Here is a 65,374-nt window from a genome sequence, read left to right as displayed (position 1 = left end):
GGGATGGAGGTCCAGTGGGGGTTGCTACGTGGAAATGGGCTTATCGGCTTGTCCCTTCCTCTCCTCTTCTTCTTTTCTTTAGGAAAAAAAAATATAACAATATCTTATTAGAATATTCTATTTTGGTGGTCGGAAGGATACCATCATAATTTATTAGCAATTTAATGAGACCAACTGCACCGGTGGCAGCATCAGACGGAGAAATTTTTGGCGCTTGCGTGAAGGATTTGAAACGAAGATTTTACTGCAAGTAAAGTTAACCTCGTCAACACGTCGTGATGGGTACAGGACAAAGGTGAAAACGACTCTTGGCCATGTGATTCTCTGATGTGGGTGGCGTTGAACTTTTTGGGTCACTCATTTACCCCAAGAAAGCTAAGTATGCTTATGTTGCACTTTCCCTTCATCTGTGAGATGCCTTGGTAGTTGGGTATATTCCAAAAGCAGCATTCTCGTGTCAAATCCGAGTAGCCTGCGATGCAGGTAACGGACCCAATATATTTTCAGAAATAAACAATGGAAATAATTTAATAAGTTATTAGATGGTCTCTCTCGATAAGCCCATGGTAAAAGGCTACGTTTGGCATGCCACCCTGCAGGGAGAAAAATCCTTCTGGGGAATGACTCGACGACGGTTATTGGATGGATCTTGCAGATTTCCAGCAAAGAGGTCGGTGATTATCATCCACTGTTAAGAGATATCCGGAGCGTGGTAGTGAAATGGTGCTCCAGACAAAGTACGTATTTAGAGAGGCCAATGGAGCCGCAGATTGGATGGCCTCTTTTGTTGCCAACTATTCGGAGATCTTTTTTGGATAGAAGAGGCGGAGTTATCTAGTGCACTCCGTGATGTACTATTTTTTGACTTTTTTTATTGTATCCGTACATGTTATATATGATATTCACGTTGTTAGCCACACAAAAAAGGGTTGATTTCTAGATTTCAAAAAATAATTCCTTATAAATTTCATTTTTAACTTTCAGACTGAAAACTCCATTTAATTTTTAATAAATACCTGCCAATGCTTAATCATCCGAGTTTTTCATATTTAGTTACAGAAATTTTAATAAAATATTTTTTTTTATATAATAGTAACTTACACTACAAACACATGAGTACAACCATAAAAGTCAAAAAGAAGAAATCGACAACTCTCACACACATCTTAGTCAGCAACTATCAGTATTTTTTTTGCCAACAGAATTACTTTTATTAGTAAAATGTATATTTTTTAAAATATTCTTTTATTATCTCTTTTAAGAAAAATGATATAGCTGCCACCATGAGAGTGTGAGCTTGGGCCTTCTTGGATATAGAAAGGAATGCCAACCAGGAGAGATCTTTGCCTTAATTTAATCTTCAAGCTAATCTTCAAAATCCACAAGGCAGTTTTAGAGACGGGCAATGCAGCAGGAGGTGGTTCATGTTTTCAGAATTTTAGAGAAGGGTTATTTTCTGATGTTATTAGAGGATTGCACCAAAGATCATTCGAAATTTTGGGAACTAAACTGAATCACTCCATACAGTTAATTTCTGAGATGGTCAAAAGTGAACAAGAAAAAAAGAGAGAGAGAATTATTTACTGATGAAAATGTAATAGGGACAAATAGTGAACAAAACAACAAATATTGTATCTAACAACATCACGGGTAACAAAATTGAAAAAATAAGCAACAATTTTTCATCATAGCAGTTCACACCAACAAGAAAACCTAACAATCTATTCGACAAAACAAATTTTAACATAATGATGCAAGAGCATGGCGCATGGATTCAAGGAGGCCTTGCGCCATAAGGAGTCCTTATGTAGGTATGAGTCCTTGTGTGACTATGAGTCTAGTTAATTTGGGTCTTAAATTGAGTTGTAATTTTGTTGATTTGAATCTCCTATTGAGTCCATGTAATGGCTGCCAGGTGGCACCTAATTGAGTCCTTATATTGGAATGCCTAGTGGCATCATTCTAGGGTCCACGCCATAGGTTGAATGGGTCAAAGCCAAGTAGATTTCCACACGCCATGAGAAAGCAATCCTTAACTTGGTCAAAGGTTACCCAAGTGCCAAGTGTCTCCATGTATCGAAGGATTAGAATTGAGGATTTATTTTGATTTGGTCAAATCCTACTTTAGTTAAGAGTTTAGTCATCAGAGTTAATATGAGTTTTGTTATAAGATTAATTTTCTATTTTGTTCCAATGCCCCATTTATTTAAAAGATGGATATTGAAGAATAAAGGCAGAATCTTTTGGCTTGCAATTGCTTGAGTTTGAAGAAGCGAGAGGCTTCTATTCTTCCCCGTTGGTGAGATGCCAAGGGACCCTACTTCTTCCTAGGTGAGATGCCAGGAATCCTCTTGAGTTTTGAATGTAAGTGAGACTCTTATATTCAGCCCATAGTTACCTTAGCTCCTAGTTATTTCTATTGCCATTGTTACTTGTCATTGTTACCATATTCCCATCGTTGCATTCATCCATCTCCATCAGAAAATTCCATAAGTTTTAGATCACAAATATATGCCATAGACCCTTCATAACACGTCCTTATAGTACATAACCAAGTCATTTCATTAAAAAATTTCATTGGAAGAATTCTGCTGCAAGTTTTAGGCCGCACCACAGCTTTTCCCCTACGCCGTCACATAAGCTATGAATTGAGAATGTAATCAACCATGAAGTGATATATTATGTTAAATTTAGATTATATAATTTGATGATTTAGTTTGAGTTGGATTGGATTATGCAACCTCTTAACCCAAAACCAATTTAATCCAATTGGATTTTTCAAAACAAGGATCGGAGATGAACCTGTTCATGCTAAAATCGGAACCAAACCAACCGGGTGACTCTGAGACGGTTTAAGTTCTTGGGCTAATCCAAACCCATGTGCAGCACCTATTGGCTACCTGAACCCATAAACTACCTCAGAAAATGAGAAGAAGAGGCGCAGCTGGTTCAAGTGGAAATTGCTTAATAAGGTTAGTTAGATTTATAGCCAGCTTAATTCACTAGAACCATGGGGAATTAGGTTAAAATTATGGCCTCTTGCTTAACTATAGCAAGAAGCCATGTACAAACTAGAAAGCTAAGCACTTATGTTTGGTTTTATTAAAATAGCACTACTAACCAAGCCATCATGGTTTTGAAATAAAATTGCAACAACCCCTATTCTTTGGGTCTTTCCTCTTTTTTTTTCTCGGTGACTTGAAAAACATGAAAAGTGGAACGCCATGCGAAACGTAGATACACATTAACGAATTTTGCATGCACACGAACTCCAAAGTTCGTGTCATATGTTAAAATAATTTTTTGTTTATGTTTTTCTGTTGATAATCCAGTGCCTAATATGTTCATCATAACCATAGCATCCCCTGCCTAACATGTCCAACAGCCGTTTTTTTTTTTTTTTTGGCACTATAAGAATGATCCCTTTTTCCTTCATTCCACTACGTTTTTAACAAAAGAAAAAATACTTATGCATTTTGAAATAAAAATGTACTAAAGGAATCCTTGTACCTAGGTGGCACAAGTGATTGGTGCTTTTAATCCATGCGCCCATCTCGAATCACATTGGCCCTGCAAGAGAGGGATTGTATTCTGTTATATTTTTTTGCATTGAAGAAGGATTCATCTTCTTTTGCATGAATCTATCGTTGGATTATCTACCGCACAGCCTAAAGTTATCTGATCCTGCTATCCCATATTTTTCTGTCAAAGGATTCTTGTCTTTGATTCGCTTGAGCTTTTTTCATGGCTTTGGAGTGCTCATAAAGGCATAACGCAAGGTACTCTTTTACCACGAAATCTTCTTGGTTGGATTGGACTTCAGAGCCGAGACACGGTGGAGGGAGGGTGACAACCCCAAATGACTAATCTAGCTATATGCGAGTATAGGCATATATTTAGTTTCATATTAATTATTTACTGATTTTTTTTGAATATTTATATAAACTAAAGAAAAAGAAACAACAATTTTTCACTAATATTTTTGGATGAGATCCTAAATTGTTATACACTTATACTATTATTTAAGCAAATTGAATACGTGGTCCGCATTAACCACTTGCTATATTTACGTGATGGAAAAGGCTATTATATAGCTTCTAGTTTGATTTTCGATTTTGAAATGTGCTATCTTTTTCTCATCATTTTCTTACAGAGCCTGGTGGAGGCGAGATAATGAAGATGGATCGTTGGAAAGGAAAGTATCTCTTGCTCTGTAGCTAATTCATCGAGCTCTGCTTGCCATCAATCTTTTCTTTTGGATCGTTGTTGTGGTGGTTGTGGGTTGATTTGAAGATTAACTATTGTGTGTGGGCATTTTTAAGAAAGAGTTGGTGGGGTAGATTGCAATTTTAGGATTTGCAATGTCTTGTCTCTTAACAAGGAAAACTGGGCTAACTATTAGCTTTCAATTGCCCCTTAGCCGTTTCTACGTCGCAAATTCTACTTTGACCCTTCTCAGTTTGCATTGCTAGCCATCTTCGAAAATACCTTTTGTGACTAAATATTTAGTTGTTGAGCTAGTAGATGCATAATCGCAGAGGCTCCATTTTAGTGGACAATGAGTTAATATTTGATTTGTAAAGTTCTGGTTCATGTGGACCTAAACCTTCAACAAGCGGATAAGTTGGAAAGTTTCTAAACCTTCTCAATTTATAAAATTACTTTTTTCAAAGAGCATCTTAATATACAAGGCTTCTGCCACTTCAAAATCTGGAGGATCAAAATCATCAAATATATGTAGTCTTCCACATTCAGAGAGATAGTTTTCATATTTCAATCACATAAGACTCAGATCACCAAGGAGCGCGCCCCATAAAATTAATTTCTATATATATATATATATTGCATGTACATCCTTCTATTTAAAATTATAAGTATAGAAATAAATATTTCTATCTATCTTTCTGGCCAATTATACTAACAAAAAGTCTTGTAATAGTCATCTAAATATAAAACTTTGAATTTCAAATTCCTCTTTGTACAAACCAAATGTCATATTTTTTTGTCTTATTAAAATATCCATCAAAAGTGATTATAAAAATAAATATTAGAGTTCCCAAAGACTAAGGGAATACGAGAAAAACAAAAATGAATGGAGGGAATTAGACAGTACAAACATCGAGTTCACAACTTTAATTTTAATTAAATTATTTATTTTTTTTTTGAAAAATATGTTTCCTTCCTTTATTTGGCCTCAAAGATAAAAAAGAGCACACAGATCATTTTGGACGGAGATAAGAAAATTACAGGATTGTTACGTCTACAAAGTGTACTTTTAGAGACTAATATATAACTTCTTGGAAAATTACAAATCGAGAATTAGCACACGGTTAGGAGAAACTGAGGGACTAATATGCAAAGTCCCACATATTTATGAATCACACTGTTCCCAAACAAATCCCTCCGTTCTTCCCCTCCGGGCCCTCCCGTCCCCTCCCCATCTCCATCACCACGTCCCCTCCCCTCCACCGTCTCTCTCTGGCGTTCTTTTCCCGCTGCACAGGAGGATGGACGCGTGAGACTCGAGTCTGCCGACGAACTCGACACCATTCGCGGGTATGGCTAGGGCTTTAAATCCATCTCTATTATAGTCATTTTCCCCCTTTTTTCTTTTTTCTTTTTCCAGAATGCTGGCCTTTTGGTATTTAGGCCCAGACTGAAAATTTTGAAGGTTCTGGATCATATGTGAGGCTCGATCACATTGAATCACATGCTTTAGGAGCCGCTCGGGGTTATTTTTTTTTTAAATATATTTTTTATTTTGAAAGAATTAACACAGTCGAATAAAGATATGAAGATCTTTCGTTCGATTTTTTAGGCTAAGATTGGTTTTACCAAAGATAAGGCTCCAAGAACATGGTTTTCATTGAAAGCGTTATGATATATCATTAGGGGAAGGCATCTTATATTGTTTGTCAACACTGGTGTGAATTGGAAATCTTATGATGAGATGACCTGGTGTGGCACATTGTTCTTGTTCAACAATTCTCTACTAGCTTATATAAAGTTGCTCTTCAGCTTTGTATGTCAACAAATTATGATGGCATGCAAATGTTTTCAAAGGGTTTGCAATGTGATGACCTGGTGTGGCACATTGTTCGTGTTCAACAATGTTCTACTAGCTTATACAAAGTTGCTCTCCAATTTTGTATGTCAACAAATAACTATAGCATTAAAAGTTTCCCAAAGTTTTGGAATGAATTCTCCTTGATTGTCCTTAGATCAATCCGGCAACAAAGTTATGTGTTTTGCCACCTTTGTTCTGTATTAGTGGCTCTTCTTATATAAATGTAATGAAATAGTCAAAGAGATGAGTTCTTTGGTGGATAAGCTTGGATAAGTTGATCTTTAGGGTGAGCTTTATGTAGTTGAGATATGGAGCAAAAGTAAACTTCTAACATGCTCATTTTCCAGATAAGTTTACCAAAATGACATTGAAGCGTTTGAGAAGTGTAAATTTGTTTTTTCCCTGTTTTGCGATGTAGAAGGCATTGCAAACTAGATAAAGATATTTGAAGCTACGTAGAGCTCAAGGACAATGCACCGATCCATGTTAGAGTCGCCCGGCTAAGCTGAAGAAGTTGAAGCAAATTCTGTGTCTAAGATGTTGCCGTCACTCAAAGGCAGGTTATTATGGATGAGAAAGGGAGCTACATTGAAAAGTTGTTTGCGGTACAAGTGTCATTGATGTACAATATTTTAGTCGCATGATAAAGACCTTTTGACTCCAAACCTGTTATAAACTCAAGTGTTCCAAGAAGTTTCTTATCCTTTGACCCAAGAATCTTATGATCCATTTTCACACAGAGTAAAACCTTTGTTGTGTTGAACTTTTTTTGTCACAAAGTCTAAAAAGATCGACAGCAAGTAGAAAGCAAAGGATGAAGAAGGCAGGGGAGCTAATGCAGACACTGGCATTACCAAAGGCCCCAATTCCAGATGAGCATCTTTGCAAATGAAGCAAATTATGTTGAGAATCTATAATAGTCTTTTGATGATTACACTTCCATTTCTATGCATACCAATATGAGTAGCTATGCTAATGTTCTCTTTTTCTTGATTTTATTCTAAATATAATTTCTTAGGCTCGTGGTTAGTTATCTTTGGAACTTATGGTAAATTTTGAGTCTACATTGGAAAAAGCATTTTATAAGATCAGTTGATTTCTCGGCTTTACAGGGTATAATAAATGATCTATAAGTATTTCCACAATGAGAGTGTTTAGAAAGCGTTGGATATATGCTGAAATAGTCTGCTTCAGTCGATTTGGTGGCACTGATTAGTTGTACATGACTTACAGGATATGAGGGTCGTTTAATTGATTTATTTAGTTTTATTTTTTTTAGCTGATCAGGATTAACTTAAGGGTCATTTTTGTTTATTGCATTTATAGTGAGTCACTATGGACCCGAGAAAAAGTATAAGCATTTTAGTGAAGTACCATCAATTATTAAGTGATGGTCTTCATCTTTTCAAGAAATATGGTTGGTGCAGCTAAAAAATGGTGCTTGTCAAAGTGCTGAGACAATTTCTATTTGCTTCTCCTGCATCAGGAGATAAGGGGCATTTCACAATTGAATGACATTTCAGATCATGCAGGCCGAGCAGCAAGAACTGGTTAGAAGTCATATGCATGGTATATAAGAGGAATAGGTAAAATATGATACATCAAGCCTGGCTAAATCAAAAATAATTAATTGGATGTAACTCATGATTATTAAAGCAATGTAGAACAATATTGCTGCTTCCATCTATTCAGGGACAGAAGGAATAATCAACAATTCAAGTATTCAACATACTAAATATTCACCTGAATCCATACATAACACTCCAGTTTGCAGCAATAGTATGCAAAAGGGATGGATCAAATTGCCAACCCTCATAAATGAAACAAGATTCAAGCACTTCTAGGTTATTGAAGTAGCGGTTTACAATCAAACAATAGAAGATAATGCAAGTGTAGATAGAATTTGTATGGCTATGTTTAGAGGGAAAATTTTTTTTTCCTGTATTCTGTTCGATCTTAAGGTTATATGAAGTATGAGTTGTGACATTTATAGATGTCTGATCAGTTATTTATGGCAAGAATAAGACATTAGGTAAACATTATATGCAAGATTTGCCAAACTGGTACTGAAACCCATACCGGTCGGCGGGCGGGTCGGTACGGCATCAGTTCGGTACTGTACCGACACACGACATGCTTAAGCTTGCCGGTTCAGAACTGGTACACCCATTTTTTTTGAGTTTTTCAAATTTAATTAATTGGTAACCAATATTTTTCAGCTTTTTCAATGATTTTAAGTCTAATTTGATATTTTTTTGATGTTACTATGATTTTGGTTTAACCTAAATCATACATCTTGTTGTTTTAAAGTAATACAAAATATAAAATAATTAGTGAGATGTTGCATGCTATAAGAAGCAACATGAAATATTCTAAAATCAAATTATCTAGCTCCTCATTATTGTCAAGAAGCTCATCGCAGATGATCTTCGTTTTTAGAGGATCTACACCAGGACCTACAGCCTGTATGGAGGAAATAACAGACCTATAGTACATATTGTCTGCCACATTCGTTTGAATGTGGCTAAAGTAGAACCATGATCTAATAGCTTGTCACATATCTTTCTTATCCTTCTTCAGCATTGTATCAATCCTATGATGCTTTGAATCTTTGCTAGGAAAGGCATGTGAATCTAAATTATGGATGATGGCTTCTGGTGAAATTTTCTTGGAGGACTTCTTTTTGCTACCAAAAGCTTCCAATATAGATATAATACGGCCACTGCCTCTACTGACGGCCTTTCTGACTGAAGAGATCTTTCTGAACTCTGGATCTGCCCTGTTGCTTGTAGAACCAAAGTCTGACTCGTATGAGCCCAAATCGAGCCCTATGTCTGGTCACCTATTCTGCTGCCACTGATCATCTAGGCTCGTCTGAATGGCATTATGGATCTGTGCCTCCTCGTCATTTGGAGTGGATAGGAGGAACTCTGTCATTCGGCGGTCTACTTTTACTTTCTTTTAGAAAATTCTATCCTTCGCTGCTTTGAAATCAGCAAAGTGCTTCTTCATCAGTTGCCGAACTTTTTATGGGCATTTTTGGTACATAGATATGTCGAGGTAACCATTAGCTAAGTGTTGCTTCAACCTAGTTACCCTTCTCCCTTCAACTTTGTGTTGCACCAGTTGTATTTTCAATGGCGTCGATCCGAAAGCATTTATTCATGATCCCAACCAATATCACGCTCTAGCTCTTTTTTCTTTGATGGTTCAATTCTTGCAGATTTATTAAGTATGTTAGTTTCTCAATGATTTAAAAATAAAAAAGTTTATTACGATGAAGATAATATTTTTTTATTTTAGAAAATATATTTGATTTATCTAATACATAATACTAATTTTTCATATTTTTTATTTATATATTTTTAATAATTTTTAAATTAAAAATATGTTTAAATACTATAAATTTAGAAAATATATTTTTAATTCAGAAAATACTTCTGAAATATGTATTACGTATTACCAATTTTTCATATTTTTTGGTATTAATTATATATTTTTAATCATTTTATAAATTAAAAATAATTTTTAAACATAAATATTTTAAAAATAATTTTTAAACATAAATATTTTAAAAAATTAATTTTAGCTCAGATCCATGTAGAATCTAATAATGAATGCTACATAGGGGTGGCAAAATATGACCCGACCCGACCCGCCAACCCGACCCGTGTTCGACCCGCCATAAACAGGTTTGGGTTTGGCCTAAACAGGTTCGGGTCGTAAACAGGTTGACCCGTTTAACCTGTTTAGTAATTGGGTCGGATACGGGTTTTAGATGTCTGACCCGTTTAACCCGTATAACCTGTTTAATTTTTGGGCTAATAGATAAGGAAATAAGGACCACAGGCCCACAACCCACAAGGCCTACAGGCTACCGCTCGGCCCAACTCACCGCTCGGCCCAGCTCCCCGCGTCGACCCAGCTCCCCGCGTCGGCCCAGCTTCCCGCGAGCCGTGAGGTTCACGAATCGATTCACGACTCCATCAATCCACCCGTCCACCCTCATGTTCTCCATTCTCCTGTTCTCCATTCCCTTTAGGGTTAGGGTTAGCTCTAGCGCCGCCGCCGCCCGAGTTCTTTGCATGTCCCTCTTCCCCTCTTCTCCGGACCTCCGCCCTCTCCTCCCCCGTGCCGGCTACTTCCACCTCTCCGTGCGGCGCAGCAACTCAAGGATTTCGACGGCTCGGACCCGAGCAGCGGGCGGCGACGAAGGAGCCACGACGGAGGAGAAATCTCACAGCCGCCATGGAGCTGAGGAGCAAGACGAAAGAAAAGGAGCAGGGAAATTAGAAAGAAGGGAAGAGAAACGGTGAGTCAGACTCGTATCTCTCTCAATCTCTTCATTTCAAACTAGCAGTCACCTTCTCTCTCTTGCCAAAGCCCAACCCCCCACCTCTGTCTCTCTCCGTCTAACCCTCCCACAGTCCCACCTCTCTCTCTCTCTCCGTCGAAGCCTCCCAACCGCTCCACATCTCTCTGTTGCCGAACGGAACCCAAGGTCCCCAATCCCCCACCTCTCTCTCTCCCCGTCGAACCTCCCAAGTCCCATCTCTCTCTCTCTCTCTTGCCGGTGGATGACGACGATAGCGGGTCGACTGCCGAGGAGCGCCGATAAGCTCCCCGGTGGGGAGGGCAAGGGAAGCAGGGAAGCACCGATGACCGAGCACGGGTAATTTCTAATCTCTCTCCTTTTTTTTGAGTATTTTATTTCTAATTATTTATAATAATAGTTAGTTAAACGGGTAAGCATAAACGAACCCGACCCGTTTAATTGACCCGTTTATTAAACAGGTCGGGTCGGGTTATCTGTTTATTAAACAGGTCGGGTTCAGATTGTAATTTCTGACCTGTTTAATAAACAGGTCAGGTTCAGGTTTATACTTTTCTGACCCGTTTAACATCTGACCCGACCCGTTTATGTCTGACCCGACCCGATTGCCACCCCTAATGCTACATATATTTTTCTAGGCCCATGAGCATATATCAAAGGCTACTTATTTCTCAATTTTTTCAAATTTAGGTTTAGCCCACTGTGCGCATGATCGCATCGAAACTTAAATAAATGGACACCAAATTTTGCTGGAGAGTAGCTTACATGCCTCTAAATACGCTTCTGATTTGACAGTTTTTTTTAATTTTATATTTTATATTTTTTAATTTCAAAAAAATAAAAGAAATTAAAAATTATATATAATTCAAAAATTAAAAATTTTTGCCATCGTGTAGGTCATCCATAGATCTACAACATATCATAAAATCAAGCTAACATAAAATTTTTTGGAATGATCTTTTCTTATTTTGTAAATTTTGAGCTCTTTTTTAGAGCCCCCCCTCAAAAAAATAGATGGAATAAGATAGAGGAGAGAAAGTACACCTTATTTAGGCTTGGATCGTTTTTCAGTTGTGCTGAATTGGTGTGATTTTTGCCGTGGGGTAGAGGGCGGAGGAGTTTAGAATAGAATAAACGTTGGGAAGGCCTGAGAAACTTCTCGAGCCTTCCCAACATCTTCTTATAACAGAAGAATGAAAGGGAGAGGGGCCCGGTTTGGAACCAGCCCGAGTCGGTGCGAATCGTCTGGAATCGGCCCAACTTTGGTTCGCACCGATTTTGAATGGAGTCAGCCGGTTCCGAACAGTTGTGGCTGGTTCGCAACCAGTTTCGGCCGGTTTGGCCGACCTTGATTTTATGTTTATGATTTATTTAGGGTCTCATAGTCTTACTTGTACATGCATTTATCTATTGTACTAACTAGCATTATTTAGGGTCTCTTATTCACTTGGTATCTAAATGATGAGGTTATCATGCTAAGGAGCATAATAACATTTGATATTGATGTTTCAACATTCTTCCCATGTGGCATGGACCAGTCAAGTATCATAAACTGAATAGATAAAAAAGCTTATAGAGTCCCTGTTGCAACAAAATATCATTATTTTTTACCCATAATACCAACCTGTACCAGTCATCAGCTGGTATGGTGCATATCGTGGAACAGTGTATATCGAGTCAGAACCGGCCAATACGAGGCTGGTTCAAATGAGAGAAATAAAAGGGTCTACCAAGTGTGTGGGGTGATAAAGGATTGGTATGAGGTTGATACGGGTCTCTTTGGGACTGTAAAGGGAGAGTTCACCTGTGGAACTATCATCAGGGGGCTACGGGTGGTATGGTATGTACCTAGTGGTGTGGGGCTGGTATGGGTGTTGAGTTGGTCGTTGATTTGTTTGAGATTGCATATTACAAATCTTGTAAGATTACTAGTGATTATGAATGCCCAACATTTGAAAGTGCCAAAACAACTTAAACCTATTTGAAATACCCCAGTCTGTTACAACAGTCATTCAAAGGCTCTTTTTTTGGCAAAGACCATTGTCATTTAAGAAATTATTATTTGCCTTCTTATGTATGTGATAGGCATATGGTCATCTTATTCACACAGCACATTATCTTTAAAGATTTACTTGCAATCAATTGTTTGCCCAGTTCTGCCTGCAAGTAGTGGTGACAAAATGTTTCAAGCTATTGATATATTAAGAACGTTGATGAGAAATTGACTTCATGTTTGATTTTTAAATAATAAGATTCATAATAATGCTGACCCATTGAAATTTTTAGAACCAGAACCAGAACCAGAACCAGCATTCTAACTTCTATGGATTTATCCTTCCATCTTCACTGCCAATTTTTGTTATTCTGAGGAGAAGCCTGCCATGCAGCAACCTGAGGAGCAGCCTTACTTTACTATTGGCTTTGTAAAAATATTCCGTCATCATTATCATCATTATTTTGGAGAAGGACTCAAACTCTACTTGCATGCTGCATTGTGCTATGCAGCAACCTGAGGAGAAGTCTTACTTTATTATTCACTTTGTAAAAATATATGGTCATCATCATTATTATTATGCTGAGGAGAAGCTTGCCATGCAGCAACTTGAGAAGCCTTAACTTTGTTATTGGCTTTGTAAATTATTCCATCTTCATCTTCATTGTCATTATTTTGGAGGACTTCCCCACTGCTTTTATGCGTCATCCTGCCATGCAGCAACCTGAGGAGAAGCCTTACTTTATTATTGGCTTTGTAAGAATATTCCAGATGAGCTAAATATGCTTTAAAATTTAAAATGATAGAGCTTGAGATAAGTAAATTAGAGGAAGCTTAGTAGTCCAACCAATCATAGCAGAGACTGAACTGAGTGGTAATGATCAATCAAGATGGGAAAGTTCTATGTTGTCCAACTATAAGGCTCTTTATCTTCTATTATGTTTTTTATTTTTTAAGGAATATGATTTAAATATCCAAACTGGTATCTGGCAAGAAAAAATTAGTAAGCATCAGAATGCTTTAATGACAATTTAAATTTAGTTCATGCGATCACTCTGTAATTTTTAATAATTATGTTTTATTTTAGCACTGATTTTTTGCATGTCTTCTGTATCTCTTTGATTTTCATGTTCTAAGGTAGACCATTAGTTTTCAGTTGCAAATATATGTCTTATAACCTTGTCTGATATCTTTAATCAGGTTGTCCATTTCCTTTTCATTATGGTTGTGAGCTTGGTTGATTAATGGCATCATCTGTAAATATAAAACCTGGCATACCAGTTGTTCTGCAGGAGCTAGAGCCCTCTTCACCACTGTTTAAGCAAGGTGCATCTCTTCGAGTTACGGGAAAGTAAGTAGTTATAACCTTTTTGATTAGGCATGCACCTTGTGTCCACCCAGTCACTATTTTTACTGTATTTCTGTAGCTCTTTGGAATTTCCTTAGTAAAGAGAAAAAAATCTAGTTAGTCCGGAGGATATCAATCAGGACAATCTGAATCCTCTCCGTAAGCTTTTATATTCAGTTCTTATTTAGTGACTTATAAGTTCAGGAGCTTTCATTATTTTAATGAATCTTTGACGGTGCCCCCTTCCTTTTAAATAAAAAAAAAGAGGAAAAGAAAAGGAAAGAAGGCAGTGGGATTCTGGGGCTTATGTTGGTTGACAAGGATCTATGCAAAATCTAGGCTTTGAAATTGGACCCATTTTCCTCAACAAATTTAGCTTACGATCAAATGTATCTTTTCTAATCTATAACCCAGACTTTTTGTTTATCATAACAGAAAATTGTGATGTTCTGCAATGTTATTCATGTATAGTTCATGTTATTTTTAGAAGAATTATGAACGTACTGATGCATTATCTGTTATATAATTTATCCAGTGTCTAAAATTCAAATCTATTTTGTTTCTCTATAAGATGATATCTGGTGTGATCTTGAGCATAAGTGCACATGCTAAATGATTCATAGATGTACACTAGGCCCTTCATTGATCTTTTTTTTACGTCATTATGCTCCTCCCAACATATAAATATGCTCTATCAAACTTTATGACCTGTTTGGCTGTTTCACTTATTTGTTGCACTCTCAGAATAAAATGACAATTTTTAATATCTATCAGATGAGATATTCCCCTGATTTTGTTTCTCAGAGCAGTCCCTAGATTTTGTCTTGTAATCTGGTCACTGTGATTGAGCCTAAAGTATTCAGAATCATTAAAGCAATTTTCAGTCACATATTTGTTCTCTTTTTACGCAAAACCATATCTGCATATTGACCAACTGGCAGTAGCTTCAAAATAGGCTTTCTTACTAACTTTACCAGCTGAATGCTTTACTTCTTTTCAACCCTGCAGGTTAATTCCTAGTTTCTTTTATATACCTAGAAATGAAATTCTTGAATTGTGGTACATTAAAAACCTAATCATTTTAGCTGATCCTTAGGCTACAAGCGTACAGTGTGGAAACGGCTATTGCAGTTGTTACTGATGGGGGTGTCAGCCTCAAGATTGATACCCAGCACTTGAGAGACACCAGTTTCCGCATTGGCTCCATCTACCAGTTCATTGGTGAACTCCTTATTCAGCCAGATAATGATGTATGTGAACAAATTTCCATTTACTTTACCATGCAACCTAGATATTTCTCGATGCTTTCTGTAAACTTTTACCCCTTGGAAACTTGATTGTCAGACTGTCCATTCATTTTTCGTTCCCAGGCAATCCTGCAAGCACGTGTTGGCAGGAATGTGGATGGTATTGACCTCAACCTATACCACCAATCTCTGCAGCTCCGTAGGCAATTTGAAAATTGAACTAGTCAATTCAAGGGCAAATTAACTCGAGAACTTTCAATGTATGGGAAGCAATCAAGGTTTGGTCAATGAGGACGGCTCATGGTATGATGTTGAAATTGGAAATTAGTTACTTATGGAATAAGCTACATGTTAGGCTATGTTTGTTGAACAGCTACTATGGATATGGATTTTTTCTTGCTGTTTTCACTGTTTTATGACTTATCAATGCTGCCTCTGAGACAGGTTTCTTCTCATCCAGTTGATGCAATGAATTTTATTTGGCCTGCATGTTTCTCTTTCGCAGTTAATGACTAACAACTCATGACCGCAGCACATAGGCTTGCAAACTGACCAACCATCGAGTAACAACCATATTAATCATGGTTCTTTGTGAGGCATGGCAATTGTGATTCTTCCTCAACCATTATTACATCGTGCCTTGCCGACAAAAACTCTGAACTGCTTCTCCAAGCATCTCTAGGATGCACGGTCACATCCCCTCCCTTTCTCTTTGCCAGAATCAGTCAGGTGAATCTTTCTCCTTCCAACATTTAAATCCCTTTCTCTTCTCCTTCCATCGCCTATGGTTGGCTTTTTGTCTTTTAGAATCTGATAAGCATTTTGTTCCCCTCATCCAGCTTTAATCCATATATCTGACTCCACAGAGCACTGTTGGAATAATGTATGGTTGTAGATGGATGTGGTGGGATCTGGTCTCGTACAATTACACTTGGTTAATTTTTGTCATGGCCAATTCATGATGTGAGGTTCTTATAGGCCACCAATTCAAGTTATAGGCAGCTTTTGATGATGGGTCTTAAAAGACTCTGGACTCTCTGAGTTTTTTGTCTTCCGCGAGCTGTCGTCTACCTTGGAATAATTCCAATGTGCGTCCAAACGGTGGGGTTGGAAACCGGCCTTTCTTTTGTACCCACGTTGGGATTTTGGCACGAGAGGTGCATGCAATTCTGTATTTCTGTTCGATGGGACGTCTCTTTCAAAGTACTTGCGTGAGTACTTTTTTCACATATTTATGAAATAAGACTTACGTCGAAATAGTTCGTACAGATAAGAAAAATAAATAATGAACTGATTATGGAATTAATATGTGATCAAGTTGGTGTGCAAAATGCTGCTTGGATGGTAGCATCTCTTGCCACCTAGATAAGGAGATAGATATTTAATTCCTACTAGTATTGGATCTTGTTTCAATCTTTTATTATCAGGTTCTAGTTTGGCGAGCTTTGATTTGATGCGAGCGTCTCCCCTTTGACAAATAAATTGTCATATACAAATTTAATAAGTGAATAAGATGGTTTGATGCATATGATAAGAGGGAATCTCATAAAACTCAATCATGCATCGGGCGCTCTTAGAAATAATATAATTTTCATTAGTACACATAAATGATAGATATAATGATTTAGCTTTTATTTTTTGGTAGGGCATGAAACTTCCGGCGCTGCTTGGGATGTAAGTATACAATGATGTTGTACTAGTTTTTTTGTCTGCCATATAATTTTTAAAAGAATTATATTTTGCATTGATCATTCTTCGTTTTCTAATTTTTTTTTTTTTTTACTTTTGTAGTTCATGTTCGCTTTTTCTCTCGAAGTGATTTGTTTCGTGGCAACATAATTTTGTCCAGCTGGTTGGCACTTTGTTCTCTAGGATAAAAATCGGTTAGGCTCAAGTCTCAGTCGCCACTAGGCGCAAATCCTCACTAAATTTTACGGAAAAAAAAGTTAGAAAAAAATTACCTTGGTATTTTTTTAATTATAAGCCAAAAAACATCATTGCAATGGAAAGGTGCCATATCAAATTTGATAAAAACCTCCCTCTTTATGAATTTATGAATTTTACACTTTTTTTCACTTTTGTGCTTAACAATGTAATGTTTGCAAATAACATACACCATGATATATATATAATATAATTGTAACTACTATATCTATACTATAAGGAAACTGACTTGGACTGTAGAACTATCAAACTTTCCTATCATTGTATATATTAGTAACTTTATTCTAGTAACATATTATTGAAAATACTAGAAAAATTATATCCACTTAATTATCTATCACTTCCATGCTAATCTTTTATCGATATTACCTATTTCCCAATTCCAACTCGAGTTAGGTCCGAGCATGACTGATCTCTCATCTAAGAACTCATGAGTGTTTTTTTTTCCTAACTATATCTTTTTATATATTTCTGTTATTTTACTTAGTATGCACATAATAGGATATCTTAGCCACCTGCATGATCCGAAACAGGATTAAAAAGTAACAAACCCTCGTTCAACAAAGTAGAGTAGGCTAAAAAGGTTGGAATAAAATCACCATCAAAAGCCAGCACCAAAAGTGAGTGTATACTTTAGGGGAGTTTGGTGGGAAACTGAGCCTATAAGCAATGGCTCATAATGTGGACATTATCAATCAACTCAAACACCTCTCAAACAACAAAAAGGATATTGAGAAAACGAGTGGTTTGAATGGCAGAGCACATTAGGAATTCTGAATGGGATTCAACAGCAGAACAAAATGAGCACAACTTCTCTCAATTTTGCCCCAAAAAAAATACCCGGAATTTATTGGGCCGACCCTTGCGACCAGAGAGCTTATTACCCGGTACCCGCACGCCAACTCGCCAAGTTCCTCTTAGATGGGTCCCACTTAAATCCAATGGGGCAATTCTGACCGCACGATTGCCTCGATACTTTCTTGATACGACAATAGATCACCGCACGAAAGTCAATGCAACCGTATCACCCGTATCCATCGCATGATCACCACGTGGGAAGCTATTTCTTTCCCAAAATGCCCTCTCTTCTTCCCGCCTCTTTCATCCCGCTAGTTTCGCCAACGTGGGTGACCCGCACCGCCGGTAGAATAAGAATGTGAAGGATATAAGAGTTTATAGTAATAAGAGCATGAATATGGAGTGGAAGCAATTCGGGACTGCTCTCTAGAGAACGAGAGAGCTCTCTGGAGTTTGCCATGTTCCCGGCGTTGGATTTGGGCCAACAATTACCAAATTTCTACGAAATCTAGCCTTTCTTCAGCCTCTTGATCGCAACTACTTCAATCCCAAGATTCAAACAGATTCTCCTTTTACCTTCCAAAACTCATATACGAGGAGGGAGATGCGGTCGAGGTTGTGAAGTTTGTTAGCTTGGCAATTGGGTTGTGGTTGATTCTGGATTGGGACTAATGCGGGCACTGTTGTCGTTGTTCAATGGATTGGCAAAAGTCTCTGTATTCAGGAAGGGGGAAGTTTCTCAGTGGATCGACTGTGGAGGGAGGCGGCGGATGAGCTCGCGAGGGAGGCGAAGAAGAATGAACATGATTCTCAAGTCGTCGGGCACGGTAGGGGGCGAGGGGTCGAACAGCTTTCGTGTCGGTGTTTCTCGGCGAGAGGGGAGAAGGAAGTGATCAGGATTGTTCTATTGTGTGGGAGGTATCTTTGTTTTTTTTCTCTTTCTCTCCCTTATATGTAGGAATAGGCGAAGTCCTAAAAATCGAGTTCACTGTGTTATTGTTCTTTTTTGTGTCTTAACATCTGTTATCATTTATCTGGGTTTTTCCCTTGATTTAGTTATCTTAATTCTTCAACGTAACTTCCACATTTGGTTGTTGATCTTCTATAGGAATCTAGACTTGTAGTAAAAATTAGGATAAGGATTTTTTTCCCTTCTGGGGAGAAGGATGGAGGATTAAAAATTAAACCAAACTTTCAATGAACATCCTATTTCTTTTTTTTCTTTCTTTTTGAAAACATAAATTTTTATTGAATGTCTTTCAGATAATAATAGGATTCTGATGGAACTTGAGTTGATTCTTGTGATTGGAATATCTAGACGTAACAGATTTGGTAAACCAATGTGTTTCAGATTTGAAAAAAGAGACATTACTGATGAGTTTTGCATTTGGTCTACTTCAATTTCGTGCGCAGTTTTTGATTTTTTGTGAAAGTAATAGTGCATTCTTTGCTTATAAATTTCCGCTTGCCATCTTGTTCTTTTTACTGATTCTATATTTGTTTGAGTTCCCTAGTTGGACATGGTTTAATCTTGTTCGTAGGAATTCGGATGCCAAGAAGACATGATCTTTTGCGGCATATTTGATGGCCATGGTCCTTGGGGCATTATGTGTCAAAAGCGGTTCGAAAATCCCTTCCTCCATCTCTACTTTGTAACTGGCAGGAGGCTCTTGCTCTGGCTGCTCTGGTAGCTGATAAAAACCTTTGTCAGTTTGACATTTGGAAACAATCCTATCTTAGCACTTGCGCTACCGTAGACAAGGAGCTTGAGAAGCATCGCAGGCTGGATTCCTTCCATAGTGGAACCACTGCATTGACGATCGTCAAACAGGTAATTACCAATTTAACTTATAAGCCTGTTACTTAGGTGATTCTCACAGTGAAGCAGAACGTTATCTTATTACTCTAATTTTTTCGTATACTATATGAAAGAACTGGATTTCTTTGGGTACACAATATGTCACTGAGTAGAAAAAGTTGCATTGCTGAGTTACTTTTGGTATTAGTATTTTCTCAACAACTCTATACAGTCAGTGTTGTATAGCTTCAAGTGCGAATTTCTGGTATTTATGAGATTTGTTTTAGGAATAAGTTTCAGATTAGTAGACATTATAATTTGAATGTATGGCAAGGATTATGGAGTATCTGACCTTGTCTGAAATTTCTAGATAGAAAAAACCATACGAAGAACTAATAGGAACAGAAATACAAACTTTTTTCATCCATGATAGATGATATTGAACTGCAGGATGAAGATATATACTTACCCAGCACTTGCATGCAAACTCAAAAATTTATGAGAAGAATTGTGTTGACCAGTCTTTTATAGTTATAAAACTGCAAGTCTTGCAAAGCACCAAATATGACCAACCAAGTTGATGGCACAAACTCCTCTAAGATTTTTCTAGTTATCTTGTGCAATTTGTTTTTTTTTTTTTTTTTTTTTTTGTGTGTACTGTAGTCCAGATTGCAGCAGGATCTGACTGAGGCCCTTATTTTGTTAGCCATTGTTATAGATGAAGTAACTAGAATTAAGGTTTTCTCCACAGAAGGAGATCAGTTAACCTTGAAGAGCATACGAGAAGGAGATTTTGAGTAGTGCACATAGTAAAGTATTCACCACTAACCTATGCATTCCAACTGACATATTGAAGCCACTTGTAAAACAAACTGATAGTGTGTAATTGCTGCCACATACCCCTTTCAAGGTCAAGAACCTTCCACCTAGGAGAAGGCTATCATAACTCACCCAACTATTGATAATTAGGAGACCTCCAGTCGACAATATTTGCAAATGATAGATTTATACTTATCAAGACAATAATGAGCTTGAATGCTATGTGGCATTTTGTTTTCTTGATACGGGTCTAAATTTGGTAGAACTAGAAATAGGATATTTGGAATGTAAATTTTATTGGGAATAGAGATCTAAATGAAGTCCGGTCAAACTTGATGCCAATGCATCCTCATGGATAATTTTCCCCCTCTTGGATAAATTATATAACAGAATAAAGGGAAGATTGGAAATCTAAAAATAGATAGGATGAATTGGAGAAGTACCTTTAATGTGTTGTCTCAAAATCTTGTCTTCGGGAATGAAGAAAAAATTGTAAAAGACAGCAATAAATATATCACAGGTCAAAATAATGGAGGTTCGAAGATGAGAGTTGCAAAGCTAAGAGTGCTGAGTTGTCAAAAGATATCAGGAGGTATAACAGGTTCATGATCAAACAACAGCAGGAAGACTGCAGCTTTTTGAAATGGTAGAAACTGAACACTTTGATGAAATGAAGATTCTTTCCCTTTTGGTGCCTATCTTGCAGCTCATCTGTCATTTCTTTCTTTCTTCTTCCTCTTCTTCTTCTTTGAGAGAGAAGGGGAGGCCACATCAATTCATTAGATTGCTCATCTGTCATGCTACTTTTTAGGAACTGACCATTTTCCCTATTCTTTCCATCCTATCTTACCAATGTTTCTTATTTATTTGTTCTCAATGATGCTTGTGAATAACCACACTTATGGATTGTTTGGTTGTCTATGAGGTTTCTAAAACAGATAATTGCGAAACATGATTTATTTAAAGTGCTTTCTGAAAAATAGAGGGGGCGGCTGTTTTTCATAAAACTCATTTTCTAGGATTTGTGACTTACCAGCTCTGGCAAAACAGATTTCATGGAGAACAACCAAATGACTATCTTTGTAAAATTCATTTTAGTAAAACTTGTCAATCAACAGCCTCCTAATGTCAATCAGCAGCATCTACTTGCGCAAATATCTGAGCTTCTTCCAAGTTAATTAGTTTCTTGTTCAATCAGTATTTGCCCTATTCTTTTTTCTTCTTCTTGAGTAGAAAATGCAAATAATCGGATGGTTTCTTATTTCTTGACTAGAAGTGAAATAATTAAATATAAATGAACTCATGAGGTTGTCCATATACTATTCTATTGGCTATATGTTCCAGGCAAACTGAGTTATTAACTTCATGTAATAAAGATAGTTACCATATCTACTTAAGCATATATATTGAACTTATTCAAGTTCTATCAGCACTGGCTTGAAGCTTCTACCTGATGATTCCTTGTTAGGGTGAACTCATGGTAATTGCGAATGTTGGTGATTCTCGTGCTGTGTTGGCAACAACTGCAGAAGATGGCAGCTTGGTTCCTGTACAACTTACCATTGATTTTAAACCAATTTGCCTCGTAAGTTTCTGTTTTTTATACATTTACAATAAAAAGTTTGGGCTCCACCTGATTTTCAAAATCTTAACAAGATATACAATTCACTCAAAACTGATCATGAACTTTAAAACTATTACATTTAATTTCATTCCATGGTTAATATATCTATTCTTGCTGATCTCAGAGGAGGCTGAGCGCATAACTCGTTGCAAGGGCTGTGTATTTTGTTTGCATGATGAGCCAGGCGTACACAGGGTATGGCTACCAAATGGAGAAACACCAGGGTTGGCAATGTCAAGAGCATTTGGAGACTACTGTGTTAAAGATTATGGGCTGATTTCTGTGCCTGAAGTCACTCAAAGGAGAATAACCAATAGAGATCAGTTCATCGTGCTTGCAACAGATGGGGTATGTGCAGTCAGCATGATAATTTCATTTGATGAAATTCTGCTGTTCCTTTATCTAAGCATCTGTTACAGAGGTTGAAATAATATTTTCTTCTTGGTATACCTTACAATGACTGATTAATCAATAAAACTCAATGTACAGGACTATGCATATCTAGAAGAATTATTGGTAAATTTGTTAACTGAGAAAGACATGTATTAAACATCAGTACTGGTCTTTGTTTGTTTCTATTGCTTTGCTTGCTATCTTTGAATAACTTTGTCTTTAGGTTATATAGGCTAGAGATTTGGATGCTTTAGTTTACTCTGCAAAGTGAAGCAATGAAACTGCCATGTTTCGATTTTTTTCTAAAAAAAATAAGGGGAGAAAAAAACATCCCTCTAGTAAAATGCATGAAATTATCTCTAACAAGCCTTCTTTTCAGTACACAATTTTTCAGATTGCAGCACATATTGGTATTAGATATTGTAATTCAAATACACACACACACACACACACATATACATGTACACATATATACACACACATATACATGTATATATACATGTATATATATATATATATAGATAGATAGATAGATAGATAGATACATCTATACATGTATACATGTATATATACATCTATACATGTATACATGTATATATACATACATACATACATGTATACATGTACATACATGTATATATCTATATAGATCTATATATATATGTACATACATGTATATATGCACATACATCTGTACATATATATATATATATATTCTTCTAATAGGTCAGAGTTCATCTTGCAATAACTTGTACAAAATCTCTAATATCAATATGATTTGCCTATGTGCTTTGCATCCATAATATGATCATTTTGGTTGGGTTTATGACAAAGTTTTTCCTATCCAAATTCCTCTCACATGCCAGTCCTATAATGTTTCAGGTTTGGGATGTTATTTCCAACCAAGAAGCTGTGCAGATGGTGTCCTCGAGCAGGGAAAGAGGAAAATCGGCAAAATGGCTTGTGGAGCATGCTGTTCGAGCATGGAAGCGCAAGAGGAGAGGAATAGCAGTGGATGACTGTTCAGCCATATGTCTCTTCTTTGATTCTTCACCACCCTCAGTATGTTGATGCTCTGTTAGCATCTTATGCAGAGCATTAAGGGTCAAGCTGTTAGCAAACATCATTTTAAATAGTTAGATATATTAATGATAGTATGGTCAGTAGGATCAGGTGGAATAACAAATGGTGCTGAAGGATTGAGCAGGTATTTCAAATGGTTGTAATGATTAGCATCTCCCAGCTTCATAGGTGGCTATCATGATCGAGCAGCTATTTCAAATGGTGCTAAAGGATGATTTTGGCCAAAAGGGATGACTTTGGAAGTAAAACATGGTGGAATAACAAAAAAACTTGGTCGAATCAAACACCTAATAAACTACAGATCACCAATGATGGTGTGGCCAGGCTAGCTGGAGATCGTGATGCAAGAATTGTCTGAGCTTTATGGATTTACAATTTGCTCACTTCGAAGAACATGGTTTAAAGTTCCTACACTCAGGCCGTCGCCCTTTCATCCATTATTCCGTCCCTTTCTCCTTGTTCTTCGCTTGTATTCCTAGTTTTGGAACCGCCGATCTCCAAAGAATCGCAGGCGCGGACGGGCCTCAGGCCAAGTATGTATTCAGAGAAGCTCATGGGGCGCTGATTAGATGGCTGCCTACGTGGCCTACTATTGAGGGTACACCCTTTGGTCCAAGGAGGAGAAGTTGCCACTGATATTCTGCGAGCTGTTGTATTTTGATTTTATTGGATATATCCGTACACGTACTGTATGAAGCATCCGTTTGAGCAAAAATAAAATAATAATAATAATAATAATAAATAAAAATAAAAAGAGGAGGGATGGGGGAGGGGCATCCTCCTTCTCATAAGCTTTGCTTTCCTAGCTATACCCCCATCTTCATGTGGCCTCTTGGGCCATCAACAACAAAATCCAAAACCCCAATACTCATCTCCTCTAGCCCAGTCTTTCGTCACCACCCTCCACGCCTCCTCACCTCGCCCATCAACCTCTACCTCACATGGTATGGATCCTTCTCCCCCAACCATAAGGCCGCCATCTCCAACTTCTTTGCCGCCTTCAAAACCACAACTCTCCATGGTAGGCTACCATCCAGCAATACGAAGACTCGACCGGAAAGCCGGCCTCGGTCACCGTCAACCTCGCAGGCCACACCTTCGATGCTTCATACTCCCTTGGAAAATCTCTCAACCGGGTCAATTCAGCCAACTTGGTGAAAACTTCCATGGCCAAACACATCTTCCCCTTCACCCCAGCGGCATCTACTTAGTCCTCACAGCCTCCGACTCACTGTCGAACGGTTATGCCATCATGGCCATAAATAATAACATGCTAAAATTTAGATTCGCAATAATACCATATTCAAGTTTGAGAAATATACATGCGGAAGACATATTGAATACGTTCTTCAATTATCTAGAATAATAGCGGTCAGATCTTTCCCTTCCTTGCTCCTCACAAAAATAGCCGTCAATTGGGCAAGCTATCAACCATATGGAGAGGAGAAGGGGACCTAGCCTTTATATAGAAAATATAAGAGAGCCTTACCATCAAAGGCTCCAAAACCCTAATTAGGTTGCCTGGCCTACATACCAAAATTACCACATTAAATAGGACTCAATCCTATACATAAAAGGTGCACCAAAGCCTATAAAACAAAATGATCACACATCATATTGGGTTTAACCATAGTACCATTCTGAGCTATACGTCTAATCCGTTTATAAAACAAAAATACGCCATCAGTATAAACCCATATTTTAAAATTATTCTAATAGGCCCACGTCGGCGACACCGGCGTTCAGTGCCCAGGCTATGCGTAAGGCCCGTTCGCCCGGCCGGCCTAGGGGGCCACCGAGGCCGCCACTGGTGGCTCCGAACAGAGTTGGCGTGGATGGGATGGTCATGAACGTGGCGGCAGTCGTTGCAGGGGCCTCACAAACCCGTTCCGCGATGGGTCTACCAGTCTACCAAGGGGATCAGCGTGCACCATTGGAGGCTTCAACGGCATTCGCCGGGATCTTCGGCGCCGGAGCCTACCCAGAATACCCGGGCAAGTTGATGATTGATACACGGAGCGGCGCAAGTTTTAATGTTTATGGTGCCGGTGGCCGGAAGTTTCTCCTTCCGGCTATCTTGGATGCAGTCAGTGGAAGTAGCAAGGTTTAGAGAAACCACAGTATTTAAGTTGGTGCCGGTCGATGGAAGATAAAACAGAGGAGCATTTTAAAAGTGGGTGGGTGCTTTGGTTTTATTATGGTTTGTACCAAGTCGGATGATGACTTGGATATTGTTCGGTAAAAGTAGTATGTGAGTAAAAAATATTGTATATAAATCTGAAGCGGTAAATGTTGATTAAAGGTCTATAATCATTAAGTGTGCCGCCTAAAACCCTATTTCCACTAGCAGAATGCAAAGGTGCATGGAAAAGATATTGAAGTCATTAATTATTGAACCATCACAAGTCTTTTCCACGTGCCTTTTCATGAGGTGTATGTCACCTTTTGATTCACCTAAGGGGGAAAAAAAAAAGGGAACTAATTACCCTTCAAGTCATGGCGGTATTGTTTATGCCATAACAAAGGTGCATCTCCATTCAACCATCAAAAAAAAGAGAAAAAGGTACATCTTCATTCTAGATGTCTTGCTTTAAACATGAAAAAAATAAAATAGCACTTCTTTCAACCATCTCTGCGGTAGGTTTTTTTTATTGAACCTCTTGCTCAGGTAGCATGAGGAACAATGAAGGCTTTGACAAATCATCACATTAGATCAATGAATTGATTGGTGGTCTTAACCTTCTTAGCAAAAAATTCAAGAAATGTAGCACTCATAACAACTTTCACTTTATCCTGCTTTAAGCATGCAAAAGCATAAAATAATTTAATGAAATGCATGTTTTCATTCATCGCCTGTTGGGGGGAATAAGATTTTTCCCCCAAGTGACACGAATGCCCCCAAGAAGCCGCACAATCGCCGACCCTGAACAGCCAAAGTCGACGTCCGGCCTCGGAACGTCCGACCGAACGCCCGACCTCAAGACATCCGACCTCGAGACCTCCGACCTAGAAAAATCCTGATGCTCAAGGTCTACCCTTGTCAGCCACCTACTACGACCGTACTCCTCCGAGGTCCAACTGAGGACCATATCCTGCCGCTGCTTCAGCATTTATTGCGCATGGTCACTCACAATCAATGCGGGTCTCCGGCTTACTCCACAATTAATGCGGATCTCCGGCCTACTCTGCAATTAATGCGGATCTCCGGCTTACTCCACATTTAATGCGTATGGCTCCTGTCATCTACGGACTCTCAGCTCTCCACGGCAAGTTAGCCCAGCAGAGTCTGGTCAACCATGATAAGTCTCTGATCTTGGCCATACCTCCGACACCAATGCAATGATTCGCCTGGTAGCGTACTGGTTCGGGTCGTACGACGCCCTCACCGCCGACATCAGCACAATGATTCGCCTGACCGTGCGCCGACCTGAGCCACATGCCGAGCCGTACTATGGCCTCGCCCTGTTACATCACAGGTAAACCGACCCCCACCTATAAAAGGGAGCCTTGGCTTCTCAGGAGGGGGTTGGGAAATTCCGTGCCCTACAAACACTGTTTATCTCCTCTCTACACACTTTGCCCCCTCCCTGACTTGAGCGTCGGAGGGCCGGCGCCGGAAAACCCGGCCACCGGCTTGCCTGCAGGCACCCCAGACGGTGGACGCCGCCCGCTGACGGATCGCCGCCCCGCCGTGAGGACCCCCTGCTCCCTCTCTCCGGCCACCCCAAACGGAGGACGCCGCCCGCCGACTGGTCGCCGCCCCGCCGTGGTGACCCGCAGCTCCCTCTCCCTCGACCGAAGATTGCCCCCGGGTCCAATTTCCAGCAACAGTTGGCGCTAGAGGAAGGGCCCGAGTAGCAGTCATGAAGTTGAGAAGTAAGGGAGCCTCCAACGTCTCCCGGCGTCCCCCGCAAAGTCCTGGACGCTCCGTCCAGAATTCTCCAACTCCGGCTGACCCAGTTCCTCAGGTCCAGCCGGAACAGTTCAATGCCTTGGTACAGCAAGTCCAGGCCCTGGCCGCCGCCGTTCAGGGCCTACGACGCGAGGAAGCTTTACCAACGCTCCCCCGCGGACTCAGGTCCCGCCGGAGTGTCCCCCAACGGCCCGGTCTTCTCAAGCCAAAATCTGCGTGGCTCCTCCAGAGCCAACAACGAAGAACGGACTTCTCCCCGGAGGGAGCCCTGGGGGAAGATTTCGACAGGAGACCCAACTTTCTGAGGCTGAGTCAGCCCCAGACCACCGCGAACCGGCGCGATCACGGCAACAATCCGCGGGCGGGGGAGCTCGACCGAAAAGTGGAGCATCTAGCGCCAGATTGCGGCGCTCCACAGCAAGAAGGCGAGGCAAGAGGGAGACTTTGAGTTCACTACCAAGTCCCCCTTCTCCTGCAGATCGAGGACGAGCCGGTTCCCGCGAGGTTCAAAATGCCTCAGGTGGAGCCCTACAGCGGAATCACCGACCCTCTCGACCACTTGGAGAGCTATCGGGCCCTCATGGCCCTACAAGGGTCCTCGGAGGCCGTACTTTGCAAGGCCTTCCCAGCAACCCTCCGAGGGACCGCTCGGCTTTGGTTCTCTGGACTGAAGCCGAACACGGTATCCTCTTTTGAGCAACTCGGCAGGCAGTTCGCCACTAATTTTGCTGCCAGCCGACGCCAACGACGGACGTCAGATTCCCTCTTGGACATCAAACAGAAGGAGGGGGAATCCCTTAAGGAGTACCTGGACCGCTTTACCGCCGCCACCTGGGAAGTTCGCGAGCTAGACCAGTCATAGCCATGTCGGCTTTGAAGACTGGGGTTCGCTCCTACCGATTCCTCTTCTCCATCGAGAAGAGCTTCCCGGCCGACTTCACCGAGATGTTGGCCCGAGCCCGGAAGTACGCCAAGGCCGAGGAGGCGGTCGCCTCCAGGCGGGGAGCAATTGAGCCCGCCTCAAAGAAGCAGAAGAAACCGCGAGGAACGAGGCCGACAAGGAGTCGATCTCCCCGTCGAGAGAAGAATCTCCCCCGGCTGAGGAGCCCGCCCCGGCAGCAGGGACGACCTCAGCAGAGGACCCCTCCTCGACCGAGGTCTCCACCACGGCCTCGGACGTACACGGGGAGGTACGAGAACTACACGCCTGTCAATGCTCCCCGGGCCGAGATCCTGATGGAAATCGAGGGTCGGGACTTCTTCCGACCCCCGCCTCCTATGCGAGACACGGGAGTTCCCCGTAATCCCAGGAAGTACTGTCGCTTCCATCGGGACCGTGGGCACGACACGGAGGACTGCTTCCAGCTCCGGGATGAGATAGAAGCACTCATCCGTCGGGGAGTACTCAACCGGTTCGTGAGGAACCGACATGAGGAAAGGAGGCCGGCGGAGAATACCATACCGTCCGAGAATCCGGACGACAACAGGCCCATTGCCGGCACCATCAACATGATTGGGAGGGCCTCGGCAGGAACGGCCGCCCAGAGAGCACCCCCGAAGCGCCCACGCACTGATGAAGTCATCTCGTTCTCGGACGAGGACTTAGAAGGGGTCGAGACCCCTCATGATGACGCTGTGGTCATCTCTATGATTGTAAATAGGTTTGATGTAAAGCGTGTCCTAGTTGACAATGGAAGTTCAGCCAACGTTTTGTATTATCATGCCTACCAAAAAATGGGGTTGCCAGAAGGACATCTCCGGAGAATTAATGCCCCTGGTGGTGGGTTCACTGGGATTCAGTCCCAGTTGAAGGAGGCCGCTTCCTTGTCACAGTTGGCCTCGCTCCCCGGGAGAGCACGGAGGACGGACTTCCTGTGGTCCGTCTGCCCTCGTCTACAACGCCATCCTTGGACGGCCAGGGCTAAACGCCCTTCGAGCCGTGGTTTCAACCCGCCATCTGCTCATGCGGTTCCCCACCGGCCAAGGAGTAGGCGAGGCCGCGGAGACCAGCTGGTCGCCAAGCAATGCTACATGGCGGCCCACGGAGTAAAGCAACCAACCGGGGCACGATTCGCCAACGGGCCCCTCATTACCCATAGAAACCCTCGATGCGAGGGACACCCCTTGGAAGAAGCAAGTAGAGCCCGGTGAGCTTCTTGTTCAAGTTCCACTACGAGAAAATTTTCCTGAGCTAACTGTGCAGGTCGGCTCCGGCCTTGGCGCCTGCGAGAGGGACCACCTCGTCAGCTTCCTGCGGGACAACTGACGTCTTCGCCTGGTCGCCCGCGGACGTGCCAGGAATTGACCCTGAGGTCATGGTCCATCGGCTCCAGGTGAAGCCAACTAGCAGACCTGTGAAGCAGAAGAAAAGGGGCTCCGCCCCGGAACGGCAACGAGCTGCGCCGAGGAGGTGGACAAACTCCTCGGAGCCGGCTTCATCCGGGAGGTCTCCTACCCGGACTGGCTCGCCAACGTAGTCCTCGTAAAGAAGGCCAATGGGAAATGGCGTATGTGCGTGGACTACACCGACCTGAACAAGGCCTGCCCGAAAGACAGCTTCCCCTCCCAAGCATCGACCAGCTCGTCGACTCCACTTCAGGACACCAACTGCTAACTTTTATGGACGCCTTTTCAGGGTACAATCAAATCCGAATGGCGCCGGAAGACGAGGAAAAGACGGCCTTCATCACCGACAAGGGCACCTACTGCTACAAGGTGATGCCCTTCGGCCTGAAGAATGCTGGAGCCACCTATCAGAGGCTGGTCAGCCAAATTTTCAAAGATCAGATCGGCCGAAATATGGAAGTCTACGTGGACGACATGCTGGTAAAAAGCCGAGCGGCGGAACACCACATAGCCGATCTCAACGAGACATTCAAAGCTCAGGAGATACCAAATGAAGCTCAACCCGGCGAAGTGTGCGTTCGGGGTCACCTCGGGCAAGTTCCTGGGTTTCATAGTGACCCAGCGCGGAATTGAAGCCAACCCGGAGAAAATCCGGGCACTGCAAGAGATGTCGCCTCCGAAGACAGTTAAGGAGGTGCAGCGGCTCGCAGGGCGAGTTGCCGCCTTGGGAAGGTTCGTCTCTCGGTCAGCCGAGCGCTGCCTCCCTTTCTTCAAAAGCCTCAAACGGCCGAAAGACTTCCGGTGGTCAGAAGAATGCCAGCGAGCCTTTGAAGAGCTCCGGAGCCTTCTGGCCTCTCCCCCGCTGCTCACCAAGCCCCAGAAGGGCGAGGTTCTTTATCTATACCTGGCCGTCTCCCCGGCCGCAGTGAGCTCAGTCCTCGTCCGGGAAGAGGACAAGCTCCAAAAGCCGGTCTATTACACCAGCCGGGTTCTCAGGGATGCTGAGACCCGATATTCTAAACTTGAGAAGACCATCTTCGCTCTCATCATCTCGGCTCGGAGACTCAGGCCTTACTTCCAAGCCCACACAATAGCTATATTGACCGACCAGCCTATGAAGCAAATATTGCAAAGGTCGGATCGTGCGGGGAGGATCGCCAAATGGGCGGTCGAGCTCGGGAATTCGACCTCGAATATCGGCCCAGGCCGGCTATCAAGGCCCAAATACTCGCCGACTTCATCGTGGAATGTACCCTGCCGGACGACCCCGAGTTGCCACCCGTATCCGCGGAGGAAGCCCCGAGGCAGCCATGGGTCCTGCACTCGGACGGGTCTTCAACCTCGGGGGGTAGCGGAGCCGGACTCATCCTCACCAGTCCAGACGGAGGGTGGCCGAGCAAGCCTTGCGCCTCGAATTTCCGGCCTCGAACAACGAGGCCGAGTATGAGGCTCTCATCGCCGGACTCAAGCTGGCGAAAGAACTGAAAGTGGAAGACCTGACGGCCTTCAGCGACTCCCAGCTGGTAGTGAACCAGATCCAAGGAGACTTTGAAGCTAAAGAGCCATCCATGCAAAAGTATCTCCAAAAGGTGCGGGAACTTACGTCTGCCCTGAATTCTTTCAATATTCAGTACATTCCCAGAGCGGAAAACCTCAGGGCAGACCAGCTGTCCAAATTGGCAACCTCCCGCATGAGCGAGCTTCCCAAGGGAACAACGCTCGAGTATCTTCAGATCCCCAGCACGGAGGAACCCGAGCCCACCATGTGCATCGACTCCGAGCCAAGCTGGATCGATGGGCTCGTCTGCTACCTCCAAGACGGGACCCTACCTCATGACGAGACGGAGGCTCGCCGAATCAAGCGCCAAGCCCCCCGGTATGTCTTGTACGAGAATAGGCTTTATCGACGATCATTTACTTCTCCCCTTCTCAGATGCCTCCGCCCCTCCGAGGCGGACTATGCCCTCCGAGAGGTCCATGAAGGGATCTGCGGAAATCACCTGGGGGGGGCACTGGCCCATAAGATCCTGCGGCAAGGATATTACTGGCCCACGCTCCAGAGATGCGACGATTTCGTCCGGAGTGCGATCGGTGTCAACGAAACGCCAATATCCAGCGCCGACCTTCGGCCCTGCTGACTTCCATCATCGCCCCCTGGCCGTTTGCCCAATGGGGGATCGACATCCTGGGGCCCTTTCCCCTGCCACCGGACAAGAAAGTTCCTGGTCGTCTCCATCGACTACTTCACCAAATGGGTCGAGGCCGAACCTGTCGCCCGGATCACCGAGCAAAAGATGCGGGACTTCGTGTGGAAGTCCATAATTTGCAGATTCGGACTACCCCGTATCCTTATATCCGACAATGGTCGGCAATTTGACAATGTCCATTTCAGGGAATTTTGCTCTGAGCTCGGCATTGACACCGTTCACCTCGGTTGCTCATCCCCAGACAAACGGGAGAACTGAGGTAACTAACCGCACTATTTTGCAGGGACTCAAGGCTAGGCTTGATCGGTCCAAAGGACAGTGGGTCGAGGACTTGTACAACGTCCTCTGGGCGTATCGGACTACTTTCCGACTGCCCACGGAGAGACCCCCTTCAACCTAGCATACGGCACTGAAGCCGTCATCCCGCTAGAGATCGGCCTTCCTTCTCCAAGGGTGGAGCATTACGACCCGACACCAATTCCTCCCAGCTCAGGAGCAACTTGGACCTCGTTGAAGAGACACGAGAGGTCGCCCGGGTTCGTATGGCAAGATACCAACAGAGAACGGCCCAATACTACAACTCCAGAGTCAAGCCCAAGCTCTTCAAAGTGGGGGACCTCGTCCTCAGAAGAGCCGAGGCTTCTCAACCGACCGAGCAAGGAAAGCTCGCCCCAAATTGGGAAGGGCCGTATCAAATCGCCCGGGTACAACGACCAGGGGCGTACAAATTGAAGTCCCTGGAGGGGACTCTGATCCCGCGAAGCTGGAACTCTGAGAATCTACGAGTGTACTACCAATGAAACCCCATGGGGTTTAAGACGATCGGGACCATAGATTCATCTCTTTTCCTGCGAATGAATCGCCTATTTCAATGATTACAATTCTCTACTAATGTAGGTCGTTTTGTGATCCTCAGATTCCTCGACTGAGATCGGGATGCCTCGAGGCTCGACCGTAGAGTCCCAAACTCCCTCGACCTCGGAAGTATCGCAGGACGATGAGAACATCGGCTTGGCGCAAGATTCCCTCGACTAAGGTCGGGATGCCCCGAGGCTCGACCGTAGAGTCCCAAACTCCCTCGACCTCGGAAGTATCGCAGGACGATGAGACATCGGCTTGCACAAGATTCCCTCGACTAAGGTCGGAATGTCCCGAGGGTCGACCGTAGAGAACCAGACTCCCTCGACCTCGAGAAGCGTCGCAGGTCGGTAGAGCGTGCCCAGACCCGCCGACCTGACGAACGATCCCTCGACTAAGGTCGGGATGGCCCGAGGGTCGACCGTAGAGAACCAGACTCCCTCGACCTCGGAAAGCGTCGCAGGTCGGTAGAGCGTGCCCAGACCCACCGACCTGACGAACGATCCCTCGGACTAAGGTCGGGATGGCCCGAGGGTCGACCGTAGAGAACCAGACTCCCTCGACCTCGGAAAGCGTCGCAGGTCGGTAGAGCGTGCCCAGACCCGCCGACCTGACGAACGATCCCTCGACTAAGGTCGGGATGCCCGAGGGTCGACCGTAGAGAACCAGACTCCCTCGACCTCGGAAAGCGTCGCAGGTCGGTAGAGCGTGCCCAGACCCACCGACCTGACGAACGATCCCTCGACTAAGGTCGGGATGGCCCGAGGGTCGACCGTAGAGAACCAGACTCCCTCGACCTCGGAAAGCGTCGCAGGTCGGGAGCGTGCCCAGACCCGCCGACCTGACGAACGATCCCTCGACTAAGGTCGGGATGCCCCGAGGGTCGACCGTATAGAACCAGACTCCCTCGACCTCGGAAAGCGTCGCAGGTCGGTAGAGCGTGCCCAGACCCGCCGACCTGACGAACGATCCCTCGACTAAGGTCGGGATGCCCCGAGGGTCGACCGTAGAGAACCAGACTCCCTCGACCTCGGAAAGCGTCGCAGTCGGTAGAGCGTGCCCAGACCCGCCGACCTGACGAACGATCCCTCGACTAAGTTCGGGATGCCCCGAGGGTCGACCGTAGAGAACCAGACTCCCTCGACCTCGGGAAGCGTCGCAGGTCGGTAGAGCGTGCCCAGACCCGCCGACCTGACGAACGATCCCTCGACTAAGTCGGGATGCCCCGAGGGTCGACCGTAGAGAACCAGACTCCCTCGACCTCGGGAAGCGTCGCAGGTCGGTAGAGCGTGCCCAGACCCGCCGACTGACGAACGATCCCTCGACTAAGGTCGGGATGCCCCGAGGGTCGACCGTTAGAGAACCAGACTCCCTCGACCTCGGGAAGCGTCGCAGGTCGGTAGAGCGTGCTCAGACCCGCCGGCCTGACGAACGTCCCTCGACTAAGGTCGGGATTGCCCCGAGGGTCGACCGTAGAGAACCAGACTCTCTCGACCTCGGAAAGCGTCACAGGACGGTAGAGCGTGCCCAGACCCGCCGACCTGACGAACGACCCCTCGACTAAGGTCGGGATGCCCCGAGGGTCGACCGTAGAGTCCCAAACTCCCTCAACCTCGGGAGGCACCACATGTCAGCAAAGCGTCCACAGACCCGCCGACCTGACGCGAGATCCCTCGACCAAGGTTGGGGCGCCCCGAGGTCCGACCATAGGATCTCAAGCTCCCTCGACCTCGCAAAAAGCTACAAATCAATAAAGTCTCCCCAAATCCTCTCAACCTCGGCGGGTGCCGTCGGGTCCGTGAGAAGCCCGAGCCCCCTTAAAGTCAAAAATGACTCCGGAGGTCGACGAGGAAGGGAGGCAACCTACTCCGCCATGTGAAGCACAACTCTGAGAAGGCAAGAGGTACATCTAACTCGACGTCCTCCTTGTCAAATTTTATTTACATACTGCTAAGCGGAATCTCATCCAATGTTGGAGTCTTATCTCGCCCCAAAGCCGGGCTTTCTCCAATGGGTCGGCTTAAGACCGATCTCCTAACCACATTATACATGCTCCGCTCATCAAGTCTCCACAATTTGTACAAAGTCTTCATAAATTAGGGCCCAACACGGCCCCCATGCGTAAACTCCGATGTTTAGCTGAGAAAGTGGTCCCGGCCGCGATTGTACCGGCCAAACACAGATACCAAGGCAATCTTTGAAAATCCCAGCCTTGCTCACCGAAATCTCGGCAGAGTCCGAGAACGATAACTATGAAAACCTTCGGCAATAACTTGATTATTAGCCCACGTTCCCCGCGAAGGATCCGGGGTTGAGTTCGGGAACCCGACTAGACCCCCCGATATAACGGCACGCACAGACCTAGCCCGGTCTTACTTGAAGGGGCTAAGGCCCGACTCTGATGCCTTAGTAGCCTAAAGGCCAGGCCATGGCAGATCCTGCGATTCTAAGATCCGAGTTATAGGACTTAGAGAAATTTTCTAGAAACCTAAGCTCGGAGCTCCCTTTGGTCGGAATAACTAAAATCCGAGAAGGCCAAGATATAACTCGGGAAAAAGGGGCAACTTCGTTAAGCAGCCCGAAAACCTAAAATACAAAGTTAGAGGTCGTCAGGGCGGGTTAGCTAAGGCTCTAGCCCTCATTCACGACAAGAGAGGGAAAAGACGAGCACAGAATGACAAAAAGTATTTTTTCATTGACAAAGGGCCGGAAGGCCAATTACAAAAATTGGAGGTCGGCCATCCAAGAGCCGACCTCGGATACAATGAAAAAGAAAAAATACGCCAAGTCTTAAGCGGCGGCAGCAACATCCGCGGGGTCGTCCACGGTGATGACCTCGGGACCTTCAGCCAGCACAGGCTCGGGGTCTTCTCCAACTGGCTTAGCCACTTCCCAGATCATGCCATCCCCCTTCCCGTTTCAAGGTCAGCACCTTTCTTTCTCCCTAACTTGTCTTGCCCACGCTTCTTTAGCATCTCTATCAGGGAAGGGATCCATCTTCTCCGCCTGTGCCTCCACAATCTTCGTCCGCTGACATGAAAAAATACGCCAAGTCTTAAGCGGCGGCAGCAACATCCGCGGGGTCGTCTGGCACAGTGATGACCTCGGGACCTTCAGCCGGCAGAGGCTCAGGGTCGAGGGCAGGGGCCTCGGGTGCCGCCTCCGGGACGCCATCCGTCTCGGCCGCCCTCGTCGAAGGCTCGGCGGGGTCTTGTTCGTACAAATCCTGCCTCGGATGTCAAAATGGCAGGAAGTCTTCCGTGTCGGACCCGTAGCCCAGGTTCATCCTCGGACGGACCGTCGAAAGGTCGAACTGGGGGCAGAACCGGGCCATCTGCTGCCGGAAATTCTCGAAGCCCCGGAGGAAACCCGTCCACCGTCTCCTCCTCGGAGCATATCACGAACTCCTGCGACCCCTTAAAGAGAATCACGGCGTTCTCGGCTCGCTCGAGCGCCCTCCTCTCCCGAACTTCGAGACTGGCTCGATTTTAAGGCGGGGAGGACTCCGTCTTCGTACTAAGGCCCGCAACCTCGGACTGGACCCTCCCCCAAGCGCGCCTCTGGGGAAGCGCGCAAGGCCGACCTGGTCAGGGCGCGTGAGCAGCCCTTTCCTCCTCAAGCGCCTCCGCCGTAGAGAGGCGCCTGGCCTCGGTGGCCTCTCGCCGAGTCTCGGCCTCGGCCAACGCCGCCTCCAGCTCGGCGATCCTTTTCTTAGCCGGCTCCAACTGCCGGCTGACCCGCCGGTGTCTCTTCCTGACATCCCTGGGCGATGAACACCAGGGGTGTCGAGCTCGGTGAACAGCTGTAAAGAAAGAGACAAAATGATTGTAAGTTAAAAACATATGGATTCGCTAACAACTTTTAAGGAAATCGAGAAAAGGACTTACCCGGCGGTGTTGCAGTAGGTACTGTCAACGACCTCTTCCAGCGAAATGTTCCGGAATTCGGCCCGGTCCGCCGGAAGCATCACACGCCGGAGCACGGCGCCTGCGACCTCAGCATCATGAATAGCTGAACTCCCCTCGGGGATAGGGGAGTCCAGCTCATCCGACTCCTCTTGAAAGTACCTTGAGGAGCTCGGCACGTCCGGCCTTGGGATCTCGGGGCCGCTTGCTTCAGGGCCCCTGGTCGGCTCGGGCCCCGAGCGCTGTGAGGAACCCGAAGCCGGGCCCTCCCGCTGGGCAATGGGGGCAAGGCAAGGAGGGGCCACTGGGCCCGCGTCGCTGACGACCCGCGCTCACCTCGGGTCGGCTGTAGAGGCCCCTGGCTCAAGGCCACTCGTCCCGGCCGACGTGGAAGCGCCGGCCGGACCTCGCCTTCTTCCGAGGCTAGGGCATAGCTCCCCCGGCCTCGGCCTCTCGCCTCCTCAGGCGGGAAAAAAGTGATGTGTTGCTGGTCGGCATATGGGGAATATCTGAAATCAAAAATTTCACTAAGTGTCAGACCAGTGGCAGTAAAAACAAAGGACAAGGAAAGAAAGTAATGTAACTACCCTTACCCTCGGGGCGCGCCGAGCTCAGACCCACGCTCGCCAGGGCGTCCTCCCGTAGGAGCTCGGTCAGGTCGTAGCCCTTCCCGAGGGCTCGGAGAGAGTCCAGGGTCCTCTGCTCCCTCCCCGAGGGCTCGGAGAGCTTGTTGAGGGCCTTCAACCGAGGATGTCCCCACCTCGGATTGAACCCCCACGGCGCCTCGGACGCGAGGAAGAAAAATTTCCCCTTCCACTCATGTATAGAGGAAGGGGCCCCGTGAAAGAGCGACATACCACCTCGGAAGGCAAAGTATAGCCACTCCGCGTCCGCCGGGTTCTTCTTTAATAAGAAACACCGACGGAAGACGCTCACGGTAATCGGGATCCCATGCCCGAGACACAGGGAGAGGAACCCGATGATGGTTCTCCACGAGTTCGGAGCGAGCTGTGCTGGGACGAGCTGGTACTCGACCAGCAAGTTGCTCACGAACTCGTGAACAGGGAACCGTAGGCCGGCCCAAAGCGTCTCGCGGTAAACCGCGATTCGACCTGGGGGCGGCTGCGTCACCCTGTCTTCCGGCCCCGCAGTTTCGAGACGAAACCCGGGCTGGAAGAAAAACCGGGAGCGGATTAACTCCAACTCCTCCCCTGATAGACTTGACCCTACCTCCTCCGGACCAAGACCCATTTCACAGGAGAGCGAAATAAAATTAAAAGCAGAGGATGAAAACTGGGAGGAAAAGAGAAGAGGAACCCTAGCAATTACAGGGTAGGGACCTACTGGACATCGCCGGAAATCGCTCCGGGCACCGACGGCGAGGTTCGGTTGAGGAAGGAAGCGAGGGAGAAAGACAACAAAAATAAGAAGCAGCCAAATAAAACCTTTAGGGCAAACTCGAGGGGCTTATATAGACCCCCTTGACGGCCCAAATCGGCAGGGTCGGTTCCCATCCCCCGACCGGATTGCGCCACGTGTCGACCTCGGAGGCCGAGGCACCGTATTCACTCCGGATCAATAAATCGGGTACGAAATCGAAGCCCTGTCCCATCGGACCTCGGGGCCTCATTATGGGTCCGCAGAATCGAATCGCCTTGAAGAACGAGCGGACGGCACCTCCGCTCCCCTCATTTAATAAGGCCCTGGGGCACGTGGAGCCCCGATGCAGCCTCCACCTCGCCGGATCCATGATCCAGTAATACGAGATCGGAAGCGTCCGACCCTAGGTCATGCCGCGTGTCCGTTTTGAACCCCGTAACGGCACACTCATTGATAAGCGGGGAGTCTCGATTACGGGATCGAGGCGCCGCCTCATTGAGCCCGAGGACCCTCATCATGGGTCCGCCGCACGAAGCAATCTTGGCAATCCAAGAGACGCCACCCCCGTTACATCCGCTCCGAGAAACGTAAGGATACGAGCTTCACCATAAGTTCGCTGAATAAAGCAACCTCGAAACGCCCAAGGGCGCAGGTCTCGCCATAAAAACTCCGAGAAACACGAGGGCGCGGACGAGATTCGCCCCCCCAACTTTAATGATAGACTTTACTTCCCACGTCCGAGCCCGCAAGCCGCTCGAACTCGGAAGTCGGGGGGTAGTGTTGGGGGAATAAGATTTTCCCCCCAAGTGACACGAATGCCCCCAAGAAGCCGCACAATCGCCGACCCTGAACAGCCAAAGTCGACGTCCGGCCTCGGAACGTCCGACCTCGGAACGCCCGACCTCAAGACATCCGACCTCGAGACCTCCGACCTAGGAAAATCCTGATGCTCAAGGTCTACCCTTGTCAGCCACCTACTACGACCGTACTCCTCCGAGGTCCAACTGAGGACCATATCCTGCCACTGCTTCAGCATTTATTGCGCATGGCTACTGTAAACCTCCAGTTCACTCAACAATCAATGCGGGTCTCCGGCTTACTCCACAATTAATGCGGATCTCCGGCCTACTCTGCAATTAATGCGGATCTCCGACTTACTCCACATTTAATGCGTATGGCTCCTGTCATCTACGGACTCTCAGCTCTCCACGGCAAGTTAGCCCAGCAGAGTCTGGTCAACCATGATAAGTCTCTGACCTTGGCCATACCTCCGACACTAATGCAATGATTCGCCTGGTAGCGCACTGGTTCGGGTCGTACGACGCCCTCACCGCCGACATCAGCACAATGATTCGCCTGACCGTGCGCCGACCCGAGCCACATGCCGAGCCGTACTATGGCCTCGCCCTGTTACATCACAGGTAAACCGACCCCCACCTATAAAAGGGAGCCTTGGCTTCTCAGGAGGGGTTGGAAAATTCCGTGCCCTACAAACACTGTTTATCTCCTCTCTACACACTTTGCCCCCTCCCTGACTTGAGCGTCGGAGGGCCGGCGCCGGAAAACCCGGCCACCGGCTCGCCTGCAGGTACCCCAGACGGTGGACGCCGCCCGCTGACGGATCGCCGCCCCGCCGTGAGGACCCCCTGCTCCCTCTCTCCGGCCACCCCAAACGGAGGACGCCGCCCGCCGACTGGTCGCCGCCCCGCCGTGGTGACCCGCAGCTCCCTCTCCCTCAACCGAAGATTGCCCCCGGGTCCAATTTCCAGCAACATCGCCAATGTAGTAAGAATGAATGAATGTTTTCATCCATCGTCAATGTACCCAGGATGAAATTTCTGAAGATATGTAAATTAATGGGAAAAAAGAAAAGAGGATTTTGCAAAAACGATCCATTTTAATTTAATCTTAGCAGAACATTACTTCCTTTTTTCAAAACAGTGATAATATTTACTAAACCATTGTGCGCCTCCCCCCCCCCCCCCCCCCCCAAAAAAAAAAAAGAAAAAAAGAATTTGTTAACAAGAGCAAGTTTGTTCTTGACATATACAAGAATATGCAATGCGGTAATTAATATCACAGCATTACCATGCATGCTGTACATTTGTTTCTTTTTTTTTTCCCTTCTCAGATATTCCTCCAGCAAAAATGAGCAGTTTAAAAGTTTACCGATTTGAACCAATGAATTGAGCTAATGATAGAGATATGCAAGGTGATTCACCAAATAAATGGTACCCAGTATGCGAGTTAAACATATGCTTCATATTGCTTGACTGAAAAGCAGTGAACCAATGCAGTAAATAATAACATTGCACTTTTATATCTGCTCTAAAATTGCTTCTTCTTTTTTTTATTCTCAGCAATTCCTCCAGAAAAATGAGCAACTTACAATTTTATCTCGGGTTGAAAAAATGACTTGTGTTACTGGTAAAGATGTTCGAAATGGTACCCGGTAATGTGAGCTAAACTTGTCTTTCATACTGCTGCACTGAAAACTCAAAAGAAACAAAAACAGAGAGAGATAACCAACAGGAAATATACATTCCACCCTCCGTGTATAATATACCATTCCCCAGCTGATGATAATCATCCAAATCAGTTTCTGCTGCTTTCATTACCGATACAAATGTAAATGAATTCCCTCATAACCTTAGGCAAAGGTATTATGGATAGCTCATATGAGCTGAAAGAATGTCCAAATGAAGAACTCAAGTTGCCAGAGAGAGGGACAAAAAATTTTGCCTGCTTTATTAAGCATAATATATAGCTGCAACCCAGTGCAGCAGCAAGGAATGAGTGCAAAAATGGACTTCCAGCCTAATAGGTTAGGAGCATGATTAGCAGGAAATCTGTTGATATATCATTAATCAGAAGGGCCAATCATTTTCTCCGGTACCACAAGTTGATTAAATTCTTGTTCTGTTAGGACTCCCAGGCTCAATGCAGCTTCCTGTAAAAAAAAAAGGTTTTCAGATAATATTCTAAACATAAAAAGCATAAATAATTGAAAAGTAACAGATGATTACATAAGACTACACCCTAGACTTGACAAGAATTTAGACAACATTTTCCATTACATTACTACCATACTGTGACATTGATAACATCAACCAGGATTAACAAAGGATGTTCAAAGATTATGGGTGTGCAGATGCACTGCTTGCAGTCACACAAGCACTTGTTCGCACACACTTTATGCATATGCCCAGCAGAATCCATACACCTGACAATTCAATGGATCCTGGCACAAATCTGATTTGATTATTAGGATCTTCTCAGAGATTTCCAGTTAGGCCACTATAAAGATACATACCTATTTGATCCAATACTAGAGTGCCTGGGTATGGGAGAGAATCAACAAGATTTGCCATACCAATCCATATCGACCATACCGGTAAGGTACCGGTGTGGTACCAAAATTTGGTTCGATATAAGAGTCGAACCCGGTCCATACTGATCCGAACTAAGTAGAACCGTCCTTTATACCTCCCTTAAACAGGGGTATATACCTTAGCACACCAACTTGTTCCGCCCAATTTCAGGTGGTAACCTGATAGCAAAGTTTTTTTTTTTAAAAAAAACAAAGGATAGCAAGCTATGTTGGTACAAAGTGTATACCATACTGTATTGACCAAACTGTATCGAATCGATAATGTACCGATACAGCACCCGGTACCAAGATTGAAACCTTGATCAACGGGATCCAATAATGACCTAATCCAAATATTCATTATGTTATATAATATGAAGAATTTTAATAAAAACTAGCTCTGGATATAGGATAATAAATCATTTATGTAATCAACACCTCGGTCCCTCTCTACCTGTCTCCTTCCCCTACCAGACCCCTTCCATCAACCTCAACACCCCCCCCCCCCCCTCCTCTCTGTTCTTTTCAGACCTCATCCACGCCTTCACCCACCTGACCAACAGAAAGGATTCTCTGCATGTGCAAATGACACCAAAAACAGACAACCAATGAAAAAGTTCTGCTTGTGTGAAGGCAAAGTTCTAAGAGAGCTATAACTTCAGCAGTCAAGCTCTGGTTATAATGCAGCCATTATAATCCAAATGCCATGCAGGAAAAAGTGTAAACCCAAAGGCCCAATTGAGCTTAAGACCTTGCCATTAAGCACATACAGAAAAAGCAACATCATCTATCCAAAGTAGATCGACAGAATAAGTAATTTTTTATACAACATGTACCCTTTTTTTCTGTCACTTCGACTGCAGAGAAGCATACATTTATGTATCTATAACCACACTAAATTGTCTGTCTAGGCATCTTATTACACAATCACAAAAAATGTAGAACGATGATCTATCAAGCCAACATTTGAGTTTGGAAATCAATGGAAATCTATTTCATGCTTCAAAGGAAAACTTTTGATAAAATGAGCCAGCTGCATTCCTGGAACTACAATTTGAATTTGATGCACAAGCATCTGCTTATGAATATTTTGTTAAATTTCACCACTAGATTCATGACATATTTCAAAGTCTAGTAACAGGATTAGTAAGATACTATTCTCATTCTTGAGTCCTGATAGACATCCAAGGAAGCAACGAATTACAAGTTCTAATATGCATAAAATTTATATCAAGGGATGCCTAGTTTGATATGTAATAGTTTGGAAAAGAATTAGTTCTGTAAGAATTGTTTTCAGGGTTGCCTCAGACCTAATTTCTATGTCTTGACTTAAAGAAGTTTATGATTTTGAAGATGAATTCTATCAAGATCGCATATCGTATTTACATAGTTGAACTGAAAACAAAGAAGATATAATTAAACAGTCATAAATCCATGCTAATCAATGACTAAACCATATAAGTACAACAACAACAGGATGCATCAAACAAGTTGTCATGCATAAGAATACAGCATAGCATGCCTCAACAACTAGACACGTGTAGACAGAAACAATTAATTAAATGAGTAGGTACTAGGTAATACTTGCCACTTCTGTGAGACAAAAATTAATATATCCTGTGCACTGATTAATGTTTGTACATATAATTACCCATTTAGATACCACAAGGCACAAAGCTGCTTAACTAAGCAGTTGAATAACTCACATGTAAATTTTACAACTCTAGCTGAAAAATAAACAGGTAGCGTTCCAGAATGTGCAAAAGTAATAAGATGACGGTATATTATCATCACCTTCAGCGTACTCCCTTCTTTGTGAGCTTTCTTGGCAACAGCAGCAGCCTTATCATAGCCAATTTTCTGAATTTAGAAAAAAAAATTGAAGATTATATGTAAGTTTTGACACCATTAAATATAACAGTTGTCTAGGAAGAAAGCCACAAACAGTGATTCTACAAAGCAAACTTACAGGGTTCAAAGATGTAACTAGCATCAGGGACTGTTAGGCATTTCCACAAGCAAAGAATGAAATTGTCAGCTATATATCAAAATCAAATATCCCAAAGAGAATCATCAATATGAAGATTTGATGTACCAAAACTTACTTCATGCAACAACTTTGAAATCCTTTCACGGTTTGCTTTAATTCCCCTCACACAGTTCTTTTCAAAAGATAAGGATGCATCCCCGAGTAACCTTAGAGACTGCCAAGAAAATTAAAATTACATCTTACTTCATATATTTAGGAAAACATAAAGTCAAATTTTCATTTTCTTTTTAAAGCTTTGGCATAACATAATCAAAGTCATGGTTGACTAAAGTGCAACAGATTTATTATGTTCATCAAAGTTTTGATGATTCAAATTCAAATTATTGCTATAAGATCATACTCGAAGAAGAGCACTAGCAATCAAGGGCTTGTAAACGTTGAGCTCAAAATGACCATTTGATCCACCCACTGTAATGGCAACATGATTACCCATCACCTGAGGAAAAAAAAAAGCCGCACTCAAATAAAAGGAGATTTCATGATAAGATGCCAATCAACCTAATCAAACAATAACCAAGATTTGGAGTTTTCACCTAAACCAATATGTTTCAGCTGAAACAGATCAATTTTGGCCTAAATTAATTCAATTTCAGCCAAGGCATTTTTGCTGAGGCTGAAATTTCATATTGGATCCAGAATTTCAGTGGTTTTGGCCAGTTTCAGCTACAGCTCAAACTGGCAAATTAAATTTCAGAACATTTTTGGAAAATTTCAGTGGTTTGGAAGAAAATGACCAGTTTCGCCAACTTAATTACCTAAATCAAATTTTTGGGTCAATTCTGGGCATATGTTGTGCTTTCTCATGGGTTATAATTCAAGCTTCTAAAACATGGGCATCTATGTTAACTATGCGTATGGCACATACTCAGGCATACGACTTAACCATGCACCTCTAAATTCTAGCACTTTCAATTTTTAAATAATTAATCTAACAAGAGAAGAAAGGTAAAGGCAGCCAACCTGAGCACAGACCATGGTGAGAGCCTCACACTGCGTAGGATTAACCTTTCCCTGTAACCAAAAAAAAACACCATGTGCCAGTCGTAGTATGAAAGGTACAACGCATGCAAAAGATATAACATCAGATTTATCGAAAGAGACCTTCAGAACACATCACCTACCTCTAAATTTTAGCACCCAGGAAAGAAAAAAAGTATATAAATGGATAGTAATGATTCAAGTAAAGATCTTTTTGCAGAACTAACTCAGACACAGTCTTAAATACAGCATGCCACTTTCTGAACAAGTTCCTAGATCTAGCTGACAAAAGAGAGATTCAAGAAAAGGTACATACAGGCATAATGCTGCTGCCTGGTTCATTTTCAGGTAAGATAAGTTCACCAAGTCCACAGCGCGGACCACTGAAAAGGGGGAAACAAAATGCTGTGAGTTCCTGCAATAAACCAGAAACTCAAAACAAAACACAGGCATTTGTACATACAAATATATATAGAATTAAAGCAAGTCCCTAACAGAGATACCTTCCCAACAGTCGTATGTCATTTGCAATTTTCATAAGAGAAGCAGAAATTGTGTTTACAGCTCCACTAGTCTCAACAAAAGCATCATGTGCTGCCTGGTAAAAAAATAAATAAGTGGTGGAGGATCAATATCAGATATGAGATGCTGATAAAAGAATGGTGAAGAATCAACATCAAATATGAGAGCTAATAAAAGAACACGGGTACTACAATTTCTAAATATACAAAAGCAATTGGAATATGATGCACTTAGAACTCTGACATTGAAGTGCAGCCATACTTTCACTGTAGTAATAAATGAAACAACAAAAGATGGCCAGCTTGATGGAAAAGAAACAAATAATGACACAAACCACAATTTCAATGGAACAGTGAACACGTCCAAATCACCAGAGAGACTAAGAAATAAATAGACAGACTCACAAGAAATATTAACCAAAAATTTTAGCTTCTAACAAAATACAATTTTCAAATGTAGATTAAAGATGTGTGACATGAATGCCAGTTGCAAACAACAATCAAATGATGCTTCAACCCAAGTTTTTTAAGTATCGATACCAAATCCTGTACCATTTTCCAACTGAACAGTACAATATTAGTACAGTTCCTATACACGACGATATGTACCAAAACTGACAGAATAAGAAGAATAAAAAATCATCAAAACTGACCGCTACGATCAGTATAGCACCATCAGTACGCACTGGCACAGCCAGTACATACCAGTATAGATGCATCTCAACACCCTTACTAGTGCTGATTTCATGATGAAACGGTGCAGTACTGTCGATACCATACCATCCGCAAGTTTTTAAATCCTTGGGTTCAATTATCTACAAATCCAAGTAAAACTGCTCTGTCATAAGCAGCATTTTAACCCAGCAATCAGGCAAAAACCTGGTATTATATAGAGCAAAGAAACAACTATTCAGAACATGATAAGTTATTTAATTTTTAAAATTATTTCATATGCAAACAAATTACTTGTATTTACAATGCTATCAATAACATATGCCTTTGCAAGATAACATGTTATGGACTTTATACAGCAGATGCTAGATAGCTGATACTCAAGGTTCCCTTCCATGAAGTAAAAGGGGAATCCCTTATGAGGACAAACAAAAAATAATTGTTAAAAGTATGAATACTAACTAATGCTTCAAACTTGTTCTCTGCTGTGATAAATGGAAGATTGGTTTCCTCAGCTACAGCAGCAGCAATTTTAACATCAAATCTGAAACAATGTGCGCACATGGAACAGGGTTAGTTATATAAGACATAAGAAAGTACTACAATGTAAAAAGTGAAATAAGTTAGTGCAGTAAAATTTAAAATAGTATAAAGTACACTGACTAAAATGGCAAATTGTTGTACCAGGGAGAGGAAAGACTGATGAGAATTATTCTCGAAAGAACTATTTTAGCCAACACAATACCCGAATTTTATAAGAAGAATTATTCCAGTAGAATGTAATACTAGGTATGTTGGTTATAAATATGTAGGCTCGTGTATGTCCCTCAAGCTTGATCTTGAACATACTAAGAAATGAGCAACGACAGCTCAATTTTCACATGGCAAAACATGAATGTAGAGAGGGGGAAAAACAACAACGTAACTGATGCACCATGTCATAAGATCACCAAATCTGTGAAATTGCAGGAATCATAAGCACAAAAAAAGGACAACACTCAACAAAAACATACCCTTTTTTTGAGTTTAACCCAGTTCCAACAGCAGTGCCACCTTGTGCAAGCTGCTCAAAGTGATAGTTCAATAAGAAAGTGTACAAAAGCAAAGAATCTTTTTGCACAGACATAAAAATTAAGCAGCCTACCTGATACATCCGAGGCAGAGTATCTGTTATTCGATCAACACCATATTTTACCTACAAACAGAGTTGTACAAATTAATGACAGAGTAGGCACTACTGATCATTGATCAAGATAGCCACAATATGCCATAAACACATTGGAAATGAATACTCAACAGCAGAGTAACAGAATGTAGATACCTGTGTAGTATACCCACTGAACTCTTGGCCAAGCGTTAAAGGAGTTGCATCCTGAGTATGCGTACGCCCAATCTTGATGATATCTTTGAACTCAACAGACTGAAAAACAATTAGATAAAGAATAAATCAGGTTACGGTACGTCAGAATCAGAAAACAAAGGGGGGATTCACATGTCCTCAAGAAGAATGTAACAGCCTCCACATTTTTCTTTGACCACTTAATTTTCCTGCACCTTAATCATATATGTATCATTTAGGAATTCATTTTACTAATAACAATATAAAAATGAAAACAACAAGGAGGTGATGACTTGACAAGTATGGAACCATGGGTTGAGTGACGGTCTTAAAACTTCAAGACTCGATCCAGAATACTCCGTTAGAATTTTGAGCCTCAGAGAAACAAACCATGCATGCTAAATGTAACAGAAATGAGAATGATGAGGTGGAAATGTCGTAAATGAATGCCAGGGTTACACATAAGAAAATTGAGATCGAGGTTAGACGTATTGTCGCCAAGAATTCATAATGCATTATAACTTACGACAATTACAATTATGGGATCGACTATTTATGTTTAAAAAATAATTGATTGAGCAATGGGCTACTAATGATAGATTTTATGTTTTGCAACTTACCACTACCTCTAACAAAATGGAAAGATATATTGCAATTAAATGATTTGAATCATAGATAACAGAAAAATCTCAACCTTGGAGTGAAGTGAACTGTGCAACTGTTTCAAGCTTGGTATAAACCTTGAATTAATTTCTACAGCTGCAGCTATGTGCATGACCTGAAATGGAGAACATCTCTTGTTAGTATGTAGCTGCAAAATGGTCTTAGTCCATGGTACACTTTATCAATATATATCACTTGGAGACAAATTTCACCAGATATAAACTACTCATGCCACTACAAAATTAGGATATATTGGTAAGATATATGACAACAACATTACATGGTAAATATGAGCATCTGAAGCACTAAATAATACTGTGAGACATGACAATAAATCTAGAGTCCTAGATAGTGTACTTAACAATGTCCGCAATCTAGATAGCAGGTACCATGCCGATACATTACTGGTTCGATATACGGGTCAATACAGTACAATACCCACCCAATATTGAAACAGCTCTCGAACCATTTTTTTCACTTTTTATCTCAGTACGCCTCGATACAGATCGATATGCCTTAGTATAGGTCGGTACGCACCTCGGTATGCCTCAGTATGGGATAGTATGCCTCAGTACAGGAAGATATGGGGCCCATACCAACTCCAGTATGAGTTTCATACTAACTCTGACCTTGGTACATTACAATACACCTCGAACTGGGCAGTTCGGGTGGTACTGCAGTCGTGATATTTAATTTTAATAGCTATTCAGAGCATAGATAAAGCATCTTTAGAATTTCAGGAAAGCCCTCCTAACAGGCAAAATCAACACAAGTGACTTATATTATATGATCTTTTAGTAGTAGTCACACATCTGAATTTGTAAATCATGTACATTAGTTTAGCTAACGTATGCTTACAGTAGGAAATGTATCATTTGAAGATTGGGCTCTATTGACATGGTCATTTGGATGTACAAACTTTTCACCATGTTTATGGCCAAGAATCTCAGCGGCTCTATTTGCAATCACCTGTATATTAAAACAAGATCATGATCAATATGATAAATACAACATGGACAACAAATTGATAATTGTCAAAAATGTGCATCACTTTACAGAATAGAGGCAATAGAATCATCATGCTTGAAGAAAAGGCAAGACTCGTATGATAAAATACTAATTGACGCTCATGGACTAAAATATATTACCGACCATGCACAAAAGTGCATACAGACACACATCATTGAAACATATAGGCACTACACCAAATTTCACAAGATGGAATTGAATATGATACCACAATTTTTGTAAGTAAAGAAAGGATAGAAATGCATTGTACTCATAAACGTTTCTGTCACCAAACATGTGCACACACACAGTACCAAGGTCAATGTGATAGGTAGAGAATATGGCATTGTCTGTAAGCTAGGTGTGTGGAAACTTCCCTATTTGCATGACTACTTGGTGGAAAACATTGTACAAAATTCAAGCCTGTAACTCCATGACAAAAAGATGAGAGAAAATTACATTGTTGAACAAGCTTTTAAATTCCATTGGACAAGGCCATCCTAGTTTTCCCATGGGATGAAACATCCACCGGCACTCGGGACAGTGGATGTCCCGTCCCACCTGGTCCACTGCTCGACTTGTCCCATCTCAAAGCTCGGGACAGTGGGATGTCCCACAGACCCACCGGTGTTAAAAACCTTTCTACTGAATGCAGCAAATAGCTTAGTCTAGAATAACCAGCACATGCAACTATGGAATTACCAAGATCTATCCTACACTTAAGGTCCACAAAAACTGAACAATTACAAATTGGACAATAGATTTACCCCATTTTCAAATTAAAAAAAAAAATAAAAAAGACAAGGCTAGTTTGCTGGAGCTTAGACCATGTCTTAAGACATACAAGAGAATTCGGTCTTTACTGTTTGAAATTGAGAAATGGAAAAAACTATTTTGATCTATGCAAGAAAACAAAGATCAAAGTTTATCATGAAAAAATAAATATTTTACTAGAGATGTCCCCACAAAATTATAAGTCATAATATATTATTCCAGCAGCCACAATATCACATCATGAACAACCTATATCCAATTTGAAAACCACTTGGTTGGTTCCACTAATATCATAAGCCACGCAAGAACCAGGGATCATCCATAAATCCTCAAGGACCTTCACTGCTATCATTGTTCCACAAAGCGAATTAGCAGGCAGAAAATAGAGAAAAAAAAATGGTGAAAGTTTATTATGCAGTGGTGTACAGAGAAGTCCACACTTTCAGCCAATATGTATTAAATTTAATAAGACTCAAGTTGTGCTTATAAATGAGCTAGTTCACCACTGGAATAAGACATTGCTGTTATTCCCTTCCAAGCATTTTGCAAGGCCACCAAGGCCATTAAAAGCCCAAATTCATTTTTCTGTTTAAAAGAAAAATAGTTTCTCGTACCAAATACTCTATACACATGCATTTATGCAAGTTCAGCAAGAAGTTCAAATACAATCTTGATTAATTAATAGAGGAAGCCACAGATATGAGGGCCTTTCCAATACTAACCTCATTGGCATTCATATTGCTTTGAGTGCCACTGCCAGTTTGCCAAATGACAAGTGGGAAATGATCATTCAATTTTCCCTCAGCAACCTCTTGGGCAGCTTGCATAATTGCTTTCCCAATAGATGGATCAAGACCATATTCCATGTTTACCTACAGTAGCATTTTCTGTGTTATGCACCTCATTCAAAAGCCAAAAAGTAAAGCACAATTAACAAAATTCAGCTAAAGTTTGGATAAAGAAAAAGATCCACTGCTACAATGTCACATAAATATTAGACACCAAAATAATTGGATCTCGGAAGAAACGGTTATTACCATGGATTACGGATTTAATATTGAAGGATGCCTAAACAGTAGGAGGAAAAGAGACATCATAATAGTGAGTTCCCACAATGTTTTAATATTTTACATGATGATGGAAAGGAACATCTAGCTGGATTTGTTAGTCATGTATTATGTACAAACTAGATATGCCCTTAGATAAAGAAAAATCGATTGATGTGTTATTCAAAATAAGAGCACAATTAAAAAAAGAAAGAAAGGAAGTGCTAGACTAATAGTAATTAAGCAACATTTTTAAGTGGTTTTTAATGCTACTATTGCAAATGCACTCCTAATTATAAATAAAGCACAAAATGAAAATGCAAGTCTAAGATGAGATGAACATTCCTGTGTAAACTATAATGAGATTCATGGGAAAAGACAGATAAGCATTTCACAGGGCAATGGTATTCAACATGTTCCATATCGATTCTCTAAATTTATTTTTTTTAAAAAAACTGCATAAAATATGCTCCTCAAACCAGTTTATAAACTAAATCTAACATCTAATAGGGTCGAATAGAAGATAGACCAATCGACCTATCATCTGTTGTTTGGTGCTGGACAGCAGCATATCTGAAGGGCTAGAAGGTAAAGGTCACATGTTTCCCCCGTATTAACCTTCTAAAACTTGGTTCATGTGTCCTGAAAACCACACTTGACAGCTTGAAGCTACATGGTTGTCCATAAATGATAGTTGCTGTACTTGACACCATCATGAATAACAAACAGGTCGTCATCAGTGAGTCCCATACCATGTCACTTGATCACTCCTCCAATGCTATTCTCTGAGAAAGACATATTCTTTACAAATCTCCTACAACCTCAATCAAAATTTTGACATCAAATTTTACTGATCTTCATTTAAATTTTTTTCCATTACCAATTTACTATTTTGTCCTGGTAAAACAGATATATGAAAATAACATTATAAGTAACGAATTCTACATTGAATCAATAACCCGTGAAGATTAGATCAATGAGGTGTAACCGAATCTTGACCATGAAGATGGTCCATTACATTATATTAAAAAATAGAACATTCAAGAACATAACATGATAAATTATCAAAAGTATCGACCTTGGCGGCGCATTTCTTAAGGATACCAAATGCCCGAATGATCGGTTCCGGCATTTGCTCCCTTTCACCTCCAATATCAAAATTCTGCAGCGATCTCTGCGTCTGAGCACCCCACAGCCTAAAATAAATCACCAAAAAAGTCATAAATCCAAAGAAATTTATTCGAAACACCAAAGCAAGCATCTGAAACCAAGAACTAGTACGCGAAAAACATCAAGAAATCGATCCAGATGCACGAAGTAAACCAAGAAGTAGGAACAAGTTGGCGTCAGAGGCACGAACTTGTCGGCGGGGACCATGATGGGCCCGAAGGTGTCCCTCTCTTCCCTGAACGCCGTCGAGATCGGCCGGCACAGCGCCGAGCGAAGCATCCCCGCGACAAGCATCGAGGCCGCGTTGGATCTCCCGGCGAGCCGCCGCGATGCACCGACCATCATCGCCATCGCCGCCAAATCCTAATCTCTAACTCTAGGAAAGAAATAAAAAAGAAACCTTTTTGTAGCAAGAGAAGGGGGAGAGGGAGTTTGGGTTTATAGAAAGCGGGGCGGCGATCATAGGAGGGGAAACGGAAGTGGAGCACGGAGGTGCGATCACCGCCCGTGGGCTTACCTCTCGGATCTTGAACCTTTTCGCTGCTGGCGTCTCGGAGCCTCCCGGTAGCTCGGAAGGGTGACTAAGAAGACCATTGGCTGGTGCAAATTGGACTCCAAAACACAACAACTTTCTCCTACCTAAGTAACGATCTGATAAATGATTGGTTTAGGTTGAGGTTCAAGTGTTTGGGTGCCCGTCTGGGTACATCTTGCGTGCACCTCAAATTTTAAATTAGTGGGACTCGAGATAGAAACGGGGTCGTCACGGCAACACGGCAGGAGGTGTTTCGAGTAATTTGATCAGGACCTTCCACATGAAATCCGATGGTTTAGAGCGCTCTCGAGATCGGAGGGACAGCACGTGAAAGGTGAGCTGATAAGTGTCCGTAACGAGAGCTTCCAATTTGGACCGACTCGGAACCGTTGAAACGGATCGGATTGGGAGCGTTTCCGCGTAGATTTTTCATTTCTCAAAAGAAAGGTAGCATTCCGAAGAACAATCCCAGCAGGACATACCACTTGCCCAACAAAACGAGTCGATATCGACGAGTGCTGGGCAAAGCCTGTATCAACACAATAGATGAGACAGGAGAGAGAGAAAAAAAAGAGAGAAAGAGAAGAAAAAGAGGGAGGCCAACCAGCTGCGCCTCTAGGCTCCACGATTCTATAGCCGGAAAACATGGTGGATCTTTTATTTCATTCGAAACAGAGGTCTAGTTCTTTTTTATTTTACGTTTTTTAAGTAAAGTCGGCAACACCACCCTCCGGCCCTCCGCCGGCCGGCCTCCACCTTCCTCTCTTTTTTTTCCTCTCTCTCTCCCTTCTTTTCTTTTCCGCTCGCTTTCTTTCTTTCTCTCTTTCCTTCTTTTCTCTCTGGCAATGGATTGCTAAAATTATGCCGGTCAGCCACTGAGATGGCTCGGAACAAGCAGAACCGTATGGTTCGAGACGGTTCTACCGACCCTATTAAAGAGGGCTAAATTGGTTCGAATAAAATCATGATTGTACCTGAAGTTTAAATAGTTACTGTGGAAGACTAATCGGAGACTTAGCCTAGCAGATCTGAGTACTCCTCCTTGTGGAAGGAAGCACCTTTAATCACAGTACGAAAACATAGAAACTCTTTTTTTTGACAGTGCTACATGTTCAATGATTTCTGCTAGAAAGAACATTCATCTCCTTTGGGATATGAGAGGGTAGATAAGACCTAGGTGCCAGGGTTTTTGTCCTTGGAAACTTATCTTTGCCCTTCAAATTCTCTCATTTCTGATTACGTTTTATAGTTGCTCGGAAATACGATCAGCTATTGTAGCCTTTTCTTTTGTCTCTCTCTCACACACAACACACACACATGCACGGCTATTGGCGTCACGAGGTACCAGCCAAAAAGAGCCTCGAACGGCAGGTACAAAAGCTCTTTGTACACCTTAAGAAAGAAGGGTGGACACAAAAAGCGCTACGAGATGCAAATGGGCCAAACTAAGGTGCAGCAGATCCAAAACTTTAGAGGAGCCCTTTTGGCCCACCTTGGAAAGCATAAAAACATCTAGGCCTGCCAAGAAAACCGAGCTACTTCAGCTTGGCTCGATCAGCTCAATCGAGCTCGACTGGATAAGACTTGAATAATTTGTTGTATATTATATAGAAACTATGCTATTGAATTGTCGTGCTGGTTTGAATCCAGCTTGAATCTAGTTATAACTGAAGCTTGAACCGAGTTTGAATTGATTTCAGGTCAATCTAGGATTATCATGTTGGTCAATTAGGGTTGGATTCATCTAATTTGGAAATCAAGCTTGAATTAGGTCTAAAAAAATGACGAAAAAAATGAGCTCAATCTTATAGTCCGAGATTGAAATAAGTTTCAAAACAAGTTTGACGAGATCTAAGTTAAAACAAGCTCGGTTAGATTACACCCACGGTCCCATCGATGCTAGGGATGCAAATGGGCTGGACCGACGTGGATAATAGTTAAAGTTTCTAAAGTTTTTAGCTTGACTAATGTGAAAGCCAGCCCTTATATAATCATGAAATGGTTGCATAAATCATCATTCCTTCATTGAATGACTGCATGAAAGCATGACGTCCTTGAAGAATTCTCCATTTGCAGTTATTTAAAAACTAAGAAACTTCCACATAAGCTTCAAATATCAAGCAAATCGAGAAATTATACATTATACTATATATGTACCACATCATTGGTGCACCACAGAAATAATCCAAAACAAGGTGAGGAGGGCAGCAATCTAAGATGAGCACATAATGAATAGATTCTATAGAAACAAGACGAGATAATTGGCGTGGTGCACATCATATAATGTATAATTTCTTCATACCAGCCTTTGATTTTGTCAACCAAGATTCAAGAAAAAAAGAGGACATGGAAAGATATTGTGCATTGGTATTGCAATGAATTTCCCTGCACGTAACAAATTTGTGGTCATTAATTATTCCAAGGAGGTCGCATGTATTACAAAAGCCATTAGAATCACAATAGAAGAAAGAATGATATCAAACTGGATTTTCTAAGTAAAATTTGACCAAGTTTGAGGAACAAAGTTTTGGCAATTTAGAAATGGAGCAATTATCACATCTAAACAAGTCGTATTGGAACCTATGTATTTGCTAATGATTCATGATTCATCTACATGCGAAATAAGCCGTAGCTAACGTGTACTACACCATTTTACTATATCTAAAGAAAAGTCGCAGCTACCCGGTACTTATTTTAGGATCAAGATGAGGACACTCCAGGATTCAAAAAGACCCATTTATTGCTTGATAACCAATAATTAGATGAGGCCCATGCAAGAGAGGCCATTAATACATACATTAAAAGAAAGTATTGTTAAAAAAACACTTTCACTTTTCACTAAAATATTGAAATATCAAAGTTTAGTTTAACACTCTTTTGATCATACAGTAGATTGAAGAATAAAAATCGCATTTCCATTTTTCTTTTGACTAAATAAAAATATCTCATTAGTCAAGGGAGGATGATATAAAGATCTCTACTGAAAAAATAAAGAAGGAAATAATATGTTTGAAGGAGAGAAAATAATTCAATAAGGTCAATCCCTCCAAGTCAAGATATATTCGGCACAAAACTTTCATACTGAGCGAGATTCAAATTTTAAATTTGTATCATTTTCAGTAACATTAAAAACAAAAGTTAAAGAAATTGATTTTTTTTTTCCCCGGAAACCAACAGGAAGGTAAGGAGCAATTTGAGCTTTCATTTTCTAATAAGAGTTACATATGTAGAAGTTGGTTTCCTTATTCGGTAAAACGGTTTAGATCAAAGAATTCTTTTCGCAGATGGGAGAAGCCGTTTATCTGGGAAAAGGCAATGAAAAATGATGGATTTCTAAGTATATATGGATGAAAAATCAAATTTTAATTCATATTTTTTATTTAATAATAAGTCTATGCATTAACAAGAAGAAAAGTTAGAACTTTGTCAAACATTCTATAGAATGGCTTCTAAAATACTTTTATTAAAATTATTATACTTTCACATTAGACTTATATAAAATTTATCTAGACTCCCTACTCTAACATGTTCAGCTAGAATATTGTTTGAGTTATATATTTTTAGAAAATATTTTTTGGAGAATTGTGAAGGAGTCTATGAATTTAGTTTTCATAAACTACGTGCTTCAATACCAATTAAGTATTTCGAACTCCTGATTATATCAGGAACTAAATGTATCACCTCCATCTTCCATATATTTTCAGTACAAAGATTGAAAAGTAACACAATGGTGTATCTTGAGGATCATTTAAAGATAAACCCTACACGCGATCCCCATGAAAAAATAAATGGTATCTATTCATATCTTGTAAGGCTTAACGGAGAAAAAAAGATAATCAACATACTTAAATTAGCAATACCATCAGCTATTTTAACATCAACTTTACCAATAAGACCTTCTAAATCACTATTCCCTAAGGCTAACTAAGTCTTCAATGTCTTAATAACAACATCTATTAAATCAAATACCTCTTCGTCAAATAAAGTTGGAAATCAAATTATTTTCTCTTCTTACCTTCTAAGCACCAATAGGCTTAAATGCTTAATAGTCCTCTCACCTTAGGTTAACAGGCATTCCAGATTCGGATTTGGATCAAGTCGGGTAATAGGCCAGAAGATCAACATTAGATTAAGATAGCGATTAGGTCTGATCGGGTTGGGTCAAAACTCAATAAACCCAAACCCAATTTGAAATATGGTGCATATCCAAATTTGGAACCTGAACCAACCCCACAAATCCATAAATCGGGCTCGGGTCAAGTCATACGTCAACCTTTCCTATTTGCGAAGCACTGAAGTGGCTTCTCTCAGCCTTCTTTCAACAAATTGGTGCTCTTAAAAAGCAAGAAATTAGTTGAGTCTTGATGGAGAAAAGGAAAAAAGATATGATATAACAAACAAAAACAATTATCTTCAATAGTATGGTAAATAACATAATTCAAGGAGGTCAATTGTTTGCTCTAGCATGTCGTTGTCCACTATTAAAACGTTGGATTGTCATGGTTGATGATTCTCCAACTATCATTATTTTTGCATTTATAGCCCAATCCTAACTTACAGGAAAAAGGAGAAGCAAGAAAGCAAGAGGAGAAAAATCAAACTATACAAAAAAGGTTCTCTAGCCTTTACAATGAATGTGCGGTCCAACGAAGCTTTATCCCTTCTATCTCAATCAGCCACCCTATCTACCTACGAATAAAATTCCATGGGTCATGACGTATCATGGTTGCATTATGGTAAAGTTACCAACTTTGCACGTTTATATCCACACATTATTTTTCAGCTGTAGGCGACCCCACCGTGGATGAGACACGAAACAGGAGGGAGACCAAGCTCTATCATGGGCCCGTGTTTGGCGTTAGCTTGACGACGTCGGCATGGCGTTTTTGACGATATTTTCGCGAGAGAGACGCGATTAAATGGAGTCGATGGACCGAGCCGTGGAAACCTTGAATTGGACTTATAGTGTTGGAGATTTATGGATTTATGCAAACGTGGGTAGAGGTGTAATGGGATGAAGCCAAGAAAGGGACCCCACTTTAGGCTTGCAAGGAGTATGGAGGCTTCGACATAAAACCGTAGGGGTTCCAATTAATAGTCAACAATTAATCAATTAGATTCACTTAGATTGACATAAATAGTACTTTTATAATTTATATAATCCATCGTTCTATATTATGTTGGATTTTATAAGTTGGTTGGTTAAATAGTTTGTATTTATCAAGAGATATGTCATAAATAATTTAGAAGCACTTCACTAAAAAAAAAAGGAGAATGGATGAATCAAAAATTATTTTGACAAATTTTTAAATAAGATATTTGCTTTGTTTCTTTTCTTGATCTCATTGAACCATTTTTGAACCAAATGCTCAAATTTCAAAACTTATCTGTTAAACCTTGTTTCGAGATTTTATAGCCTACTAAAATTTTCCAAATATAAATAGTAAGAGAAGAGGAAAGGCAGCAATGTGTTGGGTTAGGATGGATCAAACTAGATTATGGTGGAAAAAAAAATCTCAATCCAAACCCAACTATTTATATTCGGGTTGGAAATATAAATTTATAACCAATCTATTTATTTTATATAAACTCGTACTTATCAACCAATCCATTTAAATTTTGACTCGTCAATATATATATATATATATATAAAAGATAAAGTAAAACAGAGTATTTAAAGATCACAAATAGCAAAATCAAATTTAATTTCAAATATATCATAATGATCGTAAGAAATTTATGATATATAATAGTCATAAATTGATTAAGGACAAGCTAACATTCAATCGCTAAAATTCAATCATATAAAATCATATATCTTAAAATTATATGGCCCACCTTGTCCATTACTTTTTATAACCTTTTTTTTACACGAATTGAACCATATGGGTCCAAAAGTCGGATGGTTCTTAATTGGATTGCTTCATGTATTCAATCTAGTGGCTAAATTCAAAACCATTCATTTATAATCAAGTTTGTTCCAAGTCTATTTGGAACCAACTCAATTAAAAAGAATCCTACTCAATTTCTTTTATTCTGATGGATTTATACCTTTACAAGTTTGAAATGGATTCTGCCATCCCTAGAGGAGAGATTTCAAGTGAGAGATGCATAGCCCCTTCTCCTCGCTCTTGGCTATAACCGGTTATAATACAGTTTTGAGATGCTGTGCAATAAATTCCATTAACTCCTAGAAAAAGTCCGTCCGTACTCAAGTTTTGTTAAACTAACTTATTTATAGCCTTTTCTGCTCACCTATTTCATTGGGATTTGATAATAAAATAATCTCGAACTTTACCATACATGTATTTATTCGGTTCACATCCAAGTTCGAGCAAAATCAAATTAATTGGCTTAGTCATCATTTAGGACGGGGTGGATTAATCTCTCAAACTCAACCCATTGGGAAGTGGATTAAGAGATTGGATTATAATGTGGCCTAAAACTGATCACTCAACCATGGACTAATACATGGCACCGAAGAAAACCTATTTTAGTTGGACTTAGATTGAGCTAATTAAATAAGGAAAGGAGAATCCGCTATCTATTTGACTCCTAGCTCAACTTAATTATGATCAAATGTGTATTCGTATTTAGTCCAACCTAGAATTAGGTCATGTCAGCGACAACCATCCTTTTCCACAGTTCTATCATCTCTTTCTTACGATACTAGAGAACAAGATGCAACTTTCAAAGTATTATGAGTTGTCTCGCAAGCTCTCATTAGCTATCCACGATTCATGATGCTAGATTATAAAGAAGACATTGATAACATTAAAATAGAGCGGTGGTGGAGTTGGATGACTTTAAGCTGGTTTGTTACTATTATGTATTGATCTCAATTCTCGTCAATATTTTAAAAATCGAACTGCATGTTAAAATGTTTTATTAACCAATTCCTGATCGAACTAGTTCAACCAGTTCGCAAATGCCGACATCAGCATGATGTCATAATTTAACATTTTAATATTTAAATATTTACAAAAAAATAAAAAAATATAAAAAATGCTCTAATCTTGGTCCTAATAACAATTAAGTGTAGTGAAGGCTTTTTTTTAATCTTTTTGGGTTCTATTTGTTTATTGGTTTGGTACTTTGGGCCTTTAAGTTTTGGATAGTAATATTAATTCAAATATTTAGATTAAAGTATTTAAGCCCAAAATTCCAGCCTAGATATCAAATTTCTAAGAGTTTTCCTATTTAAGCAGTTTATCCAATTTCGACCGGTTTTTGATTGATCTAGTTTAAGGGGTTATATACTGAACCAATTAGTTGGCTAATTTCCGGTTCAATTGGTTGAACTTGCCGGTGTGGTCTGATTCCGACAACATTGGGTCCTTGCAGTCCTGATCCTTCCTATGGTTCCAAGGAAAGAAAGTTTACAGGCCATTCAGTTGCATGGCTAAACCTCACCTCCATGTTTTTTTGGTTCAAAATGCATATTGAATGATCGCCACACATCTCAACTTCAACGGCACACGTCACAAGATGGTTTGAGCAACATACGTACCTGGTGAAAACTTGTACCGTTGCTAAGCAGCAGAATTCATTTGTTAGCTAATAATATCATTGAAAAAAGATGGAGTTGCTTAAATGCATATCTATCTTTCTTCTAAAAAAATGAAAAAAAAAACCGTTTGCTTAAATGTTGTAAGCAAATTTCTACCAAAAATATCATTGCATAAAGATAGTTAAAAAAACACAAGAATACCAAGATAATTGTGCACATCTGATCGATGCCATGACTATAGTATGCATAACAAGCATCTGACCTAAGTGCCTAGCTTGATGAACAAAATTGTTTTTTTGACCTCTGAGAATCAATGATCCTTCTAAACAACTTCGTTTGGTTGATTTATTGGCAATCAAGTCTCTGTATTTGGGGACTTCCTATGACCTAAAAGAAGGTCAAATATTTTCTTGATAATAGTATTTGCTAGCTAAGAGCAAACATAATGATTATACATTGTGTGCCTAATTACTGACTACAACATGCTCGTCCATTGTCTAAGAAATAAATTGCAGCCATCGATCCATACATTTCTAAGAGCATGCAGTAAAAGCATGCAGCTGGACCTCTCTCAAGGACTTTTCTCAACACAATCTGCCAAATCTCTAGTGGGTCTGCCCTGGAGAAAACCTTAATCCATGGTCTCCTAGCTTACTGCTCCTATCCGATTTCCCTAATAATCTGACATTCCAAGTGAAGGATTTGTATATATGATAAGATGTAGCGGTGATGTACCTATTTTGTTTGGCTAGCAAGAGGATCCTCTTTGAGTCTCAAAAAATTATGCATTAAATGATCAGCATATATCACGTAACAAAAAAGATAACTAGGTGAATCAATCTCATCATATGGTATGATAAACTTTTGTAAAATAGAATAGCTGATCTCTCCCGAGTTAGAATTTCCTATAATTCAGACCTCATATAGTCTCAAGCATTGCATATAGCCTATCATAATCATGATCATTGCTCAATACATGGATGACCCTGATTTAAAAACTGGACATCTCTAGTTGATGCCGTAAAGAATCCAAACTCATCTCTCCCTCCCCCCAAATGTAACATTTCAGCTTCGGCAACCATTAGATAAGACAACCCTTGCCAAATGGGTTGGCCTGACCCATAAATCTGACCTTATATGGACCCTTACGGAAGGGAGAGATTATTAGCTGGATCAGATTACGAAAAAAATAGAATGATGAGGGAAAAAGAGAGCCAAGGAGGGCTCTATTGGTCCAACTAAAAAAAATTCCATTAGGAGTGCAAGCCACCATTCATCATGTCCTCTCGCTCACCGCAGGTGAGCTGAACCGCGGTGGATGTCGGACGTCAAGATTCTCTTTTAAGATTGTTGACCACAACCATGCCCAATAGATGCGCCAAATATCTCGCAGGATCCGCAGGATCTAATAAACAAATCTCTCGATATCTCACGCGAGAAAACGAGACAATAAACGCTCATTTCTCGTCCTTGTCAGAACCGTGCGCACTACCGAAAGACCTGGGTCCCCTTTAATTCCAAGCCTCGCCATTGATTCACCCCCTCGTGGGCCCCACTCTTTTTCCGTGAGGTAACCCACGGCCAGGCACGCTGGTTCCGGTCCCAACCTTTCTTTTATTGTTATCATTATTGATGCTGCTGCCGCCGCCGCCGCGGCTGCTGCTGTTCCGTTTTAAATTATCAAAAGAACTTATTTTGATCCACAATTGGGACATGTACTGCTACCTGATGCTGAGCCATGAAACAGGTTGGTTAGCAGTAGTTACCTAGGCTGGTCTTTAAGCCAAATGCTGTTTGGTGTCAAAGTTCTTGGTATTGTAAAATGAAGCTCAAATAAAGTTTACCGCCCAACTTTAATTCGGATGGTACTATGCCTTGCAACTTAGGGCAACGAGTTGAGATTCCATTCCAAAGATGCCAACCTTTTGTTTCGGGCCCTCTTATTCAATGTTCCGCTTTCATTCATGTCAGACTCTATTAATCTAGGAATCTGAGTTTTGCTCCAACTGGAGAGAGGACATAGATGTAGAATTGAAGATACAATTAGAGTCTCTTCTTCGGTCATTAAAAAAAATGTAAAATGATTCATAAAAAAGTTATGACGGATCATTTCTGAAAAAGTACATATTTTATATATTTTAGGCTCAATCTTAGCATTTTAAAGATGCTCTTTTATCATATGCTCGCAATTTGATTGTGCATCAGTATGATTCTTATTATCTTTTTTGACCATCAAATTCTTTTTTGACTTATGGATGGATTCCTTGTATTAAAAGTTTATTTACTTACATGTAAGTATAGTTGGCAAGAAATAATAAATAGGGTTGAGACTGATCAACTATCATTTTAGCATTACATAGGCCTGATGAATTATTTTGCATGATCAACAAATGCACTTAAAGTTTCTTTTTTTTTTGGAATACCATTATTAATCTTCCACCCATTCACTGTTTAGTTTATAGATACTTGGAGATCACTGTTGTATGCAGGAGATACAATACAAAGGATGGAGATTCACTGTTATTTATAAAAAAAATAGACAATAATCATGAGTCTCATGTGCATGAACTAAATAATAAATTAATAATTTTTAACATTTTTATTTTTAAAAGTAAGAAAAAAAAGGGTGGAAAGTCAAGTTTGGTAGTCCAAAAAGGAACTCGGGATGGTCGTATTCTGGGAAGATACTCGCAGTTTTGAGGGTGCTACGCCGCTTTTTTAAAATCTAAAAAGAAATTAAGCCTGCCGTTCTAACCTGGACAGCAACACGTCATCTCCCGACAGCGCAGCTGTGCCGGACGTTACCAGGAAGAATATCCAATCCACCAGATTTGAGTAGATAGCTTGGAATCCGAGAAAACCGACGCCCGTCCCCATCCAACTTATCATATAATTGAAGTATACTCCGTGTGCCATATCTGATAAGTAGGGCTACTTATCAACGATAAGTCGGTGGAAAGGCTGTGGAGAGGACTGCAAAACGCATCCAAGAAAGCGAGGCGAAGCCTCAACCTTTTCTCAGCGCTCTCTCTCTCGCGTAGCTTCCGTTCTCTGCTCTCTCGCTTCCGGGGATGGGATTCCGAACCCTAGCCCACCCCCAACCTCCCCGAATCCTGTAAATCTCCCCCTAAAATCTCCGAATTCCCCCTCCAAATCCATCGCCCCCCAGCTCCCCTTCGCCTCCCCTGCTCCAATTCGATCCTTTTCTCGATCGTTCCCACGTAGATTTCGATTTCCTGCGGTCCCTGTCGTTTTCTAGGCTAAATTCAAGGCGAAATGTCGTCGCTGAGTCGGGAGCTGGTGTTCCTCATACTCCAGTTCCTGGATGAGGAGAAGTTCAAGGAATCCGTCCACAAGTGAGTTTCTTTTTTTGGGTTTTTGGATGGAAAAATTTTGTGGTTTTTGTTTTTTTGTTGGAAGGATTTGATTGGTGTGGTTTTGCATTTTGATGCGTTCTGTGGCAGGCTCGAGCAGGAGTCTGGTTTCTTCTTTAATATGAAATACTTCGAGGAAAAGGCGCTTGCTGGAGAGTGGGACGAGGTGGAGAGGTATCTCTCCGGGTTCACCAAGGTGGATGATAATAGATATTCCATGAAGATTTTCTTTGAGATCAGGAAACAGAAGTATCTGGAGGCTTTAGACAGGTTTTGTCTTTTATTCCTGCTTCCTCTGTCTCATTGTTCCCCTTAAAAAGTATTTCTGTGTCAAAAAGGTGGCCTTTTTTTCAAAAAGTTATGTACTTGTCTTGTGCTCAGGCATGATAGGGCGAAGGCAGTTGAGATACTGGTGAAAGACCTTAAGGTCTTCTCAACGTTCAATGAAGAGTTGTATAAAGAAATTACTCAGCTTCTCACTCTTGACAACTTTAGGTAAATTTGCTTTTATCCCTGCACCGTTCTTTTACCCGTTGCATTTGAATTGGTTTATTAAGCATGTAAAGCCTCGTATTTGTTATTCAATTTGACATTAATACCATGACAAGGATATGTTTAGATAACAGAATTAGAATATAACAAACTAGCAAATAACATTTGCAGAGCCCTACCACTAGCTTTTGGTAGTAAGGCAGCATTATACAGACTATGCCTTATGCTAAATATCAAATGAAGGAGAAAGAAATGGTTACATATGATTCAGCACCTATTAAGAAACCAACTACAGCATACAGTTAGAAATATTCCTACAAATGTTCATCTATATAGGAAACTATTTCTGGTTTTCTGATGAATTACCATTTTTACCTGGAAATCTCTCTCAAAGGTGAATATTTGTAAGAAAGACTGTTATTCATTCTGAAGCCTGGACAACAATTCCAAATATAAGATTAATTGTTTATGATATAATAAAGCTTAGAAAAAATATAACCAAGCTAATACATGTTAAGATCCTCATTTTAAGTTTCATGTTTTAATCAAAATAATACTACTATCTCTTTCTTTCAAGTAAAAAATAGTTGGCACCTTATGTGATATTAAATGTTATTTATTCAAAAGAATGGGAGTATCGAAATAATATATCAGCATACACATGCACAATGATTCATATAACCAATACACATAAAAAATGCAGGTCTTATTTTCTTGTTTCATTTTAATTTCCATTCTGTATTCTGAAATCTTTTTTAACGCTGGAGAGGCATGTAGAAGCAATATTTTATATTTCGTGCACAGTAAATTTGCTGACCAAATCTAGCCTACATAAGGCCTAAAGTTATGGTCCTTTAGCCAGTTTTGGCCCATTTTGAAAGCCCTGATTGCACTTCCTTGCTTCTTCAGGGGTGCTTTAGTCACTATTCTTGTAGGGGCATATTGGTAATATATGCAATGGATGGATAGATAACAACTGATTGACCAAGCACTCTAGAGCTCGGACTTTAGGTGGACTTCTGTCTTCGTTGGCTTTTTGCTATCGTTGTCAAAGATATCATCATATTTGAATATATTGATAGTGCAATAATGGCCTACAATGTTAGCAGCTGCTTCAGAAGGAATATAACATAAGAGTGACATTTTGAATTATAGGCATAAGCTCTTGCAAGAGTGTTGTGTTATGTTGTTTCTATGCAAGTGAATCTGCTTGCTGTTCTTCTTGCTGAATTTGGTCTGGTTATTTGGAATCTTCCATAGAAATCTGGGAGAAGTCTTTTTTTTTTGATCCTTGATACTATATATTTTTTTGATCCTTGATACTATATATTTTTTTTTCAGAATTGTTTTCCTTATGAATTCATTCTTTGTACTATGACCTCTTTTATCTCATTTCTAAATTTTTAATTGCCCCTCAAAATATTTTCTATATATGAAATATATTACCAATAAATTCATTTAACAAGTTGATTATGACTGCAGGGAAAACGAACAATTATCTAAATATGGTGACACCAAATCTGCAAGAAGCATCATGCTGATTGAGCTCAAAAAGTTGATTGAAGCAAATCCTCTCTTTCGAGAAAAGCTAGTTTTTCCCACTCTCAAAGCCTCTCGTTTGCGAACGCTAATTAACCAAAGGTAGGGGAATGATATTGAACAGGGGAAAAAATGCTTGTCTTAACACTGTTCATCTCTTACTTTTCTCAACAGAATTTATGCATTCCGATATACATGTAATATTTTCTTTAAGGATATCTGCTAGTTTCATCTAATTTCTTGTTACTAATCAATGTTAACTGTTAGATACTTCAAT

At 41.5% G+C, this 65,374-nt stretch overlaps 3 protein-coding genes and 1 pseudogene across 3 annotated transcripts in view; 3 read left to right on the top strand and 1 right to left on the bottom strand.

Annotated features, from left to right (window-relative positions):
* The first annotated feature begins 5,395 nt into the window (after positions 1-5,395).
* LOC103695994 (CST complex subunit TEN1) lies at positions 5,396-15,477 on the top strand. Its single transcript, XM_008777457.4, has 4 exons — positions 5,396-5,556; positions 13,594-13,744; positions 14,838-14,991; positions 15,112-15,477. Exons 2-4 carry the CDS (start codon positions 13,638-13,640, stop codon positions 15,205-15,207), a joined length of 357 nt encoding a protein of 118 aa, XP_008775679.2. The 5' UTR covers positions 5,396-5,556; positions 13,594-13,637; the 3' UTR covers positions 15,208-15,477.
* Positions 15,478-18,075: 2,598 nt separating this feature from the next.
* Positions 18,076-23,623, top strand: LOC103695993 (annotated as a pseudogene).
* A 16,891-nt stretch (positions 23,624-40,514) lies between these two features.
* Positions 40,515-52,160, bottom strand: LOC103707932 (fumarate hydratase 1, mitochondrial). Its single transcript, XM_008792646.4, has 17 exons — positions 51,838-52,160; positions 51,556-51,673; positions 50,154-50,303; positions 48,508-48,618; positions 47,681-47,764; positions 46,969-47,067; positions 46,792-46,842; positions 46,661-46,710; positions 46,110-46,191; positions 44,958-45,052; positions 44,771-44,837; positions 44,437-44,487; positions 43,817-43,912; positions 43,532-43,630; positions 43,396-43,425; positions 43,221-43,286; positions 40,515-41,006 (listed from the first exon to the last, which is right to left on the bottom strand). The coding sequence occupies exons 1-17, from the start codon at positions 51,996-51,998 to the stop codon at positions 40,920-40,922; spliced, it is 1,497 nt and encodes a 498-aa protein (XP_008790868.1). The 5' UTR covers positions 51,999-52,160; the 3' UTR covers positions 40,515-40,919.
* A 10,544-nt stretch (positions 52,161-62,704) lies between these two features.
* LOC103707931 (protein TPR1) overlaps positions 62,705-65,374 on the top strand; it is a 19,302-nt gene continuing 16,632 nt past the window's right edge. Inside the window, exons 1-4 of the mRNA XM_008792644.4 lie at positions 62,705-63,048; positions 63,157-63,336; positions 63,448-63,561; positions 65,041-65,199. Of these exons, the coding sequence (XP_008790866.2) occupies positions 62,969-63,048; positions 63,157-63,336; positions 63,448-63,561; positions 65,041-65,199 (533 nt within the window). The 5' untranslated portion in view covers positions 62,705-62,968. The remainder of the gene's footprint in view (positions 63,049-63,156; positions 63,337-63,447; positions 63,562-65,040; positions 65,200-65,374) is intronic.

This window comes from Phoenix dactylifera, chromosome 13 (genome assembly GCF_009389715.1).
Source record: "Phoenix dactylifera cultivar Barhee BC4 chromosome 13, palm_55x_up_171113_PBpolish2nd_filt_p, whole genome shotgun sequence".
Lineage (NCBI taxonomy): Eukaryota > Viridiplantae > Streptophyta > Magnoliopsida > Arecales > Arecaceae > Phoenix > Phoenix dactylifera.
This window is presented reverse-complemented; position numbering and strand designations above follow the sequence as displayed.

Bases quoted from the DNA above. Each gene is read 5' to 3' on its own strand.
- LOC103695994 (XM_008777457.4), top strand. From the start codon at position 13,638: ATGGCATCATCTGTAAATATAAAACCTGGCATACCAGTTGTTCTGCAG. The intron at 13,745-14,837 runs GTAAGTAGTTAT...GCTGATCCTTAG, and splicing joins TCTCTTCGAGTTACGGGAAA to GCTACAAGCGTACAGTGTGG. The intron at 14,992-15,111 runs GTATGTGAACAA...TTTCGTTCCCAG, and splicing joins TTATTCAGCCAGATAATGAT to GCAATCCTGCAAGCACGTGT.
- LOC103707932 (XM_008792646.4), bottom strand. From the start codon at position 51,998: ATGGCGATGATGGTCGGTGCATCGCGGCGGCTCGCCGGGAGATCCAAC. The intron at 50,304-51,555 runs GTCGATACTTTT...ATGCTACTGTAG, and splicing joins TTAAGAAATGCGCCGCCAAG to GTAAACATGGAATATGGTCT. The intron at 44,488-44,770 runs GTATGTACCTTT...TTTTGGTTACAG, and splicing joins CAGGCAGCAGCATTATGCCT to GGAAAGGTTAATCCTACGCA.